We start from the raw sequence: 72,089 nt of genomic DNA, 5'->3' as shown, positions 1-72,089 counted from the left end.
GATAGCACCTTCCAAACCCATGGCCACTTCCAGCTAGAAGGACAAGGGAATCATGTACATGGGAATGCCATAATCTGTAAGTTCCCCTCCTATCCACTCACCATCCTGACTTGGAAATATATCAGCCATTCCTTCGTAATCATTGGGTCAAAATCCTGGAATTCCCTCCCTAACAGCATTTTGGGTCAACACACAGCACATGAGCTTGTTTGTTTTTTTTGATTTGAGGAGTCATCTGCTTCTTCATCCCTGTAATTGGATTACAATATTTGAAATCCTCTCCTTTGCCAGGAGACTGAGTCACTAAGATGCAAAAGGAAGTACTGGGTTGCGGGAGGCAGGGGGAGTGGCTGATAAGCAGAAGTCGCACTGTGGTGTCATTCTGTTGGACACTAACTGTTCTTCACCAATGATTTTCCTCCCCCTGTGCACGCAACTTCAATCTTTTAAAGGCCTCTTCCCCTTGTTTTTTGCTTCCATTTCATTCTTTGAGCTCAAAGGCCCAGTATTGCCTCCGACCCTTCCTATTTCAAACACCCAAATCACCGGCTGGAAAGCCTGCGTTTTGCCAGCTGTTGAATATCCATGTGACCCATCAGAACATTTGAGATTATTACAGCCCCGTATCAGACCATGCTAATTCCCATTAATCCTTCAAACATAAGATTTGACTTGGCATCCAATCAAGTCCTTCATGTATGTACTGGAGTAGATGAAACTAGGAAAAGGCAAGTTTATTTATTAGTGTCACTAATTAGTAAACAAGTAGATTTACATTGACACTGCAATCAAGTTACTGTGAAAACCCCTAAGGCGCCACACCCAGGCACCTGTTCAAGTACACTGGGGGAGACTTTAGCACAGTCAATGCACCTAACCAGCACGCCTTTGGGACTGTAGGAGGAAACCAGAGCAGACATGGGGGAGAATGTGCAGACTCCACACAGACAACAACCCAAGCTGGAATCAAACCTGGGTCCCTGACACTGGAGGCAGCAGTGCTAACCACTGTGCCACCGTGCCTCTGTGTTGCATGATGAAAGTGTCCAACAGGGCATGGGATGGAGAAGGTTTTCTTTGCTTACCAAGAGTAGGTAACGTTCCATCTAAGCTTGTCGAAGCATTGCCCCATTGGCCCATTGGCTTCACAGCTGCTCTGCCATCGCCACAGTAGCAGTGATTGTTTTGAATATTTATATGGCAAATGGAAAGAGTAATGTTAATCAATTCATGCACAAAAATTGAGAAGAGACAGAAAAAATACTCCCACTTAGAGGATTATTTTCAGGACAGCACGGTGGCACAGTGGTTAGTGCTGCTGCCTCATAACACCAGGGACCCGGATTCTCTTCCTGGCTTGGGTCACTGTCTGTGCGCAGTCTCTGCATGGGTTTCTTCCAGGTTCTCCGGTTTCTTCCCACAGTCCGAATGGTTAGGTGCATTGGCCATGCTAAATTCTCCCTCAATGTATCCAAACAGGCACTCGAATATAGTGACTGGGGGATTTTCACAGTAATTTCATTGCAGTGTTAATGTAACTTGTAGCAATGATAAATAAACATTGATACTTAAATACCCTGATTTGTGAATATATCACCATGACAGATACAGAGGGATCTGGGTTTACAGATCCACGTTCCCTAGAAGAATGGAGATCTGTTACTAGGTGTTCCACAGTGATCCGTGCTGGGATCTCTGTTGTTTGTAGTATATATAAATGCCCGAGAGGAAATTCTGGGTGCTCTGATTAGTAAGTTTGTGGATGACATGAAGATTGGTAGAGTTGCTGATAGTGCCAAGGATTGTCAGAAGATGCAACAGGATATAGATAGATTGGAGACTTGGACATAGAAGTGCAGTTTAAGGTGAGGTGATGCATTTAGAAGGAACAAATTGGGTTGTGATTTACACTGTAAATGGAAGAACCCTTCGGAACATTAACATATGGAAGGATCTGGGCGTGCAGGTTCACAGTTTCCTAAACGTGGCAATACAGGTGGCCAAGATGATTATGAAAGCATTTGGCATACTTGCCTTCATCAGCCGGGGCACTGAGTACAAGAGTTGGGAAATCATGTTGCAGCTATATAGAACTTTGCTTAGGCTGCATTTGGAGTATTGCGTACATTTCTACTCATCATTCTACCAGAAGGACATGAAGCTTTGGAGAGAGTTCAAAGTTTTACCAGGATGTTGCCAAGTCTGAGGGGTGTTGGCTATGAGGAGAGGTTGAATAAACTCAGGAAGACGGACTCTAAGGGGAGACCTGGTAGAGGTCTACAAAATTATAAGAGGCATTAACAGGATGGATAGTCAGAGGTTTTTTCCTAGGGTGGAAGTGTCAACCACAAGGGGATACAGGTTACAGGTGAGAGGAGGAAAGTTTAAGGGAGATGTGCGAGGGGAAGCTTTTCACACAGAAAGTGGTGGGTGCCTGGAACGCGCTGATTGAAGAGGTGGTGGAAGCAGGCACATTAACAACATTTAAGAGGCATCTGGATGGGTACATGAAAAGGGAGGGAGTAGAGGCAGACAGACCAAGTAAGGGCAGAATGTTTTTTTTCATTTAGTTAGGGCATCAGTCAGTAAGAATAGGCAACATTACAATAATTAAGATAGTTAAGAAAGTCCACCAATGCCTCTACTTTCTCAGAAAACTCAGAAAATTTGCCATTGACTCTCACCAACTTTTACAGATGCACCATAGAAAGCATTCTTTCTGGTTGTATCGCAGCTTGGTAAGGCTCCTGCTCTGCCCAAGACCGCAAGGAACTACAAGATGTCGTGAATGTAGCCCAATCCTTCACGCAAATCTGCCTCCCATCCATTGACTCTGTCTACACTTCCCACTGCCTCAGAAAAGCAACCAGCCTAATTAAGGACCCCATGCACCTCGGACAAACACTCTTCCACCTTCTTCCATTGGGAAAAAGATACAAAAGTCTGATATCACATACTAGCTGACTCAAAAACAGTTTCTTCCCTGCTGTCATCAAACTTTTAAATGGACCTACCTTGCACAAAGTTGACCTTTCTCTACACCCTAGCTATGACTACATTCAGCACTCCCTCCTTTCTTTCTCTATGCACATTATGCTTTGTCTGTATAGCACGCAAGTAACAATACTTTTCAGTGTAACCTCAAAGAAGGTGACCAATCTAAACACAATACTCCAAATGTGGCCTTACCAATGCCTTGTACAACTGTGAAAATGCTCTTCTATTTTTACACACTAGACCCTTTGCAATAAATGCCAAGATTCCATTTGCCTTCCTTGTAACTTTCTGCACCTGCATGCCCACTTTTCACAGATGCTTTCCTGCTGAGAAGAACTTCCATTTCAATCAAAGTAGTTGGCTAACTCTTCAATACCCATTCTTCCCTCCTGCAATACACCTATGCTGCTGGCATCAATAGCCAGTTAAAGTGGCTTCACAACTTGGTGCTGCTAAATCCAGCATGGTAGTCTGTACAGCATTCTTGCTGTCAAAGGCACTTTGGCACTCCTTCATCCATTAAACTTCCTTTAACAAGCCTGTCAGGGGAGCCACTGCAGTGCTGAAAGTTTGATCAATTTTCCAATGCACTCATGCATTTGCCAGGCTGATTCTTGGGATGGTAGGTCCGTCATTCAAGGAGAGATTAAGTTGATTAGGATTATACTATATTCACTGGAGTTCAGAAGAGTGAAAGGGGATCCCATAGAAATTTATAAAATTCTAACAGGGTAGGTTCAGAAAGAATATTCTCAGTGGTGGGGAGTCCAGAACTAGGGGTCATAGTTTGAGGATAAGAGGTTAACATTTTAGAACTGAGGTGAGAAGAAATTTCTTCACCCAGAGAGGGGTGAATGTGTAGAATTCACTACCACAGAATGTTGTTGAAGCCCAAATGTTGTGTGATTTCAAGGAGAAATTAGATGGAGTTCTCGGGACTAAAGGGATCAAAGGATATGGAGGGAAAGGAGATCAGGATATTGAATTGGATGATAAGCCAGGATCAAAATGAATGGCAGAGCAGGCTGAAAGGACTGAATGACATACGCCAGCTTCTCGTTTCTATGTTTCTATGCATATGTACCACGTAATCTTTTGTTTTGTCTGAGGCATGGGAAATCCAAGCTAGTCCTTAGTTTAGCTCCTCATGGAATGGCCAGGTTTTGTCTTGTAATAAAGCCATAAAATATGAGAGCAAAATTAGGTCATCGAGCCCATTGATTTAGCTCCACCGTTCATTCATGGCTGATATGATTCTCATCCCCATTCTCCTGCCTTCTTCCCATAACCCTTGATCCCCTATTGATCAAGGACCTGCTTCTCTGTCTGACACTCCAAACCTGCCCTTTATGGCAATGAGTTCCACAGATTTATCACCCTCTGGCTGAAGAAATTCCCCCTCCTCTCTGTTTTAAAGCTGCGTCCTTTCATTCTGAGGCTGTGCCCTCGAGTTCTAGTCTCTCCCACCAGTGGAAACATCTTCTCCACACCCACTCTTCTTCGCCGCTCAGTATTCTGTAAGTTTCAATCAAATTCCTCCTCATCCTTCTAAATTCTGTCGAGTATAAACCCAGACTGCTCTGCTGCTCCTCATATGACAAACCCTTCATTCCTGGGATCATTCTTATGAACCTCCTCTGGACCCCCTCCAAGGCCAGCACATCCTTCCTCAGATACAGGGCCCAAAACTGCTCACAATACTCCAAATGGGGTCTGAACAGAACGTTATACAACTTCAGCTGTACATCTCTGCTCTTGTATTCTAGCCCTCTAGAAATGAATGCTAACGTTGAATTTGCCTTCCTAACTGCCAACAGCACCTTCATGTTAATCTTAAGAGTCCTGGACCAGGACTCCAAAGTCCCTTGGTGCTTTAGATTTCCAAAGCCTTTCATATTGAGAAAATAGTCTGCACCTCTATTCTTCCTACTAAAGTGCGTAACCTCACATTTTCCCATGTTGTATTCCATCTACCGCTTCTTTGCCAACTCCCTTTCCAAATTATTCTGTCCAAATTATTCTGCAGCCTCCCCAGTTCCTCAACACTACCTGCCCCGCTACACATCTTTGTATCATCCACAAATATAGCAACCACGCCTACAGTTCCACCTTCCAGTTCATTCATGTATGTAGTGAAAACCTTTGGTCCCAACACTAACCCTGTAGAACACCACTAAGTCACCAGTTGCCATCCTGAAAAGGGCCCCCTTAGCCCCACACTCTGCCTCCTGTCTGTCACCCTCTTCGTCAGGTGAATGGAGAGTTCTGGCCTCAGACAGAGCATATAAAGCACAGACAGTTTAGAGATTACTGATTAAAATGCGAATCCTTACACCTAACCTGCTGTTCAAGACCTGAAGTGGCTGATAATGTGAGTGGTAGGAGCACTGATCACAGTTTAAAGAGATGTGTATTGTCTCCAGACAGTACAGTAAGTGAGGTTTTGCAAACCCAGGCAAGTCACGGGGGTTACAGATAGTGCGACATGAACCCAAGATCCCTGTTGAGACCGTCCTCATGTGTGCGGAACTTGGCTATCAGTCTCTGCTCAGCGACTCTGCGCTGTCGTGTGTTGTGAAGGCCGCCTTGGAGAATGCCTGGGTTTGCAAAACCTCACTTACTGTACTGTCTGGAGACAATACACATCTCTTTAAACTGTGATCAGTGCTCCTACCACTCACATTATCAGCCACTTCAGGTCTTGAACAGCAGGTTAGGTGTAAGGATTCGCATTTTAATCAGTAATCTCTAAACTGTCTGTGCTTTATATGCTCTGTCTGAGGCCAGAACTCTCCATTCACCTGACGAAGAGGGTAACCCCTCGAAAGCTTGCGAGTATATTATCAAATAAATAGGTTGGACTAAAACCTGGTGTTGTCAGACTTTTTACTGTGTTTACGCCAGTCCAACGCCGGCATACCCACATCCTGTCTGTCAGCCAATCTTCTATCCATGCCAGTACCTTGCTTCTGACACCAGTACCTTGCCTCTAATATAGAATCATAAAATCCCTACACTGCTGAAGGAGGCCATTTGACCCATCGAGCACTGACAACAATCCCACCCAGGCCATTTCCCCGTAACCCCACGTATTTCCCTTTCTAATCTCCCTGACACTGAGGGGAAACTTAGCATGGCCAATCAATTTAACCTGCACATTTTCAGACTGTGGGGGGAAACCAGAGCCCCTGGAGGGGACCCACGCAAACACAGGGAGAAAGTGCAAACTCAGAGAAAGACGGAGATTGAGGGGAGACATGATAGAGGTATATAAGATACTGAAGGGAATAGATAGAGTCAATAGTGAGAGACTGCTCCCTAGACTGGGTACAAACACGAGAGGTCATGATCTAAGGGTGAGGGGGGGAGAGGTATAATTTGGATGTGAGAGGAAGGTTCTTCACGCAGAGGGTCGTGGGGGTATGGAACGCGCTACCGAGTAGGGTGGTGGAGGCAGGAACGTTGGACTTGTTTAAGGTTCACTTAGACAGACACATGAGCGAAACGAGGATGAAGGGTTATAGTAGGGGGTATTAAATAAGGTCAGAGCCTCGGGAGACACCAGAAATGCAGACTTGTATGTTAACGTTTTTGTCTTTTTATTCCGCAGGTAGAGGTCCACCTCGTTGTCAAACGAGGGGCATGCACACGGTGGGTCGTGCGTGGGCTGCTCTTGGAGGTTCCGGGAGTGGCCTAGTACTTCGTGTCGGTGTGTGTGCTTGATCCTGGACCGGTAGAAGGGCGTCGCAACAGCTCAGTGACTAGCACTGCTAGCTGTGCAGATACATGGATTTGGGACCGTGTCTGTGGGAGTTTGTGCATTCTCCCTGTGGTTGCGTGGGTTTCCTCCGGGCGCTCCGGTTTCCTCCCACACCCCAAAGATGTGCTCTTAGGCTGATTGGTTTTACCAAATTGACACTATTCTCCCCTGAATCTGGCTAAGTTAGGGGTTCCATTCGTAGATACGCAGGTTAGAATAGGTGTAGGGTGATGCGGCGGCGCGGGCTCGTTGGGCCGAAGGGCCTGTTTCCCGTGCTGGGTTGTTCTTTGTTCTTTGTTCTACACAGTCACCCGAGGCTGGAATTGAACCCCGGTCCCTGGTACTGTGAGGCAGCAGTGCTAACCACTGTGCTGCCTCTAGCATAGTGCAAATAAGTTATTTTTACTTTGCTACATTGAGTGTTGCCTAATCTATTCCCGCTGGACTGTTCTTAGCTTTTATTCTGACTGTAATCAGAGATGTTTGAGAGGGAGGCGATGACCTAATGGTATTCTCTCTAGACTGCTAATCCAGAAATGCAGCTAATGTCCTGGGAAATGCAGGTTCAAATCCTGCTATGACAGATGGTGGAATTTAAAAAAAAAACTGGAATTAAGGATTTCCTGATGATCATGAAACTGTTGTCGATTGTCGGAAAAAACCATCTGCTCCACTGATGTCTCTTTAGGGAATGAAATCTGCCATCGTTAGCTAGTCTGGCCTACATGTGACTTCAGAGCCACAGCAATCTGTTTGACCCTCAACTGCCCCTCTAAAATTCCAGAGAACCCACTGAGTTCAAGGGCAGCTAGGACTGAGCAATAAATGCTGGCCAACCAGTGAAGCCCATGTCCCATGAATGAATAAAAAATAATATATGGGTTATCTGAGCCTCAACTCCGTATATCTCCATCATAACTCCAAATCCCTTGATATTCAGTGAAATTTATGGATCTTGGAAATTGAACTGTGCCATCATCCATAGGATTATAGAACCATAGAACTTTACAGCATTGAAACAGGCCCTTTGGCCCAACTTGTCCATGCTGCCCAGTATTTGCCACTGAGCAATTCTCAACTGCCCGCATTTGGCCCATATCCCTCCATACCCATCTGACCCATGTAAAAGACAAAATTGTACCCGCCTCTACTACTGCCTCTGGCAGCTTGTTCCAGACACTCACCACCATCTGTGTGAAAGAATTGCCCCTCTGGACCCATTTGTATCTCTCACCTCTCACTTTAAACCTATGCCCTCTAGTTTTAGAGTCCCTTACCTTTGGGAAAAGATATTGACTATCTAGTTTATTGAAGCCCCTCATTATTTTACAGATCTCCATTTGGAATTCATTGCCACAGAAGTCTGTGGTGGAGGCCAGGTCATTGAGTATTGATAAGTATTGGTTGGTAAAGGGATCAAAAATTACAGGGAGAAAGTGGGAGAATGGAGTTGAGAAACTTATCAGCCCTGATTGAATAGCAGAGCAGTCTTGACTGGAATTGGGTTGTGATGAGTAAATTTAAAGCTTTTGTTTCTTGCTTTACTCCCTTCATTAGTTTCTTTTTCTCGACTATTCTATCAGAGGGATTAATTTTCTCAGTCGTTTCTATCAATTCCTTGAACATGTTCATCTGCTCATCTGAATCTTTCCTCAATCTTCTGTGTTTAAGAAATGTTGCAGGAATTCAGCTTGCATCTTAAAATACATGGAGTCCCGTAGGAGCAAAAAAGGTGACAGTAAAATTAATTTTGGAGCTGCATGGTGGCACAATGGTTAGTATTGCTGCCTCACAGCACAAGGGACCTAGGTTTGATTCCAGCCTCGGGGGTCACTGACTGCGTAGAGCTTGCACATTCTCTCCGTGTCTGTGAGGGTTTCCCTCAGATGCCCCAGTTTCAGTCCAAAGATGTGCAGGTTAGGTGGATTGGCCATGCTAAATTGCCCTTGTGTCCAAGGATGTGCAGTTAGGTGGATTGGCCATGCTAAGTTGTTCCTCAGTGTCTAAAAATGTGCAGGTTAGGATGAGTGGTCATGCTAAATACCCCCGTAGTGTCGAAAATGTGCAGGTTTGGTGGATTGGCCATACTAAATTGTTCCTTAGTGTCTAAAGATGTGCAGATTAGGTGGATTGGCCATGCTAAATTGCCTATTTGTGTCCAAAGATGTGCAGGTTGGGAGGATTGGCCATGCTAAATTGCTCCTTAGTGTTGAAAGATGTGCAGGATAGGTGGATTGGCTATGCTAGCTTGCTCTTTAGTGTCTAAAAATTGCAGGTTAGTTGGATTGGTCATGCTAAATTGCCATTTTGAGTCCAAAGATGTGCAGTTGGGAGGATTGGCCATGCTAAATTTCTCCTTAGTGTCCAAAGATGTGCAGGTTGGGAGGCTTGGCCATGCTAAATTGCCCCTTAGTGTCCAGAGATGTGCAATTAGCTGGATTGGCCATGCTAAATTGCTCCAAGTGTCCAAGGATGTGCAGGTTAGGTGGAATACCCATGGCAAATGCATGGGGTTATGGGGATAGTGGGGAGAGGAGGCTTTGAGTGGCATGCTCTTTCAGAGCATTGGTGCATTCCCGATGGGCCAAATTGCCTCTTTCTGCACTGTCAGGATTCTAACTAACCAATGTTTCTTAGGTGGCAACTTCCAAATCCAGGAGGGATCCCATCCATAAGGACCAGTGCAGCAGACACATGGCAACACAAGTGCCTGGAAGTTACTATAAGATATAGGAGCAGAATAAGGCCATTCAGCCCTATCAAGTCTGCTCCACCATTCAATGGTAGCTGATAAGTTTCTCAACCTCATTCTCTCACTTTGTCCCTGTAATCTTTGTACACCTTACCAATGAAGAACCTATCTATGTCTTAAATACACTCAATGGCGTGATCTCCACAGCCTTCTGTGGCAATGAATTACATAGATGCATCACCCCTCTGGCTGAAAAAATTCCTCCTCATCTTGGTTCTAAAGGGTTGTCCCTTTACTCTGATCAAATCACGGATGGTTGCGTCAACTTGTTTGTTTCAATTATTACCTCAATGTAAAAGATCAGTTCCCCTAATTGCCTCCCTAAGGGCTGACAGCAGATATAAATATATCATGGTTTGAATGTGGTACATTGTTCTTTTTTATGGAAATGCACGGCACTCCAAAAGGTCTGGTGTTTGCCCTTTACTACCCAATCCTTGCAGCTATCGGTGTTCCAGGTAACATACCTCGATCAGTTATTCATTATGGAAAGTTCTGTTGGGGTTGTTTGAATATTTTATCGCTTTTCGATTGATAATCTCTTTTCGACTTTATCCTCTCTCTTCTTTACCATCATGATATCTCCGATTGGAGGCATCGCTTCTCCCTCTGAGCTAAATCTATTGAGATATTTTCTTTAACTGGGCAATTCCTTCACTCGAGGACTTTCAAATTGCCTCTGAATTAAGGGGATTTATCTCCCCCTGTCAATCTGTCGCAGTGTCGCATCCTCTGTCACCACCAACAGGAAGAATTTTGGTAGCAAGAATGGGAAAGTTGTGTAAGGTTTAAATGGATAGAGATCGCAAAGCTGTGCAGCACAGAGGGAGGAGCTGCTGCATGCATCAGGGAAAGTTAGTATGCAGGTACACCAAGTGATTTGATTTTTTATTCATTCATGGTACGGGGGCATCGCTGGCTGGCCAGCATTTATTGCCTGTCCCTAATTGCCTCTTGAGAAGGCGATGGTGAGCTGCCTTCTTGAATAGTTGAAATCCATGTGCTGTGGTTTGATCCACAATGCTGTTAGGAAGGAAATTCTAGGATTTTGACCCAGCGACTCTGAAGAAATGGCCGATATATTTCCAAGCCAAGATGGTGAGTGGCTTGGAGGGAACTTGCAGGTCATGGTGTTCCCATGGACCTGCTGCTCTTGTCTTTCGAGATGGAAGTGGTTGTGAGTTTGGAAGGTGCCGTCTAAGGATGTCTGGTGAATTGCTGTGGTGCACTTGTAGATAGTATACACTGTCGCTACTGAGCATCGGTGGTCGAGGGATTGAATGTTTGTGGATGGGTGCCAATCAAGTGGGGCTGCTTTGTCCTGGATGGTGTCAAGCCTCCTGAGTGTTGTTGGAGTTGCACCCATCCAGGCAAGTGGAGAGTATTCCATCACACTCCTGACCTGTGCCTTGTTGATAGTGGACAGGCTTTGGGGAGTCAGGAGGTGAGTTACTCACTGCAATAGTTATAGCCTTTGACCTGCTCTAGTAGCCACTGGGATGAATTTTCCTGGGAATCGTAGTTGGTGAGGAGCAGCCTATGGGAAGTTCCATTGATCTCAGGTGGGATTTTCCAGTTTCAGGGCTGGAAAATCCCACCCAATGTGTTTATGTGGCGAGTCCAATTGAGTTTCTGGGAAGGCAAATGGACTGTTGGTTTTGTTGCCAGGGAAAGGGGATATCAATGTACAGAAATTGTGTTTTGGTTGCACACGGTGTCAATGAGGCCACATCTAGATTATGGTATACAGTTTTGGTTTCATGGTTTAAGAATGGATGTCAAAACATGAGAAGCAGTTCACAGAATGTTCATTTTAATCTACTGATACCCGTGGCGACTGAGGGAGGGGAGTGGAAGGGGCTTGTAGGGGGAGATGGAAGGGGATGTTCGGATTATCTTATGAAGGAAGTTTAGACAGGCTGGGCTCGTATCGATGGAGTATAGAGATTGAGATGTAACTAATTGAAACAAAGAAGATCCTGATGGGAATTCACAGGGGTTGTTGCTGAAAGGATCTTTCCAATTCATAGAAATATCACAGAATCCTGACAGTAGAGAAGGAAGTCATTTTGCACATTGAGTCGATAACAACAACAATCCCACCCAGACCCTATTCCTGGAACCCATTACCCAACTAACGCATCCCCCCCACCCCCCACCCCTGACACTTGGGGCAATTTTTCATGACCAATCAACCTAATTCCCACATCTTTGGAGTCTGGGAGGAAACCAAGCACCCTGAGGAAACCCGAGCAGACATGGGGAGAATGTGCTTATTCCATACAGACAGTGAACTAAGCCAGAATCGAATCTGGGTCGCAGGTGCTGTGAGGCAGCAGTGCTAACCACTGTGCCACTGTGTTTCCCCAAGGCGAAGAAAAGAAGAATACTTCATTTCTCTCAGTAGATTGTGAGTGTTTGGCACTCTGTTCCCCAGTGAGTGGTGAAGACAGCGTTCGTGGGCGGCATGGGGGAGCAGTGCTTAGCAGCTGCCTCACAGCACCGGAGATCTGGTTTTGATTTCCGCTTCAGTCACTGTCTGTGTGGAATCTGCACATTGTCCCCATGTCTGCGTGGGTTTCTTCTGGGTGCTTGGTTTCCTGCCAGACTCCAAAGATGTGGAGATGATGTTGATTGGCCATGAAAAATTGCCCCAAGTGTCAGGGAGGTTAGCACGGTAAATGGAGTGGCAGGAATAGGACCTGAGTGAGATTGTTGCTAGTACAGCCTCAATGGGCCAAATTACTTCCTTCTGTACTGTCGGGATTCTATGGTATTTCTATGAATTGGAAAGATCCTTTCCTCATGAATTTCCTCTGGATGCTCCGGTTTCCTCCTACAGTCTGAAAGACATGCTGGTTAGGTGTATTGGCCATGCTAAATTCTCTCTCAGTGTACCTGAACAGGTGCTGGAATGTGACGACTAGGGAACTTTCGCAGTAACTTCATTGCAGTGTTAATGTGAGCCTACTGGTGATTCTAAGAAATATATGTAAACTTTACATCCCACCTGAGCAACCCCACTCTCCACACCCCTTTTTCACATATCATGAATTCAATCCCCCTTTCTGCCCCACAGGATAGATTGCCCTCAATCCGCAGGGAAGGTGAAGGCTGATGCCACAGTCCCTGAGCTGCGCCTGCTCAGAGAATTTGAGCAGCCTGCCATGGAGCGGGCAGGGGAAGGAGAGAATGGTGACGGTTGGCATCAGGCATGCATGTCAGCATCAGCTGATCCCTAGTCCCACGTACGGTGGCACAGCTGTTAGCATTGCTGGCTCACAGTGTCAGGAACCTGGGTTCGATTCCCAGCTTGGGTCACCATCTGTCTGGAGTCCGTACATTCTCCCCGTGTCTGCATGGGTTTCCTCCAGGCGTTCCAGTTTCCGCCCACAGTCTAAATATGTGCGGATTAGTTGACCATGCTAAATTGCCCCTCAGTATCAGGTGGACTAGCATGGTAAGCATTTGGCCTATGGAGAGAGTGGCTGGGTGGGATTGTATTTGGTGAAGACCTGATGGACCGAATGGCCTCCTTCTGCATTGTAGGGATTCTATAATTCTAAGTATCTATCAGAAATAAGTGGCATTCTACCCAGAAACCTTGTCCCTCCCTTCCACTAACTCCCTCCCTCTGTTACAGGAAACGATCTACCTTCCGGGGTCACCATCTCTCCCACACCGAGCTCGTCCTGCTGAGACAGCACAGGACAGTGCGGATGACACCTCGGAGGGTGGTTCCTGAGGAATCCTCCAAGGGTAGCACCAATGATTTGGCACAGGCATCCAACTCACAATGTACCAGCGCAGATCTATCACCATGGTGAGACAAGTTAGCGGTGAGACTTCTAGACACTTACTGGTGCCCACAGTGCAGCACATCGGGTGCCAGCGGGAACATCCTAAGGCTCGGGCACACAGAAATCTGCCGGAAGCCCCAAGGCAGGTGCCAGGCCTCTGGGATCGTCATCCCGAAGCTGCTGGAAATGCATTAGCAGATCCCAGGCAGAGTGGCGGGATGGCAAGGCCCTTCGGAGGAGTCTAACAGACTGCTGTCGCAGGAGATGGTGCTGGCTTGGTGTTGCGCCCAGGCCAACACTGCGAGGGTGGCATCCGCAGTGGGAAGTCTGGGTCAGCATTTGTCACCATGGGTGAGAGGATGCAGGCCATCCGGGAGACACTGCAGGCCACAGCTGAGGGCGTCTGAGGCATTTTGGAGACACAGCTGTGGCCATGGCTGTGGGCCTTTATAACTTAGCCCGGTCTCACAGGGCTAATGCTGAGGGGCTCCAGAGCTTAGCCCAGTCTCAGAGGGATAGTGCAGAGGGATCGAACACCATGGGCAGACGTATTTCCAGAAATGGCAGAGCCAGCTGTCACTGAGGCTCCTGGAGCTCGGTTCTGTTGCCCCGTCATCCCATGGAGTAGCCCTGGGACAGATGGGCACCCGGAGGTAGGAGCAGGAGCTGAAGCCTATACTGGGACCTCCCAACCAGGAGGCACTGGATATCCCCAGACCTTCCAACTCCCTCCTCCTTCGCAGCGGGGCATTTCAGTGCCAGCTGCATGAACAGGATGGCGCAGCTGCATCAGTGTCATCCTCAAGTCACCCAGAGCCCTCCATGTCCTGTCTCCCAGGGGCACCCGCCAAGGACATCACAGGCCACAGGGCACAGATTATGGCTGGGGGCCACTATTTCCAGCGTGCTTCTGGGGGTGATCACCTCGGCATAGCAAAATGCATCATAAAATTACAAAGGCACAGTGGCACAGCGTTTAGCACTGCTGCCTCACAGCACCAGGGGCTCAGGTTCAATTTGCAGCTTGCAACTCTGTGTAGAGTTTGTACTTTCTTCCTATGTCTGCATGGGATTCAACTGGGTGCTCCGGTTTCCTCCCATGTTCCAAAGATGTGCGGGTTAGATGGATTGGCCATGTTAAATTGCTCCTTAATGTCAGGGAGGCCAGCAGGGTAAATACATGAGGATAGGGACTGAGTGGAGTTGTGGTCAATGCAGGCTTAATGGGCTGAATGGCCTCCTTCTGCACTGTAGGGATTCTATGAGTCTAAGTTATAGGGTAACCAAGAGGACAAAGTGAAGGTCAGCGCTAGTTAGGGTTAAGTAATTTGTACACTCTATACACAGTAGTAAATGTATATTGCACACCCACAGTTGTGGCTAATCTGTCTCTGATCCTGCCCCCCACACATGGATGAAGGGACCCTGACCCTGTGTAGTGATGCGCGATATTGATCCTCGGTCAATAGTGACCGACTGTTTTTGTTTCCCCAGCAACCACCAGACTCTGCGTCAAACACCACCCCACCGCCACCTCCCCCTCCCCGACCCCCAGCCTCTCCTTATAGCTCATACCCTCTACTCCAGGAAGTATCCTGGTAAATCTCTTCTGCACCTTCTCCAAAGCCTCCACATCCTTCCTGGAATGTGGTAACCTGAATGGATTGCAATACTCTGAGTGCGGCCAAACAAACTTTGGGAGAAAACACTGGGAGAGACAGGGTTGTGCAGTCGTTGCAAGGGTAAGTATGTCGAGAGTGGCACTCTTTGTCAGGTTGCCACTCTGCGGAAGCTATGGGCCGTTATCTAATGAGTTGGATCAATAATGTTTCTCTTTTCTGACTCTCACGCATTTAGATTTTTTTCTTTTTCTTTATGACGGCGATCTTAGTATGATTGGGACTGGGGTTGGTTAGCTCAGTTGGCTGGATGTCTGTTTAGTGATGTAAAGTGGTGCCAACAGCATAGGTTCAATTCCCGGGCCAGCTTAGGTTACACATGAAGGCTCTGCCTTGCCAGCCTTTCCCCACCCCTAAACAGTGGTGAACTTCAGTTTAAATCACCATCAGCCTATGGTCATCTGGATCGATGGAGAATTTACCCTGTTGCTGCATGCTCGCTTTTGGATGGCATGGTGGCACAATGGTCAGCACTGCTGCCCTGCAGTGCCAGGCAATTGGGTTTGATTCCTGGCTTGGGTCACTGCTTGTGTGGGAATATGCACATTCTCCTTGTACCTGCATGGGATTACTCCAGGTTCTCCCACAGTCTGAAAGACATGATGGTTAGGTGCGTTGGCCATTCTAAATTCTCCCTCAGTGTACCCAAATGCCAGCATGTGGCAACTAGGAGATTTTCACAGTAGCTTCATTTTTGTGCTAATATACATCTATTTGTGACCCTAATAAATAAACTTTAAACTTTATCCAGATAATTGGCACTAGCTTAATGGTGAAAAGAAAAAGGTGGCATGAAGAAGTTGGGCCAAAGGGCCTGTTTCCGTGTTGTAAACCTCTATGACTCTATGAGAGGGTGGAGACAGAAAAGGGTCCAGAGGGGCATTTTATTCACACAGAGGATGGTGAGTGTCAGGAACGAGCTGCCAGATGTAGTGGTCGAGGGGGTACAATTTTATCTTTAAAAAGCATTTAGACAGTTACATGGGTAAGGTTGGTATTTAGGGATATGGGCCAAACAGGAGCAATTGAGACTAGCTTAATTGTAGTAACTGGACAGCATGGATCAATCGGTGTCTTTCCATGCTGTAAACCTCTATGACTCAAAGTCCTCATGCTGCTCAAAATCCAATTTCCAAAGATGTGCAGGCTCAGTGGCTTAGCCATATTAAATTGACCCTCATTTCAGGGGATTTAGCAGGGTGAGTATGTGAGGTTACAGGAATACGGTCTGGGTGGAACTGTGGTTAGTGCAGACACAATGAGCCAAATTGCCTCCTTCTGCACGTAGGGATCCTATGAAATTTTAGTTAATTATCTAATTTTAAACTTCAAACTCCTCTTTGACACTTGTAAGCATTTAAATTATTTCTTCTGTCTTTGTTGCAGCTAACTTTATTGTGATTGTGATCATGTCTCGGGGAAAGTGTGGGCTCTCCAGATGCATCACCTACTACCTGGTATCCATGGCAGTGACTGATCTCCTGGTCTTAATCACAGCTGTGATATTAAATCGCATTGTCGGCATTTATTTCCCATTTAGTTTCCTATCGATCACCCCAGTCTGTAGCTTCAGCTTTGTCTTAATTTACTGGATCAGAGACTGCTCAGTCTGGGTCACAGTTGTGTTCACCTTTGACCGATTTGTCGCCATTTGCTGCCGCAAACTGAAAACTAAATATTGCACAGAGAGAACGGCAGCCGTGGTGATAGGAATGGTTTGTGGAGTGAGTTGCGTCAAAAATGCATTCTGGTATTTTATATATGAACCAGCTTACACAATTAGCAACATATCATGGTTTTGCAACATAAAGTTAATATTTTATACCTCTCCTGCATGGGCTGCGTTTGACTGGATTCACCGCCTTTCAACACCGTGTCTCCCATTTGTTCTGATTTTGCTGTTTAACACTCTGACCGTCAGAAACATTTTAATTGCCATTCGAACCCGCAGAAGACTCCAGGTCCGCAGCACCATCGAGCATCAAAGTGACCCGGAGATGGAAAGTCGGAGAAAATCCATCATCTTGCTCTTCTGCATCTCTGGCATTTTAATCCTCCTGTGGTTGCTGTTTTTCATAACGTTCCTCTATGTCCGAATTGCAAATGTTAGTTATTTCTCGGGTTCCAATTACAGCGAATCCAACTTCATTCTGGAGGAAAGTGGATTCATGCTTCAGCTCCTGAGCTCTTGCATTAACCCGTTTATTTATGCTGGGACCCAAAGTAAATTCAGGGATGAATTGAGGAATGGGGTGACATATCCAGTGACGTTAATTTTTAATATACTTAAAAAAGCAACCTAGTAAAATCCATCACAAATTGTATCTCGTGCATCCTGGATTCTATCTGCCTGTTTTCTCAAGTACTTGGCTTTCTTTTCAATTACACATTTTGGTGCTTGGTATCACATTGAATAAGTTATGCAAATAGAACAACAGCCAGATCTTGAAATGATGCCTCTCCTACTCAGTGAAGGTCTTAGTACCACACCCAGTGAGATCAGCTAAGAGATCTTACAATTATACTGTAAATGGCAAAAACCTTAGGAACATGAACATAAAGAGGGAACTGGGCATGCAAGTCCACAGATCCCTAAAAGTGGCAACACAGGTGGGGTATAGCCGTTGGGAGGGTGGGTTGGGGAAGGTGGGGGGACGTTCAGCAAGAATGGGAAGGGAGTTGGGGGAATACTTTTAAAGGTAGGGGATTGGATTCAGGTCCATGTAGTGTTTTAAGAGGCAGGTCGAGGGGAGGGATTTGTACATCAGGGTTGGCTTAAGTTGGGCTCTGGGGGGCTGGGGGAGGAGCGGTGGGAGTACTCCCTCTATTTGTAGCAGCTGGAGAGGGTTCAAATCCCACTGTGAGGCTGGTTGCTCAGTGAGTAGTGGAATATTTCCTTTGTTTTGCTTTGGATTCTTTCCTTCCCTTCTTCTGTCAGCATTCTTGTCGATTTCTTGTTTTCTTTGGAATGTTTGAGAGTGGGATGGATCTGTCCCCGATCGAGGGTTTGATGGGGGTTGGGGGTGGAGGGAATATGAATCCAGCTTTCCTCTTGCTCCACCGTTTTTCTATTTGGAACTCATCCAGTTCCCTCTATCCTTTATGGTCACTTGTCCTCAGTGTCCTGGCCTCCATGCTCTCCCATTGGGCTCATTCATTCCCATTGTTTCTTTATTGCTGAGTCTTACTGGGTGAGTGGTGAAGATTGTGTTCCGGTGTCTGGGTGTGCGGGAGAAGGGGAAGGGAGGTGTGGTTTGGGGGGTTTTATTATTGTGTTAAGGGGTTTTTTTTTGCTTAGGGAACAGATGTTTGTGTTGTGGGGAAAAGGGGATGTTGAGCTGGGAAGGTTGGGTTGGGGAATGAGATGTGGGCATTAGTTGTTCTCCTTCAGATTCTTTGTTTCTCAGTTTTTTTTGTCCCTTTTTGTTGGCTTTGCAGTGTTGGGTCCAGGGTTGGCACAGAGATTGGATGATCAGTTTGACAAGTGCTCACAAACACCAAGGTCACGAATTATACCGGGTTCATTGCTCAGTATTAGATCCAGTACTGCTGATCCCTTATTGCATCCAAGACATGCTGCCATAGGAGGTGATCTCGGAGACACTCCAGAAAATCATCACCTTCCCGGCAGGTACTTGTCTGCCATTCCCAGTCTGGTTAGGATTAAAATTATCCATTCATACTAACTCTGCTTTGACTGCATAGTTGTCTAATTTCAGCATTTACACCATCTAGCACGTCTGGAGTCCTACCACGTGGCCTATGTATGAAACATACTGTGGTTTTGGTTCCATTAAGTTTCAGGAGGACATTCAATCCATTTTGTTCATGCAGCCCAAGAACACCCAACTACCTTTTCCAATCCCATAGAAGGATAGAAACTAGAAGTATGAGAAAGCTATTTGGCCTTTCCAGCCTGCTGTACCATTCATTCTGATCATGGCTGATCATCAAACTCAATATCATGATCCCGCCTTCCCACTATAACCATTGATCCCCTCTGCTCCAAATGCTATATCTAACTACTTCTTGAAAACATTCAATATTTTGGCCTCAACCACTTTACTTGGTGGTGAATTCCATAGGCTGCCCATTCCCTGGGTGAAGAAATTGATCCTCATCTCTCTTCCAAATGATCTACCCCTTATCCTCAGACTGTGGCCCCTAGTTTTGGAATCCCCCACCATTCTTCCTGAATCTATCTTGTCTAACACTATTCAAATTTTATAAGTTTCTATGAGGTTCTCCCCTCATTCTTCTGATCTTCAGCAAAAACAATCTTAACAGTCTCAATTCTCCTCATACGTCAATCCTGCCATCCCAGGAATCAGTTTGGCAAATCTTATCTGCCCGCCCTCTACAGCAAGTACACCCTTCCTCAGATAAAGAGACCAAATACCCAACACTATAGTTAAGAAAGCCCACTAAATGGATATAAAACTGATTGGTGACAGAAGCCATAGGGTGGTTGTACAGGGTTGATTTTCAGACTGGAGACCAGCGGCGTGCCTCAGGGATCGGCGCTGGATCCACTGTTATTTGTCATTTATATTGCATTATAGGAGGCATGGATAGTAAGCTTGCAGATGACACAAAGATTGGTGGCACAGTGCACAGTGAAGAAAGTTATCTCTGATTGCAACGGGATTTTGATCAATTGGGCTGGGGGCTGAGGAATGGCAGATGAAGTTTAATTTAGATAAATGTGAAGTGATGGTAGATTGAACCAGGGCAGGACTTACTCAGTTAATGGTAGAGCACTGGGGAGAGTTACAGAACAAAGAGATCTAGGGGTACAGATTCATAGCTCTTTGAAAAGTGGAGTCACAAGTGGACAGAGTGGTGAAAAACACATTCAGCATGCTTGGTGTCATTGGTCAGAACATTGAATAAAGGTGTTGGGATGTCTTGTTGAAGTTGTACAAGACATTGGTAAGGCCACACTTGGAATACTGTGTATAGCTCTGGTCACCCAATTATAGAAGGATATTAAACTAGAAAGTGCACAGAAGAGATTTACTAGGATGCCACCAGGATTTAATGGTTTGAGTTATAAGGAGGGGTTGATAGACTGGGACTTTTTTCTCTGAAGAGTAGGAAGCTGAGGGGTGATCTTATACAGGTCTATAAAATAATGTGGGGGAAAGATCAGCAAGAAAGTCAATATACTTTCCCAAAAGGAGGGGAGTCTAAAACCATAGGTCATAGATTTAAGATGAGGGGGAAGAGATACAAAAGTGTCTAGAGGGACTATCTTTTCACACAAAGGTTGGTGAGTGTCTGGAACAAGCTGCCAGAGGTAGTAGAAGAAGTGGGTACAATTTTGTCTTTTAGAAGAAGCGAGTACAATTTTGTCTTTTATACGGTGACACGGTAGCACAGTTGTTAGCACCGCTGCTTCACAGCTCCAGGGTCCTGGGTTCGATTCCCGACTCGGGTCGCTGTCTGTGTGGAGTTTGCACATTCTCCTCATGTCTGTGTGGGTTTCCTCCGGGTACTCCGGTTTCCTCCCACAGTACAAAGATGTGTGGGTTGGGTTGATTGGCCATGTTAAGAAATTGCCCCTTAGTGTCCAGGGATGCGTAGTTAGAGGGATTAGTGGGTATAATATGTAAAGATAAGGGGATAGGGCCTGCGTTTGGTGCAGACTCGATGGGCCGAAGGGCCTCTTTCTGCACAGTAGGGTTCTATGATTCAATGAAAGAGTGTTTAAACAGTTACATGGGTAAGATGGATATAGAGAGTTATGGGCCAAATGCGGGCAAATGGGACTAACATAGGGATTTAAAAAAAGGGCAGCATGGACAAGGTGGGCCAAAAGGCCTGTTTCCATGTAGTAAACATTTATGACTCTATGGCAAAGCCGTGCTGACTCAGTCCTACTTAATCATGCACTTCCAAATACTCTGCAATCTGATCTTTAATTATGGACCCTAAAATCTTGCCAATAGCTGAAGTCAGGCTAACTGGCCTATAATTTCCCTTCTGCTGCCTCCCTCCCTTTTAAACAGCAGTGTTACATTAGCTACTTTCCAGTCCTGTGGTGCCATCCCTGCCTCCAGTGATTCCTGAAAGATCACCACTAATGCCTCCACAATTTCCTTAGCTATCTCTTTTAGAACCATGGGATGTAGTCCATCTGGTCCAGGTGATTTATCCACCTTCAGATCTTTTAGTTTCTTCACAGAACCTTCTCCTTAGTTATGGCCACTACACTCACCCATGCCCCCTAACTCTCCTGGAACTCTGGCCTCCCACCAGTGTCTTCCACCATGAAGACTGATGCAAAGTAACTATTCAGTTCCTCTACCATTGCTTTGTTTCCTATTTCTCCAGCCTCATTTTCCAGTGGTCCAATGGCTATTTTTGCATCTCTCTTACCTTTTATGTATTGAAAATAAACTCTTCCTATCTTCTTTTATATTACTAGCTAGCTTATACTCATATTTCATCTTTGCCACTTGTATTGCTTTTTTAGTTGTCCTCTGCTTGCTTTTGATGACTTCCCAATCTCCTGGCTTCCCACTAATCCTTGCCACTGTGTATGCTTTTTCTTTTGCTTTTATGCTGTGCTTGACTCCCCTCTTCAGCCATGGATGCCTCATCCTCCCCTTAGCATGCTTCCTCCTTCTTGGGATGAGTTTCTGTTGTGCCTCCTGAATAACTCTCAAAAACTCCTGCTATTGCTGTTCCACTGTCTTCCCTTCTAGACTCCCTTTACAATAAACTCTGATCAGCTCCTCCCTCACGTCTTTGTAATTACCTTTATTTAATTGTAATACCGTTGCATCCGATTCAGCTTCTCCATCTCAATCTGCAGAGTAAATTCTATCATATTGTGGTCACTGCTCCCTAACGGTCCTTCACCTAAAGTTCCCTAATCAAGTCTGTCTCATTACACATCATCAAATCCGGAATTATCTATCCCCTAGAAGGCTGTCACAAGCTGCTCCAAAAATACACCTCTTAGACATTCCACAAATTCCTTTTCTTAGGATCCACTACCTACTGATTTTCCCAGTCCACCTGCATATTGAAGGTTATTGTCATATTGCCTTTTATATATGCCTTTTCCATCTCCTGATTTATTTCCTGCCCTACATCTTGACTACTGGTAGCGGGTCTGTACAAAACTCCCAGCAGTGTCTTTTCACTTTTGCGATTCCTCAACTCTACCCACAGAGATTCTATGCCTTCTGGTCCGATATCACCTCTTGCTACCAATTTAACTTCATTCCTTACTAACAATGCAATTCCAGCCCCTTTGCCCATCCTTGGTTATTTAGATCCCAGCCCTGATCCCCTTGCAGCCACATCGCACCAGGCAATTTCAATATGCACAACAAGTTCATTTACCTTGTTCCATATACTGCGTGCATTTAGGTACAACACTCCTTAGAAAGACGGAGATTAAGGGGGGATATGATAGAGGTATATAAAATACTGAAGGGAATAGATAGAGTCAACAGTGGTAGGCTTTTCCCTAGACTGGGGACAATTATGAGAGGTCACCATCTAAGGGTGAGGGGGGAGAAGTATAATTTGGATATGAGAGGAAGGTTTTCACGCAGAGGGTCGTGGGGGTATGGAACGCGCTACCGAGTAGGGTGGTGGAGGCAGGCACGTTGGACTTGTTTAAGGTTTACTTAGATAGACACATGAGCGAAGCAAGGATGGAGGGTGATAGTAGAGGGTATTAAATAGGGTCAGAGCCTCAGGACGACACCGAAAATGTAGTATTATATGTTAACGTAATGTCTTTTTATTCCACAGGGTCGGTCCACCTTGTTGTCAAACGAGGGGCATGCACACGGTGGGTTGTGCGTGGGCTGCTCTTGGAGGTTCCGGGAGTGGCCTAGTACTTCGTGTCGGTGTGTGTGCTTAATCCTGGACCAGCAGGTGGGCACCACAACAGCTCAGTGACTATCACTGCTAGCTGTGCAGATACATGGATTTGGGCCTGTGTCTATGGGAGTTTGCGCATCCTCCCTGTGGTTGTGTGGGTTTCCTCCGGGCGCTCCGGTTTCCTCCCACACCCCAAAGATGTGCTCTTAGGCTGATTGGTTTTACCAAATTGACACTATTCTCCCCTGAATCTGGCTACATTAGGGGTTCCACTTACATACACACAGGGCAGGATAGGTGTGGGAAGATGCAGCGGTGCGGGGTCGTTGGGCCGAAGGGCCTGTTTCCTGTGCTGGGATGTTCTTTGTTCTTTGTTCTTAGTCCTGCCTTGCCCTTCTCATACTTGTCACCTTTTTTGCACTACCTGAGGTTAGATTCCTTCCACCTTCTATATTCTCTGTTCTATTATGTGGGAGGACAGGGAGGTTTGATATCAACAGCTCCTCCAGTCATGGAGAGGACAGGGAACTCGACATTGGTTACTGATGACTGGCAGGAAGAGGATCACACATTGGTAGGTTCTGTGAGGCCACACTCGCCAGAGAAGATCTTAAAATTGGCTTCAGTCCCCAGGCATCAACCCCCAAGGGACTGTCATTCCCCTTGCTCAGGTCTATGTAAGATGGATGTGAAGGTGAGGAATGAACAATGGGCTATATTATATTGTAAATATGCTGTGGATTCTGCACCAAGCCTGTATGAAGTAAATAGAAAAATACGTACAATCGTTCATAAATGGTTTCAAATGCTGTTGCTGTATGGGGGAGACGGGGGTGCTGCTATTTACAGGGGAGGACTGTTACATACATCGGGCCTTCCTTTAAGGGAATGGGCCAGGTGATCCCAGGTGTGGTGTGGGCTGTTGGGATCCTCCCAGAGTGGGCAATCAATATTCGGAGTGTTGTGTCAACAGATGGAATAAAAAGTTGTTCCTTGACACCTGACTAGAGTCAATACAGAAGAGAATCCTCCGCACCACAGGAATAAAAGAAAGATCTCTGTCCCAATGCTGCACGACTCTATCAGTAGCTTCAATCCTCTATGTCCCCCTCTCACACTATCGTGAATATATTCGATGAACCCCTCCCCAAGGCTGCCTTGACTGACTTGGTTTGACCAATTGATATATAGATTAAAATCCCCCATGATAAGTGCAGTACCATTTTTACACGCATCAGCTATTTCTTTGTTTATTTCTCACCCCATCATGGTGCCATTATTTGGTGGCCTATAGACCATGCCTATCAGTGATTTTTCTTCTCACTATCTCTAATTTCCACCCAAATGGATTCAACCATTTTTTGATGATGATGGTGGGATCCTTGGTGTGATCTTGGATGTCTCCAGGGCACCTTGTATGCCAGCACTATGGCACACTAGTTAGCACTGCTGTCTCATAGCATCAGCGACACCAGTTCAATCCCTGGGATTCCATCATCACTAGTGAAGCTTTTCTTTCACTTTGAAACCAGTTCCATTCTCACAAATTGCCTGTTGGGATTTCTCCTATCAATAGAATGTGTTGTATTTCTCCGGAAAGGATCCACTAGTCCAGTTTCTGACAGATCAGTAATGTCCACATAGAGCCTTGTAAATTCATTCTGGATCACTGCAGCCCTGTGTACAACACCAACCTGCATAAGATCATTGGTAAGACCAGGGCACATGGCGCTGATGATCCAGTTTGAGATGTGAAAGACTGATTTGATCTGATTTGATTTGATTGAATTGATTTATTATTGTCACATGTATTAGTATACAGTGAAAAAGCATTATTTATTGAGTGCTATATAGACAAAGCATAGACAAGGAGAGATTGCAGAATGCAATGTTGCAGTCAGAACTAGGGTGTAGAAGTTATCAACTTAATGCGATGCAAGTCCATTCAAATGTCTGATAGCAGCAAAGAAGAGGCTGCTCTTGAGTCATCAGCATGGTGGCACAATGGTCCACACTGCTGCTTGAGTTTGATTCCCGGCTTGGATGACTGTCTGCATGTAATTTGCACATCCTCCCCATGTCTGTGTGGGTTTCCTCCGGATGCTCCGGTTTCCACCCACAGTCCAAAGATGTGCAGGTTAGATTGACTGGTCATGCTACATTGCCGATTTGGGTCCCGGGATGTGTATGTTAGGGGGATTAGCAGGGTAAAAATGTGGGATTTCGGTGATAGAGCCTGGGTGAGATTGTTGTCGGTGCAGACTCGATGGGCCAAATGGAATAGCCACTTTCTGCACTGCAGGATTTCTATGATGATGTAAATCAGTTGGGTCATGTTTTCACACTTTTGTCTTTTTCCTGACAGAAGAGGAGTGTATGTATGGGGTGCGTGGGGTTCTTAATTAGGCTGGCTGCTTTTCTGAGGAAGCTGGAAGTGTAGATGGTGTCAATGTGTTGGAGTTGGTTTGAGTGTTGGGCGGGGCTTCATTCATGAACTTTTGTAGTTTCTTGCAGTCTTGGACAGAGCAGGAGCCACACCAAACCGTGAAACAACCAGAAAGAGTGTTTTAAATGCTGTATCTGTAAAAGTTGCTGAAAATCGGAGCTGACGTGCCAAATTTCCTTTGACGACTGAGAAAGTAGAGGCGTTTGCGGGCTTTCTTAACTGTAGGGTCATCATGCAAAGACCACTTGGTGATCTGGACCCCTAAATACTTGAAGCCCTTGACCATTTCAACTTCATCCCATTGACGTAGACAGGGACATGTACTCCACTATATTTCCTGAGTCAATGACTATCTGCTTAGTTTTGTGCCATTGAGGAAGAGATTATCGTCACTACACCAAACTCTCTATCTTTTTCCTGCACTTGAACTCATTATTGTTTGAGATCCGGCCCACTGTGGTGCTGTCATCAGCAAACTTGAAAATTGAGTTGGAGGGAAATTTGGCCACATAGCCACAGGTATATAAGGAGTGTAGTAAGTGGCTGAGGACACAACAGTGTGAGGCCATGCTGTTGAGGATGGTTGTGGAGGATGGTTGTGCCTGCCCTTATTGATTGTGGTCTATGGGTTAGGAAGTTCAGGATCCAATAGTAGAGGCAGGAACCAAGTTCAAGCTGACGGATTTTGGAGATGAATTTCAAAGGAGCAATGGTGTTCAAAGCTGAGCTGTAGTTGGTGAATAAGAATCTGGCATTTGTGTTATTGTAATCTGGGAGTTCCAGTGTTGATGGTAGGGCCAGAGAGATGATGTCTATGGACCTGTCGCAGTGGTGGCAAACTGTAGTGAATCCAGTCAATCTGGGAGTCGGGAATTGATGCATGCCATGTCTAACATCTTGACGCATTTCATAATGATGAGTGTCAGAATCACTGCTTGGCTTCTCTTTGGAACTGGTCTTTTCCTTATCTGGTGTGTAGATTAGCAACCCCGCCTGTTAACGGAGGGCTCGCTGAGCTTTAGTTGTCCAGTTGGCCAAAGTAGGACAGCAGCAGATAGTATCTATTCACTGAAAGCAGAAGCTTTCTCCCACTTTTGAAAACAAATCCTGTTAGTTGTGTTCTGTGCCAATCCAGTGGGAAACTACTGTTTCTTCCTGTGTTGTGCTAACAGTGGCCACAATGCTGTGGTCTCCTCTCCAGGGTACAGTCCTGGATAAATATAATGGAGATTCTGAGCTGTCAAGGCATCAGGATCTCCCTCTGCCAATTGTTAATATTGTCCAGAGGCAAACCAGCACTGTTTCGTACAAGCTCTGTAAGAAGTCTCACAACACCAGGTGAAAGTCCAACAGTGCAAGGGTTGTCAGTAAGCTGTCGGAGAGATGACAGATTACTGCCTACAGGACTCCACTCCAGATTTTCTGTCAGGGTTTACTCCCTCATGCTTCTCATCCTCCGAATTCCCCACAAGGCAGAGGGGCTATTTACCTGTAGCTGAGTGAGGGTCAATGTTGAGGACTCCCTGGGAAACTCTCTCCTAAATGTATACCATTATGTCGCGACTAAGGGGAAGTACGATGGCGCGCAGTTGTTAGCATTGCTAACTCTCAGCATCAGGGACCAGGGTTCAATTCCAGACTTGGGTGATTGTGTGGAGTTTGCACCTTCTCCCTGTGCCTGCATGGGTTTCATCCAGATGCTCCAGCTTCCTCCCACATTCCAAAAGTCGTGCTGGTTTTTCTTAAAAAAAAAGAGAATTATGTTATTGTGTTTGTGTACTATTGTTTTTATGTTAATTCACCCTCAGTCTAAATGGTAACATCTTTCCCCAACTGATGTCTAATTTCATTATTTATTTTCCTTCCTATTTTGAAATTGATGATCAGAAACTGTGTCCAAATGTGTCACTTGTTACCTGGTGGCCATGTCAATGGGGGATCTGCTGGTCATTATCCTCAACCTAATATTGAGACACGTTCCCATTGTTTATTTGGAACAGTTTAATTTTCTGCGGTCAGTTCCCATGTGTAACATCCATGCCATCCTGCTTTGTGTAGCCACTGAATGTTCGGTCTGGTTCACAGTCACTTTCACCTTTGATCAATTTGTATCCATTTGCTGCCCCAAGCTGAAAAGTCAATATTGCAGCAAGAAAATGGCAGCTGTGGTTCTGGGAGCAGTGATGGTGCTGAGCTGTTTAAAGAACATTTTCTGGTACTTTATGTTACTCAATAGATATTTGCAGATGAATGACCCCTCGTTTTGTGATTTCACATGGGATATTGTACTCTCTCCAATCTGGGGAACAATCGACTTCCTCCACCTAAACCTGAGTGTCCCATTTATCCTGATTCTGATGCTCAATGCTTCCACTGTCAGACACAGAGTTCACGGGAGACCCTGGGCTCACAGCTGTGGGGACAATCACAGAGACTCAGAGTTGGAAAGTCCTTTCAAGCCCTGAGCTGCAGATCCCAGCTCCTAATGGATGGAACCATTCTTCCTCAAATCCACACAAAAATCTGCCCTTTAACCTTAAATCCAGACCCTCTGGTTACTGACAGCTCTACGAAAGGGAAATGTTCCTTCCTATCCATGTGCTGCATTATTTTGTACATATCACTCAGGCCCCCCCACCTGAAAGCCTCCAGCACCCACTACACCCGCTCACCCCCACAGCCATCTCTGCTATAAGGAAATCAACCCCAGCCCAACCAGCCTCTCTTTATAGCTGAAATTCTCCAACCCAGGCAGCATCCTGATGAACCTTCTCTCCACCGTCTCCAGTTCAATTATATCCTTACTGTAGTGTGATCACCTGAACTGCACACAATATGCTCGCTCTGGGCTAACTAGCATTTTATACCCTTCCATCATACCCTCCAAGCTCTTGTACTTCACGCTGCAGCTGCTAAAAGCAAGACTCCTACATGTTGTCTTAACCACCTTATCTACCTGTCCTCCTGCCTTCAGAGGTCCACATATATACAGCCCAAATTTATTGTGGTCATCTGCACTTCCTCACACTCTACTGTTCATTGTGCATTTCCTTGCCCTGTTAATCCTCCCAAACTGCATAGCCTCATATTTTTCATGTTTAAATTCCACTTCCCAATTTGACTACGGTGGAATAGTTGTTAGCACTGCTGCCCCACAGTGTCAAAGATGTGTATTCAATTCCTGGCTTGGGTCACTCTCTGTGTGGAGTTTGCACATTTTTCCCATGTCTCCGTTGGTTTCCTGTGAGTGCTCCAGTTTCTTCTCGCATTCCAAAGATGTGTGAATTAGATGGATTGGCCAGGATAAATAGCACTTAGTGTCAGGGAGACTCACCAGCTTAAATGCATGGGGTTATGGGAATAGGGTCTGGGTTGGACCATGCTCAGTGCAGACTCAATTGACCAAAAGGCCTCTTTCTGCATTGGAGGATTATGTGATTCCTGTAATTTAAGGTTTTACTCCTCAATATTTACCATGCCACCAACCATCTGTGAACTTATTGATCATACTTCACAAATTCATGTCTAGACCATCAATGTACATTACACACAGCAAGGGATTCAGCATTGATCTCTGTGGAACCCCACTGGACACAGGCTTGCAGTCACAAAAGCAACCTTCGACAATCACCGTCTGCCTCCTGCCACTCAGCCAATTTTGGATGTAAATTACCAAATGGACCTGGATCCCTTTGGATATTAATTTCTTATTCACCCTCCCATGCGGAACTTGTCAAAAGCTTTTAGAAGTCCATGTAGATGACATCGACTGCACTTCCCTCATCTACTCATCCAGTCAGCTCCTCAATATATGTAAGCAAATTGTTAGTCATGATCTCCCCCTGACAAAGCCATGCTGACTATTGTTCATAAATCCTTACCTCTCGAAGTGGAGATTAAATCTGTCCCTCAGATTGTTTTCCAATCATTTCCCTACCATGGATATGGTGATGATGGTGTCCTGGGCATGATGTTAGGTGTTTCCATGTATGTTTATGTTACTATGGCACAGTGGTAGCATTGCTGCTTCACAGCATCAAGGACCCTGGTTCAATCCCTGCGATTCCATCGTCACTAGTGAAGCTTTTTTAAAACTTTGGAACCAACTCCATTCTCACATGTTGCCTTTTGGGATTTCTCCTATCACACGAACGTGTCGTGTTTCTCTGGAAAGGATCCACTTCGCACAAATCCAGTTTATCACAGCTGAACAATTTCCACATTGAGCCTTGTAAATTCATTCTGGATGACAGCAATTCTGTGTAAATCACCAACCTGCATAAGATCTTTGGTAAGGCCAGGGCACATCGTGCTGATGTTCCAGTTTGAGATGCAAAAGACTGATTTGATTTGGAATTGATCTGATTTTTTATTGCCACATATATCAGTATACAGTGAAAAGTTATACAGAGAAAACCTAGAGGAGAGAGTGCAGAATCTGATATTGCAATCATAGCTAGAATATAGGAAAAGATCAAATTAATGCAAGCCCATTCAAATGCCTGATGGCAGCAGAGGAGAAGCTGTTCTTGAGTCAGCAGCATGATGGCACAATGGTTAGCACTGCTGCCTCATGTCTCCAGTGACTTGGATCACTGTCTACATGGAATTTGCACATTCTCCCTGGATCTGCACGTGATTTCTCCGGATGTTCTGGTTTCCACTCGGAGTCCAAAGATGTGCAGGTTAGGTTGGTTGGCTATGCTAACTTGCCCAATAGGGTCCCAGGAAGTGTACGTTAGATGTATTAGCAGGACAAATATGTGGGACTTCAGGGATAGTGCCTGGGTGGCACTGCTGTTGGTGCAGACTCGAGGGGCCGAATGGCTTAATCTGCACTATAGGGTTTCTATGATTCTATGAGTCTGTTGATACGTGTCCTCCGACTTTTTCCTTTACCTATTTTCCAATGGAACAAAGTGGAAGTGTTTGTGTTCATGGTGCGTGGGGTTTTTAATTAGGCTGTCTGCTTTTCCGAGGCAGCGGGGACTGTAGATAGTGTCAATGGGTGGAGGTTGGTTTGAGTGATGAATAGGGGTTCATTCATGAAGCTTTGAAGTTTCTACCAGTCTTGAGTACAACAGGAGCCATTCCAAGCTATGATACAACCAGGAATAATTGTTCCCATGGTGCATCTGTAAAAGTTGGTGAGAGTAGTAGCTGACATCCAAATGTATTTAGACCTCTGAGAAAGTAGAGATGTTGGTGGGCTTCCTTAACTGTTGGGTCATCATGGAGAGATTAGGACAGTTTGTTGGTGATATGGAACCCTAAAAACTTGAAACTCTCGACCTTCAACCTTTCCAACTTCATCCCGTTGATGTAGACAATGGTGTGTACTCCACGAAGCTTCCTGAAGTCAATGACTATCTCATTTGCTTTGTTGGCGTTAAGGAAGAGATTATTGTGGTGCACCACTTCACCAGATTCTCTATCTCTTTCCTGTACTCAGTCTCATCATTTTGTTTGAGATCCAACCCTCTGCAGTGATGTAATTAGCAAACTTGGAAATCGAGTTGGATGGGAATTTGGTCATACATTTATCAGCGTACAAGGGGTATAGGAAGGGGCTGAAGACACAGCCTTGTGGGGAACTGCTGCTGTGGATGATTGTGGAGGAGCTGTTGTTGCCTCTCCTTATGTATTGCTATGTATGGGTTAGGAAGCTCAGGATCCAATTGCAGAGGCAGGAGCAGAGCCCCAAGCCGTGGATTTTGGACATGAGCTTTGTCGGAGAAACGGTGTTGCAAGTTGAGCTGTAGAAGATAAACACGAGTCCATGTTCCAGGGATGACTGTAGGGCCAGGGAAATTGTGTCTGTGGACCTGTTGTGGAGATAGGCAAACTGTAGTAGACACAGGCAGTGTGGGAGGCTGGAATTGATTCATTCATCACCAACCTTTTGATGCATTTCATAACGTTGGATGTCAGAGTAACTGGACGATAGTCATTAAGGCAGTCTCCTTGGCTGTTTTTTTGGTACCGGCCTTGGTTTGAGTTTATCTTAGCTGGCGCATAGATTAGCAGCTTTCCTGCCGAGAGAGGGCTCACTGTGCTTCAGTGGTCCAATGGGCCAGAGTGGGACAGCAATGCGTACAGTGGATGGTAGCTATTCACTTAAAGCAGAAGCTTCCACTCACTGTTGAAAGCAAATCCTGGTACGTGTGTTCTGTTCCAATTGAATGTGAGATTAATGTTTCTTCCTGTGTTGTGCCAACAGTGGCCCACAACGCTGTGGTCTCCTCTCCAGCATACAGTCCTGGGTAAATATCATAGAGATTCTGAGCTCTCGAAGCATCAGGATCTCCCTCTGCCAACTGTTAGTATTGTCTAGAGGCAAGGATGAAACCAGCACTGTTTGGTACCATGTCTGCTGCAGGGGTTGTCAGTAAGCTGTATGAAAGATGACTGATTATCATCTACAGGATTCCATTTGGGATTTTCTGTCAGAGTTTACTGCCTCAGCCTTCTTACCGTCCAAATCCCCAACAAGGTAAAGGGGTTATTTATCTGTAGCTGACTGAAGGTCAATGTTGAGGACTCCACGGAAAACTCTCCACCAAATGTATGCCATTGTGTCACTGCCATGATGCAGCACGGTGGCACAGTGGTTAGCACTACTGACTCACAGCATTAGGTACCTGAGTTAAATTCCAGGCTTGGATCACCATCTGTGTGGAGTTTGGATCTTCTCCCTGTGTCTGTGTGGGTTTCCTCTGGATTCTCCTCATTCCTTTCACATTCCAAAGGTGTGCTGAATTAAAAATAAGAGATTTAACTCATTGTGTGTGTGCGTGTGTGTTTGTGTGTGTGTGTGTGTGTGTGTGTGTGTGCGTGTGTGTGTGTGTGTGTGTGTGTGTGTGTGTACATTTTTAAAAATTTTAAGTCAAAATGGTAACTTCTTCTCATCAATCATGTCTAATTTTATTCTTTACTTCCTTTCCTGGCAGTGAACATAATCACAATTGTGATACTGACGAGCAGGAATTGTGACCTGTCCAAATGTGTCACTTGTTACCTGGTGGCTGTGTCAGTGGGGGATCTGCTGGTCGTTATCCTCAACTTGATATTGAGACACATTCCCATTGTTTATCAGGAACAGTTTCATTTCCTGTTATCGCTCCCAGTGTGTCACATCCACGCAGTTCTGCTTTATGCAGCCACTGACGGTTCTGTCTGGTTCACCGTCACTTTGATCGATTTGTGGTCATTTGCTGCCCCAAGCTGAAAAGTAAATATTGCAGCAAGAAAACAGCGGTCATGGTTCTGGGAACAGTGACAGTGCTGAGCTGTTTAAAGAATATTTTCTGGTATTTTATGTTATTCAATGGATATCAGCTGATGAACGACCCCTGGTTTTGTTATTGCACATGGGATGTTGTGTATTCTCCAGGCTGGGGAACAATCGAGTTCCTCCACCACACCCTAAACCCAGGTGTCCCATTCATCCTGATTCTGCTGCTCAATGTTTACACTGTCAGACACATTTTGGTGAGCAGCAGAGCTTGCAGGAGACTCCAGGTTCTTAGGATTGAGGAGAATCCCAGAGACCCAGAGATGGGGAGTCGCAGGAAATCCATCATTTGTTTGTTATCTCAGCCAATTTCATCCTTTTATGGTCGACATTGATGATATATTTAATATGGACTCAAATGTATTATTTGGGCTATCGGTCAGAATGATTAGTTTTTTTGTTATGGAATTGGGATTCATGCTGCAACTCTTTGAGTTGCTGCACAAACACTGCCATTTATGCAGTGACACAGACTTACTTCAGACAGCAGCTGAAAAACTTTCTGAAATCTGCCCTCACTACAATTCTTAAATTCATTATTCCCTGAGAGGTAACTACAGCCACAAGAACCCAGACTTTTCCTGTTGGACATTCAAACTGTAAATCACCAGACTCACAGACAGAAAGAGTGACAGAGAGAGACAGAAAGGTGGGGGGGGGGGTCAACAGTGAAAGTGATAGCCAGAGATTGACATGGAGGGAGAGGGGCAGAAACACTTGGAAAGCGACAGAGTTTGAAAGAGTTGCTAACAGATACAGGGATAGAAACAAAGAGAGACAGAGAAAGAAAGAACAGAGACAGAGAGATACTCTGACAGAGAGTGATGGAGAGCAGAGGAAATAGTGACAGAGATGGACACAGAATGAGAAAGGGAGAAAGAGGAAGACAGGTGGGAGGATATAATAAGAGAGGAAGAGACTAAGAGGGAAAGGGAAAGAGAAAGGAAGGCAGAGAGAAACAGTCAGAGGCAGAGAGAAACAGAGATACAGCGACAGAGAGTGTCAGCAAATGGGAAAGAGTGAGACTGAATGAGCGCAATGGACACAGCAAAAGCAAAAGCCAGTGTGAGGTAGAGAGAGAGAAATAAGAAAAGGGAGATGGAAAGGGTGAGGGAGAGTGAGAGGGGACAGGAAAGACAGTAAAAAAGGGTAGAGAGAAGGAAAATGAGGGAGATGCAGAGACACAGAGAGAGAAATGTACAGAAAGGCAGATAGAGATAAAGAGACGTATTTAATGACATTAAGAATGAAAATCAGGTGGCCTTATTGGAATATGAACTCCCTGATTGAGGCCGTTAATGCTGTCGAATCCGGGAGCCCTGCAGACGTTTATAATATGGTCTATCTAGGTTACCAGAACTCAGGATGTGTACACTCAGGCTGTGGATGTGATGGACTGGTGATTTTCTCACTAGACTATTAATACAGAAATTCAGCTGATGTTCGGGACAACTGGGTTTTAATCCCATCATAACAGGTAGTGGAATTGAATAAATATCTGAAATTCAGAATCTGCTGGTGACCATAAAATCATTGTCGATTATTGGAAAAACCCATCTTGTTCACTGATGTCCCAGGGAAGGAAATCTGACGTCCTTACGTGTTCAAGCCTAAGTGTAACTCCAGAGCCATAGCAATGTGGCTGACACATAATTACCCTCTGAACAAGGGCAACTATGGATGGGCAATAAATGCTGGCCAGCCAGCGACACCCGAGTCCCAAGAATGAATAAAAAATACTTTGTACAAGGAAATTTTCAACAAACGGTGAACGATTTCTCAAGCTGGATAAATACCCAATTCCTCGGATCACGGACTTCAACTCAAAGTTGGCAGCAGGATTCTGGCTTCTGGTTATGGGCTTATTCACGTTTACTTAAACTAACAGCTGGATGAGGATTCCCAGCAATATTCAACAATTCATAATCAGAGGAAGTTTAACATTTATAAAATATCAAATGTAGGCTTCCATTAACATTGCAGTGAAGTTAATGTGAAAAAGCCTAGCCGCCCCACTCTGGTGTCTGTTCAGGTGCACTGAGTGAGACTTTAGCATGGTCAATGCACCAAATCAGCACTGTTTCAGACTGTGGGAGGAAACAGGAGCAACCAGTGGAAACCCACGCAGATACAGCGAGAATGTACAGACACTGCATAGACAATGACCCAAACCAGAAACTGAAAGCAAGTCTCCGGCATTATGAGGCAGCAGTGCTACCCACATACAGCTGAAGTATTTATTACTGTCTGCATACCATTATTGATTGGAACATCCTCCAGGAGATGCCTTGAATTGGCTACAATTACTAGACACTTGTGCCACCCCCAATGGAAGAGACAGTAATCATGAACTTTTTTGAAACTCTCCCAGTGGAAGCCAATACTGTTCAGCTGTGGACACAAAATTACCCATTCCTGAATGAATTGAAGCAGCTAGTGCTGATGGGGGAAACCAAAGGCTGTTACAGCCCAAATTGCACCCATACTGGAGTCACAGAGAGCAGCTGACTGTGGAAGATGGTACACTCCTATGGGGTTCAAGATGTCACCTTGAACCAGTTTCACCATCCTACCATGGCTGAACTTTACCAATGGCCACCCAGGAGTGGCAAATGGAAGATCCTGAAGGAGCTATGTCTGGTATGGATCAGCTTGTGGGTCAGTGTTGACAATACTAACAAGGGCAGAACTATCACCGGTCACTACTCTTCACACTTGGGAATGGCCAGGACAGCCATAGATGTGGCTGCACATGGACTGTGCCAGACCACTCATAGGGTCTACGTTTCTGGTAATGGTAAATGCTGATTCAAAATGGATAGCTGTACACAGCCTGAGTTAATCAAATATAAGGACAACAGCGGAGAAACTTCACGCCTCCAACTTGACAAATGGGATCCCAGAGGTATTGGTTACAGAAAATGGACCTCCCTTTATCAGCCAGGAAGTTGTGCATTGCATGAAATTGAACAGAATTTGCTATGTTTGGACAGTGCCATATTACCCATCATCCAATGGCCTGGCAGAAAGAATGTTCCAAACAGTAAAAGTAGGTTCAAAAAAACCAGCCCACAGCCTCTTTGGACACAAAAAGATTCATCTTTGATTACAGGACAACATTCCCCCCCCCCCCCGCCATTCAGCGATAGGAGTAGCCCCAGCAGGGTTGCTCATGGGAAGATGACTTTGCCCGAGGTTGAGTCCAATCTTCCCAAGGGTGGGAGGTTGGCAAGGCATCAAGACACCAAGTGCCAATCCCACCAGCTGGCAGAGGCACTTAAAGGCAGTTGATAGGTTATCCGTAAAGAATCATGGCAGTGTTTTTGTGTGATTATGAGGCATATTTAAGTCCAGAACAGGGCCGGGTTTCCTATCAAGTCCACTTGAGAGATACCATCCTACGGGAATACTTCAACCATCTGCAAGCTGTGAAGCCCCAAGCCGTGCTGGAAAAATCAGCTCACCAACAACTTTGGGAAGAATTCCGAGCACTCCGGCTACTGCTCTCCATCTCCGCCAGTGGGAACCTCGGAGTCTGAAATGGACACGGTGGGCTTAGCTTCTCGACGACACTGTCACTCAGTAAAGGAAACTCGGGCCACAACGCTCATGATGGAAGGGGCAAGCTCTGATCTGCTGAACCCCACTCACTTCCAAGGCTGAGTAGGAGAAACAGGACTCAGCATTGAAACTCCAAAAAAGGCTCCCAAGGTGGTCAGCCCTCGGCAGTTATTCAGACCTAGAAGGGGAGGGGTGCAATGATTTCAAACAGTTTCATGAGCTGGACGTGTGCAAATATGAATTACCAAACTGAGGCCTGTTAAAACTGCCCACTCAGGGAGCTCCACAGAGTGCAAGTTGCAGAGAGTGAAACACTGGGGTAAGCGTGGGAATTTAGAGAAGTGGCTAGAGAGAAATTGCTGTGTCTTGTGTCCTTAACTACCTGGTCCCTTATTACCCAGTCCAGTGTGATAAGAACATAAGAAATAGGAGCAGGAGTAGGCCATCTAGCCCTTCGAGGCTGCCCCGCCATTCAATAAGATCATGGCTGATCTGAAGTGGATCAGTTCCACTTTCCCACTTTCTCCCCATAACCCTTAATTCCCTTGTCTATCCGTAGGCAGGTGTCTCCCAGGCATTACAGTTCAGAAAGTGATATGGAACCAACAGAAGCAGCTGATTGATGAATAAGTCCTTGGGAGGAACACAGAGGGATTTTTCTGAGTAGTGCCTACTGTTGTCATAGCTTCAGGAAGGGCTCCTTATATTTTTTATATTTTGGGAACCCAGGTTCAAATCCCATCACGGCAGCGGGTAGAATTTGAATTCAAAAAAAACTCTGGAATTAAAAATCTACTGTTGACCATAAAACCATTGTCGATTATCGGAAAAGCCCTTCTGGTTCACTAATGTCATTTCAGGAAGGAAATCTGCCCTCCTTACCTGGTCTGGCCTACATGTAGTTCCAGAGCCACAGCAATGTTTTTAACTCTCAACTGCCCTTCAGGGTCAACTATGGATGGGGAATAAATGCTGGCCAGCCAGCAAGGCCCACAAATGAATGAAAAAATACCCTTTTCTATCTTACAGGTTCAAAGTGGATTTAGATTTTTATTGGTGGGATACGATATGTGAAAGTTATTGAGAAATTCGCTCAAAGTGGAAAATTAGCAACAAGGAAAAAAAAACAAAGAATGAAGAAAATTACAGCACAGGAACAGGCTCTTTGGCCCTTCAAGTCTGCACCAACCATGCTGCCTGACAGAACTGTAACCCTCTACTCTTCCATGGACTGTATCTCTCTATTTCCATCCTTTTCATATGTTTGTTAAGAAGCCCCTCAAAAGACACAATCGTATCTGCTTCCACTGCCTTCCTAGCAGCGAGTTCCAGGCACCCACCACCCTCTGTGTAGAAAACCTGCCTCGTCCATCTCCTTTAAACCTTGTCCCTCACACCTTAAACCTGTGCCCCCCAGTAATTGATTCCTCCACCCTGGGAAAAAGCTTCTGACTATCCACTCTGTCCAATGCCTCTCATAATCTTGTAGACTTCTATCAGGTCACCCCTCAACCTCTATCGTTCCAGTGGAACAAACTAAGTTTCTCCAAACTGTACACATAGCTAATGCCATCCATAGAAGGCAACATCCTGGTAAATCTTTTCTGTACCCTCTCCAAAGCCTCCACATCCTTCTGGTAATGTGACGACCAGAATTGAACACTATATTCCAACTGCAACCTAATTAAGGTTCTATAAATTGCCAATTTTTCAACTCAATGTCCCAGCCGATGAAGACAAGTATGCCATATGCCTTCTTGACTACCTCCTCCACCTGCATTGCCACTATATACCCAGGTCCCTTTGTCTTTCAATACGCTTAAGGGTTCTGCCGTTTACTGTATATTTCCTACTTGTATTAGACCTTCTAAAATGCATTACCTCACATTTGTCCAGATTAAACTGCATTTGCCCAAGTCTTCAACTGATCTATAGCTGCTGTATCCTCTGATGGTCCTCATCGCTATCCGCAAATCCACCAACCTTTGTGTCAACTGCAAACTTATTAATCAATACAGTTACATTTTCCTCCAAATCATTTATATATATATTACAAACACACAGGCAATGTGGTGGAGATTGAAATGTCTTGTATTAGTAATGATGTGCCTATGTGGTCAGAAACTCATCCTAGCGTCAAACACGACACAGAGGTTGTGAAGATTGTGTTTCAGCCTCAGGCAGTTCCCAGGGACAGGGATGGACTCAGTCGTCGGGAATGGGATTTGTAGATGGACTCGGTTATCAGGGAATGGAATTTGTTGTTGTGACTGAAGATAATGGCTTTGGTCTTCCCAATTTTTAATCCAAGGAAATTTGTGCCCATCCAGTACTAGATGCAGGAGAAGCACTTTGATAATTTACTAACAGTGGAGAAATGGAGAGGGGTGGGGGTGAGGTAGAGCTGGGTGTTGTCACTGTGAAAACTAACACCATGCTTTTGGATTATGGCACCTCGGGGAAGCATGTAGGTGAAAATAGGAGGGGTCAAGATCAATGCTGGGGGAAAATATGTGTAAGGACTGGAAAGGGAGGTAAGAGATGGGGTGCTCATGTAAAAAGTTGGCAGAGTTAAGAGTGGTTTTCGGTGTCAGAAGAGCGAAGCAACATGAACAATATTAGAAAACAAAGGAAATTGGATGGTTCTCAGTTTAGCAAGAATAGGGTGATGGGGGCAGAAGCTGGGTCTCATGGACAAGATGAGCACTGAGAGGACATCGGGGGAGATAGAGAGAATGTGGAGAAAAATGTGGGTTCAGGATTCAAGGGGTAATGTTAGAGACAGTTTGTCCAAAGGGCTAGTTGAAGGCACGGGGGAAGGGGCAGAGACAGCTGATGGGATTGTCTGAATCTTAGTGTTAAAGAAGCTCCATGAGCTTCTCACACTTGGAGGTGAGGATGGAGCAGGCAGTGGAGAGGGAGAGCTCTTCAATGGGAATTAACTTGTGTTAGAGATATTAATAAGACAGTACACACACAATATGTTATACAATGCTCATTTATTTGAATTAATCCAGAATGTTAGACTTGTAACTATTAACATCAACAGAAACAGACCTCAATGAACATGGTTCATTCCTGGTTGTGATTGACAGCAAAATCCAAACACTATAGTTACACGAGAATCCGGTGGTGTTTCAGCAGGTTGTACGAGGTAACAAACCCTTTCCGCGCTCAGGGTAGGTGAAAGGTCTTTCTCCAGTGTGAAATTGCTGGTGTATTAGCAGTGTAGGTGAATGAGCAAATCTTTTCCCGCACTCGGAGCAGGTAAATGGCCTCTCCCTATTGTGCGCTAGTGTACCAGAAGTTGTGATGCAGTAGTAAATCCCTTCCCACACTCAGAGCAAGTGAATGGCATCTCCCCAGTGTGACTGTGGCAATGAACAGTGAGGTTATATGATGTCTTCAAACCAGCCCAGCACTGAGAGCACTCGAACAGTCTGTCATCAGAAAGAACATGTTGATGGTGCATTAGTTCCCCAGAACTTTTAAAACACTTCCCACAGTCTGGACATTTGAAAGATCTCTCATTAGTGTGAACTCGTTGATGTTGCAACAGGTGGGATAACTGAGTGAATCCCTTCCCACACTCTGAGCAGGTGAATGGCTTCTCTCCAATGTAAGTGTGTCGGATTTACCAGCCTGAACTGGTCATTGAATCCTGTCCTACAGTCGCCACATTTCCAGGGTTTTGTTTTTCCCCTGTGTGTTTGGTTTGTTTCTACAGGCTAGATGATTGGCTGAATTGTTGTCCACACACAGAACACAAGTAAGGTTTCTCCTCACTAGAAATGGTGCTTTTTCCTTCCACGTTCAAAAGCTGATGAGATTCAGGTTCTGATAAATTCAGTGACTCCATCAGATCATGAGGTGATGTCTTGCTTTCACTATCTCATCTGCAAATCCTTTGCTTCTAATACTGTGAGAAATTGGTTTAAAACAGAAGGAAAGAGAATGAGAGAGAACCAACAAAAACACAAAGGCAGGTTGTGGAACTGAGCTGAAAGAGTCTTGTAATTTATGAGACTGACAGAAACACCATCCCCTCCGAGTCACATGCCATCCTGACTTGTTTGGCATCCAGTTCTGGATTGACAAATAAAATTCTCCATTGAAATATTGAGAAGTCTGAAGCCATCATCTTCAGTCCCCGTTACAACCTATACCTTGCAACCTATAACTGACTCTTATTTATCACAAGTTTGGTCTATGTTTAATTTATCAATCCAGGTTAGTATTTTCTATACCATGCTCAGATCCCCTTCTATATCCTCCTTCTATCTCTATTTTGTTGGCTATTTCTCCCCCTATGTGCCTTTCTCCCACTTTTTCCTCTTTCTCTGGCTCAATTATTTCTCTCCTTCTGCCACATATTCTGTCCCTGCATGACTGTAACTTTTACTTTATTTGCATTGTCATTGTGTCTCAAAACTTAGAAGAGAGTTTCAAGTCCAAATGACCCTCCATTCCCCTTTAAACCTCTCCACTCCCCCCCCTGCCATTTTCTCCATTTTGTCTGTGAATGGACTTCCTACTCCCTTGCTACATCACCTGTTACTTTCGGCCTGAGCTTGTGGACTGACTCTGTGCAGTCCACCTCTGTGGACTCCTTTCCTCTGGCTATCCTCATGTCCTTCCTGACCCCTCCATCTGGTACTCAATGGAGAATGCTGCTCAGGTTTACAGATTGTCCCAATTAATCAGATCTCTGTATTTGGGTTACATGGAGATAACTTGACAAATAATAAAACAGCCAGAAACCTACAGCTGTTGTGAATGCAAAGGTGGAACAAACCAGTCAGGGACTTCATCCAGCTCCAAATCTCCAGCACATTGTAGATTTATCTCAGGAAACCTTCAGCTGGGATGAAGCCAAAATTCTGTTGTGCTTTTCATTAGTGGAGTTCAAAAATTAAACTTAACTGAAAGCTCAGAGTTATCCAATTCGGTAATTGAAGGTGTATCCCTGTCCAAAAGGTTAGAGTGAGCGTGAGAAGTACAATAAGATTGCTTGATGAAAGGGGAGCTACATGGAAGTTCAGGCTCACTGTCAAATCAGGAGAGTCATCCGATAATGAACAAGGTGACCAACAATTCAAATGGAATGATCCTAGAGGAGAACTTGCATAAGGGAGAAAGATGATGGAGATATGAACCATTAAATGTGATAGATGGTTCAATGTCCAGGGGCTTGCTAAATTTCCCAATCACACTTGTTGATTTAATTTTATTACTTGAGCAAGATTCTAATTGCCCAGGAAAGAATGTGAGATGACATGCGAAAATGTCAAAAACTCAGTGGTTCAGTTTTTCCTGTCATGAATGGGTTTAATAGTTGCAAGAAAAGGATTTTTCAGCACATTTTTTAACTGCTGTCTGAACTTAGACTGTGTCACAGCATAAATTGCAGTGTTTGTGCAGCAACTCAAGAGCTGCAACATGAAGCCTAATTCTTGAACAAAATTTTGTAGATAAATAGACCTGTAACCCAAATGATACATCCGTCTCCATATGGAAAACACCATTAACATTGACCATAACAGGATGAAGTTAGCCGAGACAACAAACAGTAAAATCATGGATTTTCTTCGGCTCTCAATCTCTGGGTCCCGGGAACTCCCCCCACTTTTGTGAGCCAGCAATCTTGTTCGGGCTCTGTTAGTCACTAAAATGTGTCTGACGGTGACAGCGTTGAGCACCAGAATAAGGAGAAATGGGACACACGGTGTTAAAATGTGATGCAGAAATTCAATTGTAACCCACACTGCAGAATCTTCAACATCCTTTGTTACAGCACAAAACCAAGGTTCGTTCCCCAACCAATACAAGCCTGTCAACATAAAATACCAGAAAATGTTCTTGCAGCAGCTTAGCACTGTCTCTGTCCCCAAAACCACAACTGCCGTTTTCTCGGTGCAATATTTACTTTTCAGCTTCTGGCAGCAAATGGCAACAAATCTATCAAAGGTGAAAGTGACAGTGAACCAGACAGAGCAGTCAGTTGCTGCATAAAGCAGCACTGCATGGATATTACACACATGGACATACTGAAGGAAATAAAACTCTTCCGAATAAACAATCGGAATGTGTCTCAGTATCAGGTCGAGAATGATGACGAGCAGATCCGCTGTTGCCATAGCCACCAGGTAACAAGTGACACATTTGGAGAGACCACATTTTTGGCGAGATAGGATTGCAATCGTCACTAAATTAACTGTTAGGAAGAGAAAAACACAATTAATACATACATCTACTTGCAGAAAACAAACCAGTTATCAGCGCGATTGGAAAGGAACGAAAAATTTCAAAACGTTTTCAGGATTTGCCACACATCAGCAGATATTCCTAAGGTGAGAAGCTGAGTAATTTGTGCGTTTCTTCTCTGGAGATTAGAAGCATGGAAGGCGATGGGATTCAAACATGCAGGATTATGAAGGGACTTGACAGGATCCACAATGATTGGGTGTTTTTTTTTGGCAGTGCAAAACACATGGACACAGTCTTCATTAAAGTAACCAATCATATCTGAGGAAAGGAAAAGGAAAAAACTTCATCAAGCATTGTGAATTGTTGGCGCTCTCCACTCCAGGATGCAACAGGTTCTCCATGCTTGAATATATTTATGGATGTCAGAGAAAGATGTCTCGGGGTGTCTCAGGGAATTAATGCCCAAGTCTAGTTGAAGACAATTATCAATAATAATCGTCATTCATGGTGGTAAAGGCTTGACCATCTAAGTAGCCTACTCCACATCATCAGTTTTCTGTTTCTTGTGAATGCCCCTTGAGATTCTCAAGGCTGTGTGTGATATATGAGGGTTTTGGGAGGGGATGATTAGGGGGTCGGTGGTCATTCAGGCCCTAGATGTACTTAATACGAACCAGTTCAAAATGTTAGATGAATTGGCCATGTTAAATTTTTCCTTAGTGTCCAACTGTACTAGGTTCCATGGATTACCAAACACAGGGCTATGGGGATAGGTCAGGCTGGGGCAGATGCTCTTTCAGAGCAGATGGGCCCATGCCCTCCCTCGTACTGTATGGATTCTAATACAAGAGTTGAAATGTGCCCACTCAACACACTGAATAGGTTTGGACAGAACACGGATGAAGTCCGTTACTCCAAACTCCTGTCTGTGGGATCAGGTGGAGGCCATTCTGTGCCTCAATTCTTTGACAGGGAAGCAAGGTTGGTATTTAACCAAACGAATGTCTTACATATAAACAGCAACATCATTCAACCTCTCAAGCATGAGAACTGCAACCATAAGGAGCCATTCTATTCACTGAGACAATATCACTGGTATAGTTGGAACTCATTCAGTTCCATGAGCCTTTATTTATATCACTGACATACTTGAGGCATGGCAGGGAACAAGATGCTGCATCAGATCTGAAAGAAAGACTGGGCAGATTAGAGGAACCAGATTGCACACTGCGGCACCCAATTCACAAGAATTGAAAAGAAACAGGAGGACTTTACTGTCGTTTCTCACCATGATTTCCTCACAGGAAAAGGAGGAAACAATTTGTCCACTTCAGCCCAAAACGCAGGAACAGTGGGAGGGAATCAGCCCATGTGCCCGTTACACAAGAATAAAATGCCCCTGCAGCCTGATGCATAGGAAGAGGAAGAGGCTATTCAACCACATGACACTGTTACACAGGCAGAGAAACAGTGTTTCAGAATACTCTGCTGCCTTTGTTCAAACTGTTCCTCAAATGATCGACTCAGGTACAGTTCAGTTACAGCCCTCGTACACAATTCGCAGTTGGATCACCACGTCCTGTGTTATGCATGTAAACAGCAGTGCAGCAAAACTGTGAGAAAACAAGTCAAAACATGTTCGCTAACTTCCCCACAACAGAGCGAAGACAAACGCACCAGACTTGAACGTGGCATGAGTGTATCTTTTAATCAGCACGGAGGGAGTTTCTGATTTTGCTGACTAAATGCAAGTAGCACATGTACAAGAAAACAGAAAAGGTGGTGGCAGGAAAGAATCACACTGCCGGTCGAGACTGCTTAGTCAATGTGATCACAGCTGATCCAGACCTTGAACTTTCCCTCTCGATCTCCTTATCATAAGAGACTAAACTGATGTTTGTTCCAGAAATATACTCAGTAATGAACCATCTACGACCCAGTCCATTATGCAAATGAGCTTCCCATCCATTGACATTGTCTACACTCCCTGCTGTCTCGGAAGAGCAGCCAGCATAATCAAGGACAGCACACACCCCGGACATACTATTTTCCATCTTCTTCCTTGTATCTATCTTGCGTCCCATTGATATAAAAGTCTGAGAACACGCACCAACTGACTCAAGAACCACACCTTCCCTGCTGCCATTAGACTTTTGAATAGACCTACCTCACATTAAGTTAAATCTTTCTTTACACCCTAGCTGTGATTGTAACACTACATTCTGCACTGTCTCACTTCCTTCTCTATGAATGGTATGTTTTGTCTGTGTAACACGCAAAAAACAATATTTTTCATTTCATCCCAATAGATGTGACAATAATAAATCAAATCAAAACCCCCTGGTGGCAGCAAAGTGAATCAATGGACAGGCACAGAGCAAGCTGGTTTTCCCAGCACAACAACATAGTTGTTTAAAACAAACTCACCAGGGACACCAACAATCGCCAGAATTGGAAAGTAGCCTGCTTGAATTACATGAAATAAGTATTCCATCCGCCATATTAATGGTATCCAGTCTTGAGAAAGCCAATAAAGACCATGATATAAGCGTCTGTCCGTTATGGTAACATTAAAATATACTGTTCTGAGATACTGATCCATAGATTTAATATTGAAATGTATTGTTCTCAGATTCTGATATATCCTCTTCCTTTCCTTCTCTGGAGCTGGTTATCCTTGCTGATATTGGAATTGATGTTCCCATTGACATTGAGAGATAACATATTGAAAGGAGTGCCTTATTAATAGAAGATGAAAATCCTCCAGTGACGCAATTAGGATCCACAGTGACTGATATTAAGTACAGTCTCTGAACAAACAGCTTAACTCCTTCCACTCCAACCCTGTTTATGTCATAATGACGTGGCATTTTTATTGGGTGGGATGTGCGACTGCTGCTCACCGTGGGAATGTCGCCAACAACAGTGGCACTGTCCATAAACTTTTAGTCTTCCTTGGATAAGGGAGTAGTATCCAAGGGAAAACTGTGAATGCTCCAATCTGTTTATTAAAGGAGAAAAATACAAACGCTGTAATAACAGTAGTCAGTATATCGTCATTTGTGCATCCAAATCTCCAGACAATAATCAAGGGCAGAAGTACATGTTACACTGGTAGTAAAATGATCAGGGCACGGATATTATAATGGGAAATTGTATCAGTTGAGTGTCATGGAATTCATTGTTCAAGTTGATGAGGGAATGAGCTTTGTTATCATGCATATATAGAAAGAGCGATCAAATTGTAATTTATTGGCATTATTTTGCAACTGAAACCTAAGCTTAAAATGGATATTGACTGCACGGATTTGATATAGGTGAAGCGAGAGAAAGCATGGATAAGTGCTGAATTATAGGTCTTCAGAATGGTGAACCCGGCAGTCAGTATTATTTGTCATTTATGTTCATGATTTGGATGAGAATTTAGGAGAAAAGGTTAGTAAATCTGCAGATGACACCAAGATTGGTGGCATAGCAAACAGCAAGGAGGGTTATCGAGGATTGCAATGGGATCTTGATCAATTGGGCTGATGAATGGCAGTTGGAGCTTAATTTAGATATGTGCGAGGTGAGGCATTTTGGTAGCTCGAATCAGGACAGGACTTAGTTAATGGTAGGGGTTGGGAAGAGTTATAGAGCAAAGAGATCTAGGGGTACAGGTTCATAGCTCCTTGAAAGTGGAGTCACAGGTGGACAGAGTGGTGAAGAAAGCATTTGGCATGCTTAATTTCATTGGTCAGAACACTGAATACAGGAGTTGAGACGTCTTGTTGAAGTTACACAACACATTGGTAAGGCCATACTTAGAATACTGTGTACAGTTCTGGTCACTTTATTATAGAAAGGATATTATTAAACTAGAAAGAGTGCAAAAAAGATTTATAGGATGCTACAGGGACTTGATGGTTTGAGTTATAAGGAGAGGCTGGATAGACTCATTGTTCTCCGGAGCATTGAACCTGGTGGCTGTGGCTGTGGTGAGTGACTGATTTAAAGTAAAAACCGCTTTCTTTCTGTACTTCCGGTTCTCGGGGCTTGTTAGAGTGTAGTTTACTTCCGTACCGGAAGTTAGGCCAGGGGATTGTCGTTAAGGGGGAGCGGGGGGTATAAAAAAAGGGGTAGCAGCAGACAGCGGGCAGCGTCGGGAGCGGGCAGTGGAGTGAGTGGGAACTGAGTGAGAAGGGCTTTGGCTCGCTGGGCTTAGGAGAGAGTAGGCTTAGAGAAGGGGCGTAGCACATTCTACCTTTGGGCACTTACTGGAGGTTGGGACATGGCAGGGAATATAGGGAGGAATGTAAATTGTGTCAGGTGCCACATGTGGGAGTTCCTGGTGGTGTCACGTGTCCCCAAGGTCCACATCTGCAGTAAATGTTTAGAACTGCAGCGCTTGAGGGCCCGGGTCAGGCAACTCGAGGGTCGTCTGGAAGATGCGTTTCTAGTCAGGGAGAACGAGGAGATAATGGCTGGGAACCATGAGCAGGAGGAGGTCTCAAGGGCTGAAGACAAGGGAAGATGGACGACTGTTAGGAGGGGAAAGAGGAAGAAGAGTAGTCAGGGTCCCCCGGCCTCCCCAGTGGCCCCCCATGGTTCGTCGACAGGGGCACAGAAAGATAGGCAGGAGGGGGAGACTGACTTAGAGGGACAGAAGGGGGCTGGCAAGGTGATAGTGGTAGGGGACGGGAGGGTCAGAGGTATCGATAATAGGTTCTGTGGACAGAGGCGGGACTCCAGGATGGTGGTCTGCCTCCCTGGAGCAGGGGTAAAGGATGTAACGGACAGGGTAGAGGGAATTCTGAAAGGGGAGGGGGCACAGGCTGAGGTCATAGTACATGTAGGGGAGGGGGACATAGGAAGGAGGAGTAGGGGAGAGGTCCATAGGCAATTTAGGGAGTTGGGGGCCAAACTAAAGAGCAGGACCTCCAAGGTGGCACTCTCTGGGTTGCTGCCCAGTACCAGCAGGGCAAAGAATGACGAGATCATGCAGCTGAATGCATGGTTGAGGGATTGGTGTAGGGTAGAGGGCTTTACTTTTGTGGATCACTGGGAGGTGTTTAGGAGAGAAGGGCAATTGTACAGGAGGGGTGGGGAGAATTTGAACGGGAGGGGAACTAATGTCTTAGCGGGGAGGTTAGCAGGGGTGTTTATGAAGGATTTAAACTAATATGGAGGGGGGGTGGGGAGGTGGCTGGGAGAGAGTCGGGTGAAAGGAAAAGTATCAGGGAGAAGGAGGTTCCGAGGGACACTTGTGGGTTGAACTGTGTCTGTTTCAATGCTAGGAGTGTGGCAGGGAAAACGGATGAGCTTAGGGCCTTGATGTTTGTGAGGCAGTTAGATGTGGTGGCTGTAACAGAGACATGGTTACGGGAAGGGCAGGACTGGCAGCTGAATGTTCCTGGGTACAAGTGTTTTAGGTGTGACAGAGGAGGGTTGAAGAGAGGTGGAGGGGTGGCACTGTTAGTCAAGGAAAACATCACAGTAGTGCAGAGGGAGGACAATATGGAAGAGACAGGGATTGAGTCACTGTGGGTGGAGTTGAGGAATAAGAAGTGAGAGATTACACTGCTAGGGGTGTACTATAGGCCACCCAACAGCCCGAGGTCAGTGGAGGAGGGCATTTGCAGGGGCATTTTGGACAGGTGCAGGAAGAATAGAGTGGTTGTAGTGGGTGACTTTAATCTTCCTGGAGTGAATTGGAGGGGGCCTAGAGCTGGGGGTACAGAGGGAGAGGAGTTTGTGAAATGTGTTTTGGAAGGGTCTCTAGAGCAGTATGTAACCAGTCCGACTAGGGGAGGGGCTATACTGGATTTAGTGTTGGGTAATGAGCCGGGGCAGGTGGTTGAGGTAGAGGTAGGCGAACATGTGGCTAATAGTGACCACAAGTCCGTCTACTTTAAGATAAAAATGGAAAGGGACGAGTGCCGGCCGAACGGGAGTGTGCTGAACTGGGGAAAGGCGAGCTATAGCAGGATTAGGAGGGAGCTGCAGGACCCTGATTGGGAGGGACTGTTAGCTGGTAGGTCCACGGTTGGCAAGTGGGAGGCTTTTAAGGGCAAAATGAAATGGCTGCAGGGGAGGTATGTTCCGGTTAAGCGGAAGGATGGGAAAGGTAGGATTAGAGAGCCGTGGATTACAGGGGGTATGGAAGACTTGGTCAGGAAGAAGAGGGAGGCGTATGTTAGGTCGAAACGACTGGGTACGGAGAGTGCGCTGGAGGAATATAGACAGAGTAGGAGGGAGCTAAAAAGTGGAATTAGAAGGGCGAAGAGAGGGCATGAAATGGCTTTGGCTGGTAGGATTAAGGAAAATCCAAAGGCATTTCATTCCTATATTAGGAGCAAGAGAGTAGTTAGAGGGAAAATTGGTCCTCTTAGGGACAAAAGTGGGGAGATATGTATTGAGTCGGAGGGAATGGGGGAGCTCCTGAATGAATACTTTGCGTCGGTATTCACGAAGGAGAGGGGTTCAGAATCGTGCGGTCTGTTAGAGGGAGCTGAGGATCAGCTGCAGGAAATATCTATTACGAGGGAGGAAGTGCTAGGGCTTTTAGGTAGCGTAAGGACGGATAAAGCTCCGGGGCCTGATGGTATTTATCCCAGGCTGCTTAGGGAGGTGAAAGATGAAATTGCTGGGCCTCTGGCGCAAATCTTTGTCTCTTCTTTGGGCACAGGTGAGGTCCCAGAAGACTGGAGGGTAGCAAATGTGGTACCGCTGTTCAAAAAAGGTAGTAGGGATAACCCTGGGAATTATAGGCCAGTGAGTTTGACATCGGTGGTAGGGAAATTAATGGAAAAAATACTTAGGGGTAGGATGTATGAGCATTTGGAGCGTTGCGGTCTGATTAGAGATACGCAACATGGCTTTGTTAGAGGGAGGTCTTGCCTTACGAATCTGGTGGAATTCTTTGAGGAAGTGACAAAAACGGTTGACGATGGGAGAGCCGTTGATGTCATCTATATGGATTTCAGTAAGGCGTTTGACAAAGTCCCTCATGGTAGGCTGGTAGAAAAGGTTAAGGCGCATGGGATACGAGGTCAGGTAGCCAGGTGGATTGAGAACTGGCTGGGTAATAGGAGGCAGAGGGTAGTTGTGGAGGGGACTTTGTCCGGCTGGAGGCCAGTGACCAGTGGAGTGCCACAGGGCTCAGTACTGGGACCTCTCCTCTTTGTAGTCTACATAAATGACTTGGAAGAGAGCGTAGGTGGAGTGATCAGCAAGTTTGCTGATGACACCAAGATGGCAGGGTTGGCGGGTACCGAAGTGGATTGTGAGGTGATACAACAGGATATAGATAGGTTGGTGCATTGGGCAGATAGGTGGCAGATGGAATTTAATCCTGACAAATGCGAGGTGATGCATTTTGGAAGGAATAATGTAGAGAGGAGCTATGTGATTAAAGGTAGACAAATTAGGAGTACAGAGATACAGAGGGACCTGGGAGTGCAGGTTCACAAATCCATGAAGGTTGCGACACAAGTGGAGAATGTTGTCAGGAAGGCTTATGGAATGCTAGCCTTTATAGGAAGGGGTATAGAGTTTAAAAGCTGCCGTCTAATGCTTCAGTTGTATAGAACGTTGGTTAGACCGCATTTGGAGTACTGCGTCCAGTTCTGGTCACCTTACTACCGGAAGGACGTGGAGTCTCTGGAAAGGGTGCAGAGGAGGTTTACCAGGATGTTGCCTGGCATGGAGGGGCTGGGTTACGAGGAAAGGTTGGAGAAACTGGGACTGTTCTCCTTGGAAAGGCGAAGATTGAGGGGGGACATGATAGAGGTATATAAGATACTGAAGGGAATAGACAGAGTTAATAGTGAGAAACTGCTCCCTAGATTGGGTACAATAACAAAAGGACATGATTTAAGGGTGAGGGGGGAGAGGTATAATTTGGAAGTGAGAGGAAGGTTCTTTACGCAGAGAATTGTAGGGGTATGGAATGCGCTACCGAGCAGGGTGGTGGAGGCAGGAACATTGGACTCGTTTAAGGTTCAGTTAGATAGACACATGAGTGAAACGAGGATGGAGGGTTATGGTAGGGGTTATTAAATAAGGGTTTGAACCTCGGGAGACACCGGAAAGGCAGGCTTGTGATTAACGTTTTTGTCTTTTTATTCCACAGGTGGAGGTCCACCTCGTTGTCAAACGAGGGGCATGCACACGGTGGGTCGTGCGTGGGCTGCTCTTGGAGGTTCCGGGAGTGGCCTAGTACTTCATGTCGGTGTGTGTGCTTGATCCTGGACCGATAGACGGGCACCGCAACAGCTCAGTGACTAGCACTGCTGGCTGTGCAGATACATGGATTTGGGCCTGTGTCTGTGGGAGTTTGCGCATTCTCCCTGTGGTTGCGTGGGTTTCCTCCGGGCGCTCCGGTTTCCTCCCACACCCCAAAGATGTGCTCTTAGGCTGATTGGTTTTAGCAAATTGACACTATTCTCTGAATCTGGCTAAGTCAGGTGTTCTATTTGTAGATACGCAGGGTAGAATAGGTGTAGGGTGATGCGGCGGCGCGGGGTTGTTGGGCTGAAGGGCCTGTTTCCCGTGCTGGGTTGTTCTTTGTTCTAGACTGGGACTTTTTTCTCTGGAGCATAGGAGACTTGGGGTGATTTTATAGAGGTCTAGAAAATAACATAAGAACATAAGAAATAGGAGCAGGAGTAGGCATCTAGCCCTTCAAGCCTGCCCCGCCATTCAATAAGATCATGGCTGATCTGTTGTGGCTCAGTTCCACATTCCCGCCCTCTCCCCATAATCCTTAATCCCCTCTCTGAACAAAAACTCATCAACCCGCATCTTAAAAATATTTAGCGAGGAAGCCTCCACCACTTCAACGGGCAGAGAATTCCAGAGATTCACCACCCTTTGAGTGAAGAAGTTCCTCCTCAACTCCGTTCTAAACCGCCCCCCCCTTTATCTTGAGGCTGTGCCCCCTAGTCCTACTGTCCTTTCTGAGCAGGAAGAGTCTCTCTACCTCTATCCTATCCATCCCATTCATCATCTTATACGTCTCAATGAGATCTCCCCTCATTCTTCTCACGAGTACAAGCCTAGTTTATTCAGCCTCTCCTCATAGCTCAACCCCCTCAACTCCGGCATCAGCCTAGTAAACCTCCTCTGCACTCCCTCCAAGGCCAAAATATCCTTGCGTAAGTACGGCGCCCAAAACTGCACCCAGTACTCCAGCTGCGGCCTCACCAATGCCCTATACAGCTGCAGCAAGACCTCCCTACTTTTATATTCAATCCCCCTCACTATGAGGGCCAGCATCCCATTCGCCTTCCTGACCACCTGCTGCACCTGCAAGCTGGGTTTTTGCGACTCATGCACAAGGACCCCGAGGTCCCTCTGCACCGTCGCCTGCTGCAGTTTTTCACCACGTAAGTAATGATCCTTCCTACCATGATTCCTACCAAAGTGGACCACCTCGCACTTGCCAATATTAAATTCCATTTGCCATTTCCTGGCCCATTCGCCCAGCCTATCTAGATCCTTCTGTAGACTCTCCACACAATTTGCTGTTCCACCAATCTTGGTGTCATCAGCAAATTTCGACACCCTACACTCGGTTCCCTCCTCCAGATCATCTATATAAATGCTAAATAGCTAAGGCCCCAGCACCGACCCCTGGGGCACTCCACTAGTCACCAACCGCCAATCCGAATAGCACCCATTGACCCCCACTCTCTGCCTCCTATTTGACAACCAATCCTCTATCCACGCTAACACCCTACCCCCAACTCCATGTCCCCTGACCTTCTGCAATAACCTCTTGTGAGGTACCTTGTCAAATGCCTTCTGAAAATCAAGACCACATCCACCGGCTCTCCTCTATCCACCGCCCTAGACACATCCTCATAGAACTCCAGTAAATTTGTCAGACACGGCTTCTCTTTAACGAAACCGTGCTGCGTCTGCTCTATCAAGCAATTCCCCTCAAGATGCCTCGCTATTTCCTCCTTGATGACGGATTCTAACATTTTACCTACAACAGACGTTAAACTAACCGGCCTATAATTCCCTGCCTTTTGCCTGGCACCCTTCTTAAACAACGGCGTAACATTAGCCGTTTTCCAATCTTCCGGCACTTCCCCGGAATCCAGGAACGTCTGGAAAATAACCACCAAGGCATCCACTATCACCTCCGCCATTTCTTTCAGAACCCTCGGATGCATTCCATCCGGTCCTGGGGACTTGTCCATAACAAGGGGCATTGATCAGGATGATAGTCAATATCTTTTCTCAAAGGTTGGGGAATCTAAAACTAGAGGGCATAGGTTTAAGGTGAGAGGGGAGAGATACAAAAGGATTCAGAAAGGTAATTTTTTTCACATAGAGGGTGGTGAATAACTGGAACAAGCTGTCAGAAGTAGTAGTAGAGGCAGGTGCAATTTTTCTTTTAAAAAGCATTTAGACAGTTAAATGGATAAGATGGGTAGAGGGGGATACGTGCCAAAAGGGCAACTGGGACTAGCTTAGTGGTTAAAAACAAAGGGATAGCAAGGACAAATTGGGCCAAAAGGCCTGTTTCCATGCTGTAAACTTCTATGACTCTAAGTCTAAAAGTCTTATAGTACGTATAAGTAACATCTGCTGCTAGATCAATTATACAATTTCAACACTTTCAGCAAGAGAAAGAAGAGAATTATTAACAGTGAGGATTATTATCAACCTGAGGGAGAAAGGGACCGTTTCATGAAATGGACAGATATGGGGCAAATTGTCTTATTTCACGGATATCTAAAACGAGGGGAAAGCAAAGAGGCACAGAAGGAGCCTTTTCGAGTCTGTTCATCTCTTGAAGGACAAGTAATACTCTTGGAGAGAAGACAGTGGAACAGAAATGGCAGAGTTTTTGAGGGTTATTTGGAAGGCACAACAGAAATTCATCCCAATGAGGAGGAAAAATGCCAACAGTAGAAATCTCTCGCCCATTTTCAATGGTCAATTTCAGCTTCTCAAATTCACCCCCATCTATCTCACTCTCCTTCTCTCCGTAAGGCCATAAGATCCAGGAGCAGAATTAGGCCATTCGGCCCATTGAGTCTGCTCTGCCAGTCAATTAGGGCTGATATTCTTCTCATCCCCATTCTCCTGCCTTTTCCCCTTAACGCCCTATTTAATCAAGAACTTATCTATCTCTGTCTTAGAGGCACTCAATGGCCTGACCTCCATACCCTTCTGTGGCAAAGAGTTCCACAGATTCACTACCCTCTGGCTGAAGAAATTCCTCCTCATCTCTGTTTTAAAGGATCATCCCTTCAGCCTGAGACTGTGCCCTCTGGTTCTAGTTTTTCCTACCGGTGGAAACATCCTCTCCATGTCCACTCTATCCAGGCTTCGCAGTATCCTGTAAGTTTCAATAAGATCCCCTCATCCTTCTAAACTCCAACGAGTACAGAGGGACAGGACCGTCGCCGTGATGTCACCATGAACCTCTCACCCATTTTTAATTTAAAAAGGGAAAAGTGTGTTCAGCAAAGTGAGAGAAATTCTGAGCAGGACACCCTATCAGGAGTGGAACCGAAATTAAGTAAAATACATATTTTTATAAAGATGCCGGCAGCAGAACTGTGCGTGCACAGTGTATTTGCACGGTAAGTCTCTACATCGAAGGGTTTGTATTTGCACGCTAAGTCTCTACATCGAAGGGTTGTATTTGCACGCTAAGTCTCTACATCGAAGGGTTTGTATTTGCACGCTAAGTCTCTACATCGAAGGGTTGTATTTGCACGCTAAGTCTCTACATCGAAGGGTTTGTATTTGCACGCTAAGTCTCTACATCGAAGGGTTGTATTTGCACGGTAAATCTCGACATGTAGGAAATGTATTTAAACGGTTATCTCCATGTCCATGCGCTGTATTTAAGAACATAAGAAATAGGAGCAGGAGTAGGCCATCTAGCCCTTCGAGCCTGCCCCGCCATTCAATAAGATCATGGCTGATCTGCTGTGGCTCAGTTCCACTTTCCCGCCCTCTCCCCATAACCCTTAATCCCCTCTCTTATCAAGAACCCATCAACCCGCTTCTTAAAAATATTTAGCGAGGCAGCCTCCACCACTTCAACGGGCAGAGAATTCCAGAGATTCACCACCCTTTGAGTGAAGAAGTTCCTCCTCAACTCCGTTCTAAACCGCCTCCCCTTTATCTTCAGGCTGTGCCCCCTAGTCCTACTGTCTTTTTTGAGCGGAAAGAGTCTCTCCACCTCTATCCTATCCATCCCATTCATCATCTTATACGTCTCAATAATTTACACAATAAATCTCTATTTTAATTCTGAAGCTGAATGTTGAAGTGGAGACATTTCCGCTATTTAAATTCTTACCATTTTTCACAAACTCGGCCTTCCAGCCACTGGGAAACCTCCGGATACACAATGAGAAACGGCAGCGTACCTGCGCGCAATGGGAAGCAGGCCGCATGCTCCCGGAATAGGGTCCACGCAGGCGCACTCGGGACTTCATCTCCTGTTTTCCAGCTCGCCAACTGGTCAATTCCCGGTTACGTGCAGTAATCAGGCACTTACGTCAGACCCTCCATCAGCCGCGCGCGGAAACCGTTTAACGGACGCGCCGCGAGCCGTTGCGCGCGTCACCGAGTAGGCGGGACCTCACTGCACCCGCATTCTCCATTGGTCCATTCCGTTGTCCGTCAGGTGAACAAAGCCAATAGGGACTCGTTCCAGCAGAATGATTGACAGCCAGAGTAGGTTGACTCGGGCAGTTCGTCATGAAGCAGCAACTTGCTGTGGATTCACTGCCACTGGGGACATTCCCAGCAGGCAAGAGGCGACAGCAGTGGTGCCTTCTGTCCCAAAGAGCAGCATACACATCATCCCACTTCCCTTTCCATTTGGGCAGCACCACAAAACAGCTTCTTGTTATTTCATTAGCAGCATCCCCGGTGCTCCTGTTTCATCATCTTTCCTCTTAATGATGGTGGAATGAGGTTCTCAGAGTCCAGAATAAACATCCAGCAACACACACAACTCCCAGGTTCTGCACATTTACCGCTGTAAAATTGGGTGCTTTCTACTCGTTCCTCCCTCTCAGGACAAGCTCCACAACCTGCTTCAGAACCGAATCGTTCCAGTGGCTTTCTGTACCTGTTTAGCAGTTACCGGAACTCCATCTTCTTGTGTGAAATACATTATCTTCAGATTCCAGCCAGGAACATCTTTATCTCCAGGCCAAGTCAGCCTCGACAGAGCATCCACATTGCCGTGTTTCTCTGACTGATGGTACCGGCTCTTGTAGGTTTCTACTGATATCACCAACACCTACCTCTGCAATTGAGCTGCTGCCATGGACGGTATCCTAGTGTACAGTCCAAAATGGATATAAGAAATTATAAGGAATTAGAAGAGGGAATTGGCAATTCAACCCTTTGAGCCCACTCCATCATTCAACGTCTTCATGATAGAGCTTTCAATTTCTTGACATAAATACGATGCGTAACCCTTCTTTGTCCACCCGAGCATATTTTTCCTCAGCATTCATCAATAATCTAGAAGCAAACACTATAGATCTTTCCTCCCTGTTTGGCATAATGTGAGACAGGACAGCTCCAACCCCAAAAAGCAAGGCATTGCATGCATAAGAACATAAGAAATAGGAGCACGAGTAGGTCATCTAGCCCTGCGAGCCTGCCCCGCCATTCAATAAGATCATGGCTGATCTGTTGTGGCTCAGTTCCACATTCCCGCCCTTTCCCCATAACCCTTAATCCCCTTGCTTATCAAAAACCCATCAATCCGCGTCTTAAAAATATTTAGTGAGGCAGCCTCCACCACTTCAACGGGCAGAGAATTCCAGAGATTCACCACCCTTTGAGTGAAGAAGTTCCTCCTCAACTCCGTTCTAAACTGCCCCCCCTTTATCTTGAGGCTGTGCCCCCTAGTCCTACTGTCCTTTCTGAGCGGGAAGAGTCTCTCCACCTCTATCCTATCCATCCCATTCATCATCTTATATGTCTCAATGAGATCTCCCCTCATTCTTCTAAACTCTAACGAGTACAAGCCTAGTTTATTCAGCCTCTACTCATAGCTCAACCCCCTCAACTCCGGTATCAGCCTAGTAAACCTCCTCTGCACTCCCTCCAAGGCCAAAATATCCTTGCGTAAGTGCGGCGACCAAAACGGCACACAGTACTCCAGCTGTGGCCTCACCAATGCCCTATACAGCTGCAGCAAGACCTCCCTACTTTTATATTCAATCCCCCTCGCTATGAAGGCCAGCATCCCATTCGCCTTCCTGACCTGCAGGCTGGGTTTTTGCGACTCATGCACAAGGACCCCGAGGTCCCTCTGCACCGTCGCCTGCTGCAGTTTTTCGCCATGTAAGTAATAATCCTTCCTACCATTATTCCTACCAAAGTGGATCACCTCGCACTTGCCAACATTAAATTCCATTTGCCAGTTCCTGGCCCATTCGCCCAGCCTATCTAGATCCTTCTGCAGACTCTCCACACCCTCCGCGCAATTTGCCGTTCCACCAATCTTGGTGTCATCAGCAAATTTCGACACCATACACTCGGTTCCCTCCTCCAGATCATCTATATAAATGGTAAATAGCTGAGGCCCCAGCACCGACCCCTGGGGCACTCCACAAGTCACCAACCGCCAATCCGAATAGCACCCATTAACCCCCAAGCTGCAGCAGTAATTTTAGCTTAAACTGAACTAGCATTGCCGACTTGCTGCACTGCCAGGGAAGCCTTCTCATATTCTTTTGTCCACTTCCACAACTGTCCTTTTTCCAGCAACTGGAACATCAGTTTCAGCTATGTCACCAGATCCAGAATGAGCTTGCCATAGCAATTGTCAAGACTCAAAAACAATGTTAATTGGGACACACAATCTGAATTTGAGGCTTTCATGATGGCCTCCATCTGAGGCTCCTTGTATAATCCACTGTCATCAATTACATGACCCAGTTATTCAATGGAGTTATTGAAGAAATTTCTCCCCTCGCACTTGCCAACATCAAATGCCATTTGCCAGTTCCTGGCCCATTCGCCCAGCCTATCTAGATCCTTCCGCAGACTCTCCACACCCTCCGCGCAATTTGCTGTTCCACCAATCTTGGTGTCATCTATATAAATGGCTTCAAGCCTTACAAACTGCTCTAACTCACTAAATTCCACCTGCATCTACAAATTTCCCTATCCCTCTGATCTCCACCAGCCCCTTCAACCCAGCCATCTCAGTGCATCCCTCCAGTCCCTACAACCCTATCTATCTCTGTACCCTCCTCCAGCACCTACAACCCTCTGTAGCTCTGTACCCTCTTCCAGCAGTTGCAACCCTCCCTAGCTCTGTATCCTCTTCCAGCAACTACAACATTGCTGATCACAATAACCTCCAATCCATACAAAACTCTCCACTACAACACTCTGTGTAACTTTCTCCATCACTAATAGTGTTCTCTATCTCTGTAATCTCCTCCTCACATTTAATCCTTCCTATTTCAATAACCGCCTCCATTCACACAACCCTCCCTATCTCTGTATTCTCCTTCATCTCCTATAGTGTCTGCTTTCTCAGTCAGCTCTTCCAGCCTTTCCATTCCTCTTTGTCTCTGTAACCTCTACAAATGAGTCAGCTCTTCCAGCTCCTACAACCATTCATAGAACATAGAACATAGAACATTACAGTGCAAAACAGGCCCTTCGGCCCACGATGTTGCGCCGACCAGTTAAAAAACAATGACCCACTAACCTAAACCAATCCCTTTTCATCCATAAACCTATCCACGAATCTCTTAAACGCCCCCAAACTAGGTGCATTTACAACCGCAGCAGGCAGGGCATTCCAATCCCTCACCACCCTCTGGGTAAAGAACCTACCCCTGACATCCGTCCTATAACTACCACCCCTTAATTTAAAGCCATGCCCCCTCGTGCTAGCTTTCTCCATCCGAGGAAAAAGGCTATCACTGTCCACCCTATCTAAACCTCTAATCATCTTATATGTTTCAATAAGATCCCCTCTTAGCCGCCTTCTTTCCAGCGAAAACAACCCCAAATCCCTCAGTCTCTCCTCATAGGACCTCCCCTCCATACCAGGCAACATCCTGGTAAACCTCCTCTGCACCCTCTCCAAAGCCTCCACATCCTTCCTGTAATGTGGGGACCAGAACTGCACACAGTACTCCAAGTGCGGCCGCACCAGAGTTGTGTACAGTTGCAACATGACGCTGCGACTCCTAAATTCAATCCCCCTACCAATAAACGCCAAGACACCGTATGCCTTCTTAACAACCCGATCCACTTGATTCCCAACCTTCAGGGATCTATGTACACATACACCTAGATCCCTCTGTTCATCCATACTATTCAAAGTCCTCCCGTTAGCCCTATACTCAACACATCTGTTATTCCTACCAAAGTGAATTACCTCACACTTCTCCGCATTAAACTCCATCCGCCACCTCTCAGCCCAGCTCTGCAACCTGTCCAAGTCTTCCTGCAAACTATGACATCCTTCCTCACAATCTACCACACCTCCGACTTTGGTGTCATCAGCAAATTTACTCATCCACCCAACTATACCCTCATCCAGATCATTAATAAAGATTACAAACAGCAGTGGCCCCAAAACAGATCCCTGAGGCACACCACTCGTAACCGAACTCCATGACGAATATTTACCATCAACCACCACCCTCTGTCTCCTATCTGTTAGCCAATTCCTGATCCAATTTCCTAGATTACCCCCAATCCCATACATCTGCATTTTCTGCAGAAGCCTACCATGGTGAACCTTATCAAACGCCTTACTAAAATCCATATATACCACATCAACTGCCTTACCCCCATCCACCTCTTTGGTCACTTTCTCAAAAAACTCAATAAGGTTAGTAAGGCACGACCTCCCCGCTACAAAACCATGCTGACTATCTCTAATCAATTCATTACTCTCCAAATAACTATAAATCCTATCCCTAATAATTTTTTCTAAAACCTTGCCCACAACAGAAGTGAGACTTACCGGTCTATAATTCCCGGGGAAGTCTCTGTTCCCCTTCTTAAACAATGGGACAACATTCGCTAACCTCCAATCTTCCGGTACTATACCAGAGGCCAACGACGACCTGAAGATCAGAGCCAGAGGCTCTGCAATCACTTCTCTTGCCTCCCAGAGGATCCTAGGGTAGATCCCATCCGGACCAGGGGACTTATCTATTTTCAATCCCTCAAGAATATCCAGCACATCCTCCTTATCAACTGTAATACTGTCTATTCTACTCCCCTGCAACCCAGTGTCCTCCTCAGCTATATTCTTGTCCCCCTGCGTGAACACCGAAGAGAAATATTGGTTCAATGCCTCTCCAATCTCTTCCAGTTCCACACATAACTTCCCTCTGCTGTCTATAACTGGCCCTAATCGTGCCCTAACCAACCTTCTGTTCTTGACATACCGATAGAACGCCTTAGGATTCTCCTTAATCCCATCAGCCAAAGTCTTCTCATGTCCTCTTTTAGCCCTTCTTAACTCACTCTTCAACTCCCTCCTAGCCAATCTAAAGTTTTCTAGTGCACTACCCGAGCCCTCAAGTCTCATCCGAACATAAGCCTCCTTTTTCTTTTTAACCAACGAATCAACTTTTTTAGTGCACCACGGTTCCCTAGCCCTACCAATTCCTCCTTGCCTGACAGGGACATACCTATCACGGACTCGCAGTAGCTGCTCCTTGAAAAAACTCCACATTTCGGACGTTCCCAGTCCCTGTAATCTCCTAGTCCAACCTATGCTTCCTAATTCTCTCCTAATGGCCTCAAAATTACCCTTCCCCCAGCTAAAACTACTGGCCCGAGGTTCATGCCTATCCCTTTCCATCACTAAGGTGAACGTAACCGAATTGTGGTCACTATCACCAAAATGCACACCAACTTCCAAGTCTAGCACCTAGTCTGGCTCATTTCCCAGCACCAAATCCAATATAGCCTCACCTCTAGTTGGCTTATCTACATACTGACTCAAAAAACCCTCCTGCACGCTTTGCACAAAAACTGACCCCTCTAATGAGCTAGAGCTATAGCAATTCCAATCTATATTAGTAAAGTTAAAGTCCCCCATAACAATTACCCTATTACTTTCACTCCTAACCAGGATTGTCTCCGCAATCCTTTCTTCAACCCCTCTAGAACTTTTAGGAGGTCTATAAAAGACTCCCAACAGGGTGACCTCTCCTCTCCTATTTCTAATCTCCGCCCATACTACCTCAACAGACAAGTCCTCATCAAACTTCCTCTCTGACACTGTGATACAGTCCTTGACCAATAATGCTACCCCTCCCCCCCTTCTACCTCCTTCTCTACTCCGACTAAAGCATTTGAACCCCGGGACCTGCAACAACCATTCCTGACCCTGCTCTATCCATGTCTCTGAAATGGCCACAACATCAAAGTCCCAGGTACTGATCCACGCTGCAAGTTCATCCACTTTATTGCGAATACTCCTCGCATTAAAGTATACGCATTTCAAACCCTGCTCCGCCCCAGCCCCACGATGCCGTGCATTGCAGTCCCCATCTATGCCCCCCTCACTTTCACCCCCTCTACTCAGGATCCCACCCCCCCCTCCGAATCAGTTTAAACCTCCCTGCATAGCCTTAGCAAATTTACCCCCCAGGATATTGGTTCCCCTCTGATTCAGGTGTAGACCATCCCTCTTATAGAGGTCCCACCTTCCCCAGAACGAGCCCCAATTGCTCAAGTACCTGAACCCCTCCCTCCTGCACCATCCCCTCAGCCACGAGTTCAAACTTTCCCTCTCTCTATTCCTCTCTAAACTATCCCGTGGCACAAGCAAGAGTCCGGAGATAACCACTCTATCAGACTTGGCCTTTAGTTTCCACCCCAACTCCATAAATCTCTGCTTAATATCCCCTTCCCTTAACCTCCCTATGTTATGCGTCCCCACATGAACTATAACTTGGGGTTGATCTCCCTCTCCCCTAAGAGTCTTGAATACCCTTTCCGGTATATCCCGGACCCCAGCCCCTGGTAGGCAACACACCAGCCCCGAGTCCCTACCATTACTTCCGACTCTCCTATCCGTCCCCTTAACTGTAGAGACCCCAATCACGAGGCCCAATCTTTTACATCCCCTAACCACCTGAGCTTTCACACTAGGCTCACCCCCAGAGACCTGCTCCCTTCGGTTATCCCCAGTTGATTCCTCCTCAACTGTAGCCTCCAGGACCGAAAACCTATTTTGGAGGGGACAGCCCCAGGGGATTGTCCCCCCAATTGCTTCTTTCCCCTCTTCCTGGCAGTGACCCATATCCTAATAATTTCCTTCATACCCTGCAACTATTGGTAATTCAGTGGCCTCTGTTGCTAAAACCCTTCCATACACCGCCACTCTCTTCTGCCTGGCTGAACTCATTCCCTCTCTCAACAACTTCTCCTTTAACTCATCCGACTTTCTCCAAATTAAAGGTGTAGCAATGGGTACCCACATGGGTCCAAGCTATTTCATCCCCCTATCCTGACCTTTTCTCCCCCTTTTTCTCAATTTTATCTCTTTCCCCCCTCCCCAACATCTTTATCTGTCACAGCTTACCCTCTGATTCCAGCTTTTCTGCCGTTTGGGCATTCATACCTTCTATTCTGTCTATGGACTGCCATTAGCAGCCTTTCCCCTTGTTTTTGTGGTGATGACTCATCTTTCATTTAAATAGCTCCCACTTCCTGTGCCTTTTAGCTTTGACAAAGGGTAATCTGGACTCAAAACGTCAGCTCTTTTCTCTCCTTACAGATGCTGCCAGACCTGCTGACATTTTCTCTTTTGGTGCTAAAACCCTCCCTTTTGTAACCTCAAGCAGCCCTTAAAATCCTCACTTCTCAATACCTCCTCCAGCCTCTTCACCCCTCTTTGACTTTGGAACCTTCAGTCATCTCAAAATGAATGCTAACATTGCATTTCCCTTCCTAACTGCCGACTCAACCTGCAAGTTAACCTTAAGAGAATCTGGAACTCTGACTTCCAAGTCCTTTTGCGCTTCCGATTTCTGAATTCTCTCCCATTTAGAAAATAGTGTATACCTCTATTCTTCCTACCAAGGAGAATAACCTCACACTTTCCCACATTATATTCCATTTGCCACTCCTCTGCCTTCTTTGCTAACCTGTCCAAATCCATCTGCAGCCTCCCGCCTCTTCAATACTACTTGTCCCTCCATCATCTTTGAATCATCTGCAAACTTCGCCCCCATACTCTCAGTTCCTTCATCTAGCTCATTGATGTATAAAATGAAAAGTTGTGGTCCCAAACCTGAGCCCTGTGAAGTTCCACTACTCACCAGCTGTCATCTTGAAATGGACCACTTTATCCCCACTCTCTCTTTCTGTCTGCTGCGCATCAGCCAATTTTCTATCCCTGCCAGTACCTTGCCTCTAACATCATGGGTTTTAACGATAATTAAGTTCTCAGAAGGCATGAGAACTATTGTTGTGGTAAATAATGGGGAGGAAAGGTTTAGATTTGAACAGTTTCAAACACGAGTTAGACCACTGCTGGAGTATTGTATGCAGTTCTGGTCACCACATTATAGGAAGTATGTGATTTCTCTGGAGAGAGACCAGATGAGTTTTACCAGGATAGTGTAAGGCTAAGTCTAAGTGAGTGGGCAAGGGTCTGGCAGATGGAGAACAATGTTGGTAAATGTGAGGTCATCCATTTTGGTAAGAATAACAACAAAATGGGCAATTATTTAAATGGTAAAAAAACAATTGCAGCATGCTGCTGTGCAGTCGGCCCTGGGTGTCCTTGTGTAAGAATCACCAAAAGTTGGTTTGCAGGTGCAGCAGGTAATTTTGTTCTTCATTGCTAGAGAGATGGAGTTTAAAAACAGCAAGGTTATGTTGCAGCTGTATAAGATGCGGGTGAGGCCACACCTGGAGTACTGTGTACTGTTTTGGTATCCTTACTTGAGAAAGGATATACTGATACTGGAGTGGATATAGAGGAGATTTATTAGGTTGATTCTGGTGTTCAGAAGGTTGGATTATGAGGTAAGACTGAGTAGACTGAGGCTATATGCATTGGGATTCAGAAGAATGAGTGGAGATCTTATAGAAACATATGAGACTATTAATGGAAAAAGTAAGATAGAAGCAGGGAAATTGTTTCCATTAGCAGGTGAAATTAGAACTAGTGGACATGGCCTCAAAATAAGGGGAAGCAGTTTCAGGACAAAGTTGAGAAGGAACTTCTTCACCCAAAGGGTTGTGAATCTGTGGAATTCCCTGCCCAGAAGCAATTGAGGCTACTTCACTGAATGTTTTTAAGGCAAGGATAGAGAAGTTTTTGCACAGTAAAGGAATTAAGGGTTATGATGAATAGGTGGGTAAGTGGAGCAGAGTCCACAAAAAGACCAGCATTGATCTTATTGAATCGTGGAGCGGGCTCCAGGGGCCAGAAAGCCTATTCCTGCTCCTAGTTCTTAGGTCTTTTTCAGCGATTCAACTGTGAAAGGAAGATGTTTCGGCTAATGTTGTTTACCTTACAGCAGAGAAGGCTTTGCGTAGACCTCATTGAGCTGCACAAGAATATGAGGGATATAGATTAGGTATATTGAAATTAACTTTCTCCCGTTTCAAGGTGGCAATAACCAGGGCATAGATTTATGGTAAGATGTAAGAGATTCAGAGGGTAGTTGAGGGAAAACATTTTTACTCAGAGGGTGAAGGGAAACCAGCGCTCACTATCTGAAAGGGTGCTGGAGGCATTCAGATGAGCACCATAGCAGCTTATGGACCAAGTGCTGGGAAATGAAGTTAGAATAGTTAGCAGCTTGATGGCTGGCGAGACACCAGATGGGCTTAAGTATAGTCATGTCAGTGGTATAATGCACATATGAGTGCGTATAGTGAGAGAGTGTGTGTGACAGCAATGTGTCTGTGTTTGCATATGCATGCATATTTACATGTAAGAGCTTTCAATTGCTTGTATATTTGTGTATGTAGGAATATGACTGAATATGAATGCTGGCAAGATAGAGTGTGCAAATGGGCTTGCACATCTTTCTAAGTGAAATAATGTTTGCAACATGTGAGTGTGAGATTTTGAGGATCAGTACAAAGATATAAAGTTTGGTGGAACTGACACAAAGGTTGGTGGAATTGGAACCGTCAGAGCATACTGCAGGATAAGGATTGGTTGGAGACTAGGGCAGCGAGATGGCAGATGGAGTTTAATCCAGACAAATGTGAGGTAATGTATTTTGGAAAGTCTAATAAAAATTGGAAATATGTAGTAAAAGGCAGAACCCTCAAGAGTATTGATAGGCAAAGGGATCTAGGTACACAAGTCACTGAAAGTGGCAATGCAGGTGGAGAAGGTAGTCAAGAAGGCATACAGCATGCTTGCCTTCATTGGCTGGGGCATTGAGTTTAAAAAATGGCAAGACATGTTGCAGATTTATAGAAAGTTAGGCTGCACTTGGAATATAGTGTTCAATTCTGGTCGTCACACTGCCAGAAGGATGTGGAGGCTTTGGAGAGGGTGCAGAAAATATTTACCAGGATGTTGCCCAATATGGAGGGCACTAGATATGAGGAGAGGTTGGAGACACTTGGTTTGTTCTCACTGGGACAACAGAGGTTGGGGGGGTGCGGGTCTGATAGAAGTCTGCAAGATTATGAGAGGCATGGACAGAGTGGATAGTCAGAAGTGGAAGAGTCAATTACTGGGGGGCATATAGGTATAAGGTGTGAGGGATCAGGTTTAAACGCGATGTACGAGGCAGGTTTTTTACACAGTGAATGGTGGGTGCCTGGAACTCGCTGCCAGGGAGATATTGGAAGCAGAAACAATGGGTGACTTTTGAGGGGCATCTGGACAAATACATGAATGGGATGGGAACGGAAGGATATGGTCCCCGGAAGAATAAGGGGTTTAATTCAGTTGGGTAGCATGGTCGGTTCAGCCTTGGAGGGCTAAACAGCCTGTTCCAGTGCTGTCATTTTCTTTGTTCTTTGTATGCGTGGGATTTAATGTGAAAGGGCAGCTCTGAGTCTGAAATTTAGTGTGCATGGTTATGTGTTTGTATTGGTGAGTGTGAAAGTGTGTGTGTATATGTGAGCGTATGAAAACATTTGTTCGTGAGTGTATACTCATATAAGTGTATGAGTAAGAGTGCATGAATCCTGGAGTATGTTTGACAGTGTATATAAGGGTGCCTGTGTTTGAAATGTGTCAAGTTAAGTCTGTATAATTGTGTCAGTGTGCTTGTGTATCACATGTTGAGGCTGAGTAATTTTGAGTGTGTGAATGAATGCATAAGTGTTTTATTGCATTTAGGCTCATTCACGTATGCTCGCCAATGAGCATAATGAGTAGATGTGTCTGAGTGTGATGAGAGATAAAGTGGGTACGAATGTGAGCATTACAGAGCATGTGTACATGATGGACTTGCGTAGTTTCTCTCACAGCCTATCCATAACAAAATCCAATATTTTACTCTTTGTTATCTCAACCAATTTCATCCTCTTATACTTGACATTGATGATTTATTTAATATGGACTTGAATGTATTATTTGGGCTATTGGTCAACATAGTTAGACTTTTGTTATGGAATTGGGATTCATGATAGAACTCCTGAGTTGCTGCACAAACACTGCCATTTATGCTCTGACACAGACTCACTTCAGACAGAAGCTGAAAAATCTGCTGAAATCTCCCCTCACGGAAATTCTTAAATTCATTATACCCTGAGAGCTAACTACAACCACAAGTTCCCAGACTTTTTCTATTGGACATTCAAACTGTAAATCACCAGCTTCGCAGACAGAAAGAGTGACAGAGAGAGACAGAAAGGCACGGGACAACAGCGAGAATGATAGACAGAGATTGACATGGAGAGGGAGGGTCAGAAAAACATAGAAAGTGACAGAGTTTGAAAGAGTTGCAAACATATATAGGGTTAGAAACAGAGAGACGGAAAGGGAAAGAGAAAGGACAGAAACAGAGAGAGACTCTGACAAAGTGAGAGAGAGAGTGATGGAGAGTGGAGGAAATGGCAACAGAGATGGATACAGAACGAGAAAGGGAGACATGAAGACAGATGGGAGGATGTAATAAGAAAGGAAGAGGAAGACTATGAGAGAAAGGGAAACAGAAAGGGAGGCAGAGGAAAATAGTCAGAGGCAAAGAGAAATAGAGATACAGAGAGGGAGAGTGTCAGTGAATGGGAAAGAGTGAGACTGAATTAGTACAATGGACACAGCAAAAGCAAAAGCCAGTGTGAGGCAGAGAGAGAGAAGTAAGAAGAGGGATGGAGAGGGTGAGGGAGAGTGAGACAGAGGGGGCAGGAGAGACAGTGAAAGAGGGCAGAGAGAGGGAGAATGGGGGAGATGCAGAGAGACACAGACAGAAACAGAGAGATGCACAGAAAGACAGATAGATTCAGAGAGACGTATTTAATGACTTTAACGATAACAATCAGGTGGCCTAATTGGAATATGAGCTCCCTGATTGAGACAGTTAGTGCTGTCCAATCCGAGAGCCCTGCAGGTGTTCATAGTCTGGTGTGTCTCGGTTACCGGAACTCAGGGCATGTACACTCAGGGTGTGGAAATGATGGACTGGGTTTTCTCACTAGAATATTAATAAAGAAACTCAGCTGATGTTCTGGACAACTGGGTTTTAATCCCATCATGGCAGATAGTGGAATTTGAATAAATATCTGAAATGCAGAATCTGCTGGTGACCATAAAACCATTGTCAAATTTTGGAAAACCCATCTTGTTCGCTGATGTCCCAGGGAAGGAAATCTGTCGTCCTTACGTGTTCAGGCCTAAATGTAACTCGAGAGCCACAGTACATGGTTGACACTTAATTACCCTCTGAACAAGGGCAACTATGGTTGGGCAATAAATGGTGGCCGGTCAGTGATACCCGAGTCTCGAGAATGGATAAAAATACTTTGTACAGGGACATTTTAAATGGTAAACTGTTTCTCACAGCTGGATAAATGCCCAACTCCATGGATTGCGGACTTCAACTCAAAGTTGCCAGGAGGATTCCGGCTTCTGATTGTGGACTTATTCACGTTTACTTAAACTAACAGCTGGATGAGGATTCCCAGCAATATTCAACAATTCATAATCAGAGGAAGTTTAACATTTATAAAATATCAAATGTAGGCTTCCATTAACATTGCAGTGAAGTTAATGTGAAAAAGCCTAGCCGCCCCACTCTGGTGTCTATTCAGGTGCACTGAGTGAGACTTTAGCATGGTCAGTGCACCAAATCAGCACTGTTTCAGACTGTGGGAGGAAACAGGAGCAACCAGTGGAAACCCACGCAGATACAGCAAGAATGTACAGACACTGCATAGACAATGACCCAAACCAGAAACTGAAAGCAAGTCTCCGGCATTATGAGGCAGCAGTGCTACCCACATACAGCTGAAGTATTTATTACTGTCTGCGTACCATTATTGATTGGAACATCCTCCAGGAGATGCCTTGAATTGGCTACAATTATTAGACACTTGTGCCACCCCCAATGGAAGAGACAGTAATCATGAACTTTTTTGAAACTCTCCCAGTGGAAGCCAATACTGTTCAGCTGTGGACACAAAATTACCCATTCCTGAATGAATTGAAGCAGCTAGTGCTGATGGGGGAAACCAAAGGCTGTTACAGCCCAAATTGCACCCATACTGGAGTCACAGAGAGCAGCTGACTGTGGAAGATGGCACACTCCTATGGGGTTCAAGATGTCACCTTGAACCAGTTTCACCATCCTACCATGGCTGAACTTTACCAATGGCCACCCAGGAGTGGCAAATGGAAGATCCTGAAGGAGCTATGTCTGGTATGGATCAGCTTGTGGGCCAGTGTTGACAATACTAACAAGGGCAGAACTATCACCGGTCACTACTCTTCACACTTGGGAATGGCCAGGACAGCCATAGATGTGGCTGCACATGGACTGTGCCAGACCACTCATAGAGTCTACGTTTCTGGTAATGGTAGATGCTGATTCAAAATGGATAGCTGTACACAGCCTGAGTTAATCAAACATAAGGACAACAGCGGAGAAACTTCACGCCTCCAACTTGACAAACGGGATCCCAGAGGTATTGGTTACAGAAAATGGACCACCCTTTATCAGCCAGGAAGTTGTGCATTGCATGAAATTGAACAGAATTTGCTATGTTTGGACAGTGCCATATTACCCATCATCCAATGGCCTGGCAGAAAGAATGTTCCAAACAGTAAAAGTAGGTTCAAAAAAACCAGCCCACAGCCTCTTTGGACACAAAAAGATTCATCTTTGATTACAGGACAACATTCCCTCCCCCCGCCATTCAGCGATAGGAGTAGCCCCAGCAGGGTTGCTCATGGGAAGATGACTTTGCCCGAGGTTGAGTCCAATCTTCCCAAGGGTGGGAGGTTGGCAAGGCATCAAGACACCAAGTGCCAATCCCACCAGCTGGCAGAGGCACTTAAAGGCAGTTGATAGGTTATCCGTAAAGAATCATGGCAGTGTTTTTGTGTGATTATGAGGCATATTTAAGTCCAGAACAGGGCCGGGTTTCCTATCAAGTCCACTTGAGAGATACCACCCTATGGGAATACTTCAACCATCTGCAAGCTGTGAAGCCCCAAGCCGTGCTGGAAAAATCAGCTCACCAACAACTTTGGGAAGAATTCCGGGCACTCCGGCTACTGCTCTCCATCTCCGCCAGTGGGAACCTCGGAGTCTGAAATGGACACGGTGGGCTTAGCTTCTCGACGACACTGTCACTCAGTAAAGGAAACTCGGGCCACAATGCTCATGATGGAAGGGGCAAGCTCTGATCTGCTGAACCCCACTCACTTCCAAGGCTGAGTAGGAGAAACAGGACTCAGCATTGAAACTCCAAGAAAGGCTCCCAAGGCAGTCAGCCCTCGGCAGTTATTCAGACCTAGAAGGGGAGGGGTGCAATGATTTCAATCAGGTTCATGAGCTGGACATGTGCAAATATGAATTACCAAACTGAGGCCTGTTAAAACTGCCCACTCAGGGAGCTCCACAGAGTGCAAGTTGCAGAGAGTGAAACACTGGGGTAAGTGTGGGAATTTACAGAAGTGGCTAGAGAGAAATTGCTGTGTCTTGTGTCCTTAACTACCTGGTCCCTTATTACCCAGTCCAGTGTGATAAGAACATAAGAAATAGGAGCAGGAGTAGGCCATCTAGCCCTTCGAGGCTGCCCTGCCATTCAATAAGATCATGGCTGATCTGAAGTGGATCAGTTCCACTTTCCCACTTTCTCCCCATAACCCTTAATTCCCTTGTCTGTCCATAGGCAGGTGTCTCCCAGACATTACAGTTCAGAAAGTGATATGGAACCAACAGAAGCAGCTGATTGATGAATAAGTCCTTGGGAGGGACACGGAGGGATTTTTCTGAGTAGTGCCTACTGTTGTCATAGCTTCAGGAAGGGCTCCTTATATTTTTTATATTTTGGGAACCCAGGTTCAAATCCCATCACGGCAGCGGGTAGAATTTGAATTCAAAAAAAACTCTGGAATTAAAAATCTACTGTTGACCATAAAACCATTGTCGATTATCGGAAAAGCCCTTCTGGTTCACTAATGTCATTTCAGGAAGGAAATCTGCCCTCCTTACCTGGTCTGGCCTACATGTAGTTCCAGAGCCACAGCAATGTTTTTAACTCTCAACTGCCCTTCAGGGTCAACTATGGATGGGGAATAAATGCTGGCCAGCCAGCAAGGCCCACAAATGAATGAAAAAATACCCTTTTCTATCTTACAGGTTCAAAGTGGATTTAGATTTTTATTGGTGGGATACGATATGTGAAAGTTATTGAGAAATTCGCTCAAAGTGGAAAATTAGCAACAAGGAAAAAAAAACAAAGAATGAAGAAAATTACAGCACAGGAACAGGCTCTTTGGCCCTTCAAGTCTGCACCAACCATGCTGCCTGACAAAACTGTAACCCTCTACTCTTCCATGGACTGTATCTCTCTATTTCCATCCTTTTCATATGTTTGTTAAGAAGCCCCTCAAAAGACACAATCGTATCTGCTTCCACTGCCTTCCTAGCAGCGAGTTCCAGGCACCCACCGCCCTCTGTGTAGAAAACCTGCCTCGTCCATCTCCTTTAAACCTTGTCCCTCACACCTTAAACCTGTGCCCCCTAGTAATTGATTCCTCCACCCTGGGAAAAAGCTTCTGACTATCCACTCTGTCCAATGCCTCTCATAATCTTGTAGACTTCTATCAGGTCACCCCTCAACCTCTATCGTTCCAGTGGAACAAACTAAGTTTCTCCAAACTGTACACATAGCTAATGCCATCCATAGAAGGCAACATCCTGGTAAATCTTTTCTGTACCCTCTCCAAAGCCTCCACATCCTTCTGGTAATGTGACGACCAGAATTGAACACTATATTCCAACTGCAGCCTAATTAAGGTTCTATAAATTGCCAATTTTTAAACTCAATGTCCCAGCCGATGAAGGCAAGCATGCCATATGCCTTCTTGACTACCTCCTCCACCTGCATTGCCACTATATACCCAGGTCCCTTTGTCTTTCAATACGCTTAAGGGTTCTGCCGTTTACTGTATATTTCCTACTTGTATTAGACCTTGTAAAATGCATTACCTCACATTTGTCCAGATTAAACTGCATTTGCCCAAGTCTTCAACTGATCTATAGCTGCTGTATCCTCTGATGGTCCTCATCGCTATCCGCAAATCCACCAACCTTTGTGTCAACTGCAAACTTACTAATCAATACAGTTACATTTTCCTCCAAATCATTTATATATATATTACAAACACACAGGCAATGTGGTGGAGATTGAAATGTCTTGTATTAGTAATGATGTGCTTATGTGGTCAGAAACTCATCCTAGCGTCAAACACGACACAGAGGTTGTGAAGATTGTGTTTCAGCCTCAGGCAGTTTCCAGGGACAGGGATGGACTCAGTAGTCGGGAATGGGATTTGTAGATGGACTCGGTTATCAGGGAATGGAATTTGTTGTTGTGACTGAAGATAATGGCTTTGGTCTTCCCAATTTTTAATCCAAGGAAATTTGTGCCCATCCAGTACTAGATGCAGGAGAAGCACTTTGATAATTTACTAACAGTGGAGAAATGGAGAGGGGTGGGGGTGAGGTAGAGCTGGGTGTTGTCACTGTGAAAACTAACACCATGCTTTTGGATTATGTCACCTCGGGGAAACATGTAGGTGAAAATAGGAGGGGTCAAGATCAATGCTGGGGGAAAATATGTGTAAGGACTGGAAAGGGAGGTAAGAGATGGGGTGCTCATGTAAAAAGTTGGCAGAGTTAAGAGTGGTTTTCGGTGTCAGAAGAGCGAAGCAACATGAACAATATTAGAAAACAAAGGAAATTGGATGGTTCTCAGTTTAGCAAGAATAGGGTGATGGGGGCAGAAGCTGGGTCTCATGGACAAGATGAGCACTGAGAGGACATCGGGGGAGATAGAGAGAATGTGGAGAAAAATGTGGGTTCAGGATTCAAGGGGTAATGTTAGAGACAGTTTGTCCAAAGGGCTAGTTGAAGGCACGGGGGAAGGAGCAGAGACAGCTGATGGGATTGTCTGAATCTTAGTGTTAAAGAAGCTCCATGAGCTTCTCACACTTGGAGGTGAGGATGGAGCAGGCAGTGGAGAGGGAGAGCTCTTCAATGGGAATTAACTTGTGTTAGAGATATTAATAAGACAGTACACACGCAATATGTTATACAATGTTCATTTATTTGAATT

General features: G+C 45.4%; 2 protein-coding genes across 3 annotated transcripts; one reads left to right on the top strand and one right to left on the bottom strand.

Annotated features, from left to right (window-relative positions):
- The first annotated feature begins 9,897 nt into the window (after positions 1 to 9,897).
- Positions 9,898 to 17,291, top strand: LOC145356927 (putative G-protein coupled receptor 139). The gene is made up of 2 exons (XM_080209927.1): positions 9,898 to 9,967; positions 16,375 to 17,291. The coding sequence occupies exons 1-2, from the start codon at positions 9,898 to 9,900 to the stop codon at positions 17,289 to 17,291; spliced, it is 987 nt and encodes a 328-aa protein (XP_080066053.1).
- A 24,095-nt stretch (positions 17,292 to 41,386) lies between these two features.
- On the bottom strand, positions 41,387 to 54,750 carry LOC145356973 (putative G-protein coupled receptor 139). Of its 2 annotated transcripts, none has more exons than XR_013889224.1 (2): positions 54,655 to 54,750; positions 41,387 to 42,348 (listed from the first exon to the last, which is right to left on the bottom strand). XR_013889224.1 is itself a non-coding variant. In XM_080209995.1 (2 exons), exons 1-2 carry the CDS (start codon positions 44,941 to 44,943, stop codon positions 41,438 to 41,440), a joined length of 1,086 nt encoding a protein of 361 aa, XP_080066121.1. In that variant the 5' UTR covers positions 44,944 to 45,332; the 3' UTR covers positions 41,387 to 41,437. The 2 variants fall into 2 exon arrangements, 1 of the variants encoding a protein (XP_080066121.1); XM_080209995.1 differs by lacking the exon at positions 54,655 to 54,750 and adding an exon at positions 44,769 to 45,332.
- Positions 54,751 to 72,089: the final 17,339 nt, after the last annotated feature.

This window comes from Carcharhinus amblyrhynchos, chromosome 22 (assembly GCF_965287045.1).
Source record: "Carcharhinus amblyrhynchos chromosome 22, sCarAmb.v2.hapA, whole genome shotgun sequence".
Classification (NCBI taxonomy): Eukaryota; Metazoa; Chordata; class Chondrichthyes; order Carcharhiniformes; family Carcharhinidae; genus Carcharhinus; species Carcharhinus amblyrhynchos.
Note: the sequence above shows the minus strand (reverse complement) of the source record. Positions and strands in the feature narration are given on the sequence as shown.

Bases quoted from the DNA above. Each gene is read 5' to 3' on its own strand.
- LOC145356973 (XM_080209995.1), bottom strand. From the start codon at position 44,943: ATGGATCAGTATCTCAGAACAGTATATTTTAATGTTACCATAACGGAC. The intron at 42,349-44,768 runs GTGAGTTTGTTT...TCTTCCTAACAG, and splicing joins GGCGATTGTTGGTGTCCCTG to TTAATTTAGTGACGATTGCA.
- LOC145356927 (XM_080209927.1), top strand. From the start codon at position 9,898: ATGCACGGCACTCCAAAAGGTCTGGTGTTTGCCCTTTACTACCCAATC. The intron at 9,968-16,374 runs GTAACATACCTC...TCTTTGTTGCAG, and splicing joins TGCAGCTATCGGTGTTCCAG to CTAACTTTATTGTGATTGTG.